This window comes from Ammodytes marinus, assembly GCF_949987685.1.
Source record: "Ammodytes marinus genome assembly, chromosome: 22".
In the NCBI taxonomy this organism is placed as follows: domain Eukaryota; kingdom Metazoa; phylum Chordata; class Actinopteri; order Uranoscopiformes; family Ammodytidae; genus Ammodytes; species Ammodytes marinus.
This window is the reverse complement of record NC_137226.1, coordinates 7,877,985-7,950,073: the sequence shown is the minus strand read 5'-3', so window position 1 is coordinate 7,950,073 and position 72,089 is coordinate 7,877,985. Positions and strand designations below refer to the sequence as shown.

Below are 72,089 nucleotides of genomic sequence, written 5' to 3'. Positions count from 1 at the left end.
AAATTCAAAGGAAAGCGATATCTGTGAAACCATTTTCTGAAACTTGAGACCTCATACTATAGTGCCATTTTGAGTGAGATCATCTCCTTCCATAACCACAGAGGAAATTAAAGCTGAAAATCTTCAATGTGGTGATGCAGGACGGCAGCATGTGTCACATGGTTGGGGGGCGTCGACGACACCCAAGGAAAAGGGGATGCCTTACTCTTTATGTGTAGAGAAGACCAGCGTGTTGTAGTCCGAGGTCCACACTGAGGCCTTTATTGGAGTTGATTCTTAGGACCCTATTCGCTTCAGAATGTGACAAGCAAGTTTCAGTCCTCGAGCCACTTCAGTGTCCTGGTTGCAAATGGAGACAAAATGTAATACTTGTGAAGAGGAGGATCGAGGGATACTTACACGCAGGAAAAAATCACCCTGAAAAAACCTGTTCATAACAAATTAGATATTTAAGTAAACGTTACCAAGTCCTATCGTTTTACGCAAATCAACCTGCATGCAAACTTTTAAACTAATTTTTTTTATGAAAGTCAATTTACACACTATTTCAACTCATTATTTCAACTAATTTGTAAACACACCAGCGTTGTTCCCCACCTTTCATTCGGTCTGCTTGCAGTCACGTGATGTTTCCCTTGGCCCACAAGCATTAACAAGCATGTACATCCAATATCCAAAATGCGCACATTAGATTACACCTGCAAAACAATTTTCAAAAAATCCTCCTTTGGTTTTATTTATTTTTTGTTTTGTTTTTAAATTGTTTTTTGGATCAGGTTTAACAGCAGCACATTTCAAGCATTTCTGAAAACTCTTGAAGTGAGTCAAGAAAAAGAGGATACAGACCATTAGGCCGCTGCTGTTTGACCTTTTTTAGGAAAGTTAATGGCAATAGGTAAGTTTCAGCTGTTTCTCAAAGGTTGTGGATCCTGACTTTGACGCAAACATTTTGCCTATCCAGACTTACAAACTTAATTTAATTACATCAGCATTTCGTTTTTTGTTGTTGTTTTTTTCCACAATAGATAGATCATTAGGACATTAAGAGGGTAGAGGAGCCATGTAAATCCTTAGTTTTTTCTACGCTCTTTTTTTGTATTAAACGTACACCTGTGGTGGTATTTTAACATTCCATGATTTACTAGTGTTGTGGTAGTGTGAAATCCGCACCCGGGAATTTCCACCCATACGGAAAACTAGCTGCTTTCGAAAATTTCTTGCATGTATCAGATGTGCTGATGACTCTTCCTTTTTTTTCTTTCTACAGATGCTGACCGGATCACAACAGGATGATGAAGTCAAATTTTTGTCCACTGTGGGTCTTTTTGCGGTCTGGGCTTGCTGTTCCTAAGGCAGTAGCCAGGAAGCCCTTACCCCAAAAAGTATCTGCACTGGACTCTGGCATCTGAACCAAGCATCGTGTTTCTTCCTCCCAGATGGAGCTGCGACTATCTCTCATCTCTGTGGGTTAAGCCATGAGTGGTATATGCACAGTATTTAAAGATTCTTAAAGATCATTCCCAACCTCGCTCGGACTATCGAAGACTTGGCAAAAGTAAGGTGTGGCTTTTCACTATTATGATTTTTTCATTTTTAATGAAGCATTTGAGAGGCATTATATATGACGTCGCAAAACGTGTTATTACAGTAAGAAATAGAAAGCAGCTTCACTCACCTTGATGTCAGATCGAAGAGCGTAAAGCTTCATTTCCTAAAGTCTATGCTAATATCACAGTTACCAGTAAGGATAACACTTTAAGATGCTTTTAAGTTACAATTTTAACACGGCAGGCCGTTTGGGTACTTTCTGTCGTTAGGCAGCAGAAAAAGATATGACAAAAAAAAAATATCTCAGAGGAATACTGGTTAAAACTAAATTATAAATTTCCAAGATGACATATTAGTCCACACCAATAACTATAACAACACAGGAGCAGACTAAGGAGCGCATTTAAATGCATTGTAAATTGTATTATCATTGTGTTATTTAATTCTACTGTGTTTTCCTAATGCCTTTTTCTTGGCCTACTCACAATAATTTGCGTCATATTTTTTTTATCATATGTAAAGTGTTAGGCTGAAAACTAAAAGGCTATTGTGCTCTTGCAGTGGTTTTGTATCATCTCTGATCTGTGATTTCTTTGTCGAAGTGTTTTATCAATTACATTTTTTTTTAATCAATCCCCCATACATTTCAAAACCCTAATATGTTATAATTTTCTATGGTCATTAATCAGCACTGACATTTTAGACAATAATATATTTATAATTTGTGTTATATTTATATATAGGCCTATAATTTTTTTTTTTATGTCTAAAATGTTGTAGCATTATCTGTTTTGTAACTTGCAGTTTTTCTTTTTTTCTTCATGACATAACCATCAATGGGCTGTAAAAAGAGGCCAGACCTTTGTAGAAATGCCTCTAGAAAAACAACATGAATAGGATGTACATGGACAAATAGAAAATGTGTAGCTCGGAGCCTTTGACGTACTATGTGTTACATAATCATGAATATTAATCCAAACCAAGAAGCCTTCACAATGGGGTTCTTGTACATAAAAAACTCACTCACACAGGACACTTACACTAACCATAGAACTTCATCGCGCAGGGAGTGTTTGAATGCATGTTTATGTAGCGTACATACAGTACACAAGTTTATACAAGAAGATGTTCTCTGCTGTGCGTAGTGGGCAAACACAATTTAGGACCAAGTGAAATTATGCAGATGTGCAGCGTCGCTCATCAGGATGGAAGTGATCCACTTTTTAAAATTTTATATAATTGCCTGTTCACCAGATTGTGCTGCTGTGTCTGTGCTTCTGTGGTCATCCATGTTCACTTTTGTTTTATTTAAATTCACCCCTGCTTCAGTTTTTCATTATTGTGAGGTGGACATTTCCTTTTTAAGTGTTATGATTTGTTTAATAAAGATTAAGATAAGATATTGTTGTGTTGTTGTCTGTCTACTAGAAACCTTCCTATGGGATTGATTTTATTTTGAAAGTAAATATTGTTAAATACTAAATGATGCAATTACAAACATTGAAATTATAATTCTTCCGTAACAAAAAAGAACACAATGTTTGTAAATTCCAATTCTCTTTTTCATAATGACTCATATAAAAAAAATAACAATGCACTGATTATTAATGTCTGAAAGTGAAACGGTCCAACGTCAGAGCCAGCTAATCTCGGACCAAACCCCTGATGGTTCCTGCCTCAGAGTCGTCTACAGTATGTATCACACAGACTTATAGTGACACTATTTCCAGTAGACTCGCCCTCTGCATCCATTAATTGACCTCTCAAATCCCCAAGTGACCTTCAGATTGGAGCTAGAGATTCCCAGTTAAATCACAGCCGTGGCCAACAATTTGTGTGTCACACATCGCCCTGGGAAATAGGGCAGTGCCTCATCCATGTCATCAGATAGGGACGTGGGTTGGTGGATGCAGATTTGCCCTATTATTGCTTGTAATGAAGTAAATCAAGTTTGTAACCACAAGCAAACTACAATGGAGAGGGATTTTTTTTCAGTATCTGTGGGTGCATGTTTTTGGTGCAAAATCACATGTTTGGCAATGAAAGGCAAATTTGGGATATTTTTCATGTGTTCATAGGGTCCTTAGCGACACATTATGAAGACTAAAAGTGAAGTGTTTGGGATTAAAATTTCAATTGGCCTTTGCTATTAAGCATATCAGCAATCAGACCAAATTATTTAAGAAATATTACAAATTAAGATGAAAACAATCAAATCAAACAGTTAAAGGTAAATTACAGAATACTGGAAAAAAATAGAATAAGGGAATTTTTAAAAGAGCACAAAAGGTGAAACAAACCACACAGAACCATTGGCAAACTCCAGTAAATACTTCCATGGGATCGTTTTTTTAAATGCCTTAAATGTACACATTTCAGACAGGATATTCTTTGAGGCTTGGCTTAAGAGGACATTAAAAAGAAAGAAATAGTGTCATACAGAGTTGAGACATAGGCTACTCAACACAGACGGGCCAACTTGACTGGCCCTCAATAAATCTCTGGGTGTTTGCAGCTCTCCAGAGGATGTTTGGAGAACTGCAACCAACTGGGCAGCTCTATCACAAAGACGAAAAATGAAAAGACGTATTTTTCCTCTAGCAGAACGGGTTTACAGCAGGTTTGTTAAGTTACCTTACATAATGAACTTCATACTGGTAGTCTCCTCCCCATGACGTGTTCAGACCAAAGTTACGGTAAAAAGAGTCACCGTCTCATTTGGTGTAAGAAAATATGCTGTCTGAGGACAAGTTTGTTTTTCTTGACACTGATTTCAAAGGTCTGCCCAGAGGTTTGGTTCTGCGTCTTGGTGTTTTTGCCATATCTTGTTTCAACTCAGTGACGTCATTCAATTGCATTGCCAAAAGCCTACTCATTAAAAGAGATTTGAAGTGACATGCCAGAACACAGCAGAAAATAAATCTTGTTCCCGTCAGTCTTGCTGCTGGCAGGACAGACAACCATGTTGTGTTTTCATTCCTGTCAAGAAAGGAATCAAGCCCATTTAGTAGTTCTGGTATAGAGATCCTTCATTATTTCCAGGAGCAACCACTTTGTGTTTGCGTGAAAATGATGGTCAAAACATCATCAGAAGTGGTGTAGTCAACAGTTATCCATGGTTGTACTTCTCTGACATAACTACAACTAAATGGAATTCAATAAAATTGCACATGATCCAGACTACCGTACGCAAATGTACAACATCTATAGAGGTACACTTTCCCAATAGCTTCGAAGTCTGGATTCAAATTCTATCTGTTAAATATTTGAAGTGTAAAAAGAGAAACATGTAGGCTATTAAGGGCTGAGGCTGAGCTAATGCTAATTTGGTAAAATAATTGACTTCTTATTACCTTTAAGCAAAGAAAGACTAAAGAAGACTAAAAGTCTACTCCATGCTCGTGGCTTTGCGAGGCTATAGAATAGCAGTATGAAGCATAATGCTCATTTCAGCCGACTAACATCCTTTTAACAACGTATTTTATTGTATTGATTGAGTTTTACGTTTGCAAGATTCCATGTAAAGCACACGCCTCGTTGGACCATCTGTTACTGAACTTTAGAGAAAAATGTCTGATCGTTAGTGAGTTTGAAGTTTTCATTACAATCAGACTCATTCTTACTCATTTGCAATTAGACCACAACTATTTCCGGTGCAGACAAGTCATCACCTTCAGTATGTTGCCTGTAAAAGGGGTGCCCCGTAAAAATAGGTTTTCACAAGAAAATGGGGTGGTTTTTGCCAAAAGAAAAAACAAGGTGGCTCTGTGCCAAGTCTGCTTACTGGAAATGGCCAAAGTCAGCTCTTCCAATAATTCCAACCCCCCCCCCCCCCCCCCCTAGTTACTATTTACGTTTCCCTGTATCATCTACTTCAGAAGGAAAGTATTTCTATCTGCGTCACATTGTTTCTCCACCGTTGTAGAAGAGCAATGTGTTTGGGTGCAGTGGGCAGTGACTAAATGGGCCACATTCAATGTTGGAATGTTATGGGCTATTATATGATTACCCCGCTCTCAACAAAACTATTTTCATGAATTTATGGGAATCTTGTGCAACTGGGTCGCCTACTACGAAATTGGGTCTCAATTAAGGCAGAGTTTAAAAGGGAGATGCTGCACACAACAGCACAAGGACAACTAGTTTACTGGAATAATTTATGGCTCAATGACTCAAACACAATTTGTCTGCAGAGAATTCATGTTTACGTAAGGCCCATTGCATCAATACAACTTTTATCAAATTTATTTTTGTCAAATGGTTAAAATTAATTTTTCAAGCAGTCTTTCATGGTTTGCGTCTGAATTGTTTTTCCTAAGGAGCATAAAAATAAGGCAGTAAATGTAGCCAGTGGTTATACCTTTTCAGTGAATCAACCTAGTAGGTCTTAACAACCTGATTTCTCCAGCACTGACTTAAGGAGAGCCGACTGCAATGCTAAATGAGAGAAGCCACACTTTCTGAACAAAAAGCAGTAATTTCCTGACGCTCCCTGTACCGCGTGATTCCACATACATGTGTTTATGTGTGTCAGGATTCTTTTCAGGCCTGCAAACCATGCACGTTTTTTTGTTTTGTTAGCGTGTAGTGACTATAAACGAAGACGGTAGATCTATCATTGTGTGGATAATGTATTACTCATCCAACATCCTTCATACATGTCAGGCTTAAAAGGTTTTATGTTGCAGGGACTCATTTCACCAGAGCCCTGTGCTCAACTCCATGTTTCTTGAATAAGAGGGGCTCAGCATGCCTTGGGACACAAGCAAGAAGAGTCATTTTAGCTTTCAGCTTGCTCAATATGGAAGCAGGACAGTATAGAGAGCGCAAAGAAAGAGACTATCAAACTAAATCCACACAATAGGCTCTTAATTATTATTACTATAGACCTACAGTATATGTAGTGCAGTAAGTCTTACATGTCTGCCATTGGTTACAATGAAGGTACTTGGAGAAAACACCCAATTAGGATGGACAAAGAGGAGCATTCCTGCAGTGTGCAGCAAAATGGAGAATGTTCTCTCTTCCACACATAAAGTAATTCAATTCGCACTCAAAAGCACTAGTGGTAGAAGACTAGTAAAAAAAACAGATGCCTTAATGAACTGTGTTTCCATTTGAGACCTCATTTTGCTGTTTTCTTCTCTTACAGTGATATACAACTCAGGTAGAAAAAACGTCGTATGCACCACACCAGGTTCTGAATAAATACAGTTTTTTCACGGGTTTACATTCCATTCTTCTAATGCGGATCTCAAAAATAAGATCAATGCTTTCATAGAAAATCCAAGGAGAATAGTTCGGCAACAAGATGAGTAGTCACTGCCTTTACTCAATCATACAAGATTCCAGTTTCTCCTGCAATATTACAACGCATTTCACCTATGTATAAAATCTACATATGAACTACACATTTTTTTGCAATTGTTTGCTTTATCTTCCCTGATTTCTTTATTCGTTCGGTTGTGCTGTGGACATGGGTATTAGTGGGTTTGTGCCGCACAATGCAACTTAAAGCTACACCTACACACATTCCAGTACTTATGACTAACTACTATAGGCTTCAATCAATGTACACGCATGTATCAAGTAAAATCCTCTTACAGGAACACAAAACTAAAAAAACGAGATGTATGAGTTCCGAAACGACTGAGTCAGACTGATGTGATCCATCTTGTTTTGATTTAAATGGCATTTTAGTGATAATTGGAACATGTTGATAAGTTTTAGGTCAAGCTCAGGTTCGAGTATGGGGGAGGAGAGAGGAGGGGAATGGACCCAGGCAAGACTCAAAAGCATTTAAATGGAGGAAACCTGCAAAAATGAGGCACGTGTCATCCACTGAGGACAGCCACAGTCGAAACGCACAGGTAAGACCATTACATAATATATTTTACAGTACAGGAGACAAAAATGGTGGAGGCAGAAATAATAATTACAATGCAAGTAACAATACTTAACATATTTGAAGGAGAAAATACCATTAACTGCATTTATATTATTTGTGAATTTTGTTATTCCTTTGTCATTAACGTAATTTAATTTGTTTTTATTTTTAGGATGCGCATCCTTTTGGACTTTGTCCTGGTCTCTCTTGCGGTGGCTCCCTGGTACACAAGTCTTCCTACAAAGGGAGACTCCATCAGAAGTAGCATCAACAGCATAACAAACATAGCTCAGATTACCCTGGTCCACATAAAAACACTAAGGACAAAGGTATGCAGAGTAAAGCTAGGTTTTTTTTTCTTTTCAGAGAAATTAAGTTTAATTCTCCTAGAACACTTTTATCATGGTAAAATTATAGCACAAAGTAAAAAACTAAATAAGAATAAAGAATAGTTTTTTATTCAAGATTGAGCAACATACTAATATTCAGGTCTTCTTTTCCTTAGTTGCCGGTGGCCCCACACTTAGTATTAATCACTCCTTCCATTGAGGGACTGACTAGCATCAGCCGTGACCTTGGACTTTTGGAAAATGAACTGCAGAGCCCTTTCACGGAGCTCTTCAGCCAGATCCAGGCTGATGTGTCCAGCATGGAGGGAAGGGTGCGCGGCCTTGCCATGACTGTGGACTGTGCCATCCAGCCCAGACCCAAAGGAGAGGCCACTGACCACTCGTTTCCAGACAGTCACCTTTATGTGACTCTGACCAAGGTGCAGCTCTACCTGGAATATATTCTTCTCAACATGGACAAACTCAAGGTCTGCTGAGAAATCCACACTTCTACCACACATATGCAAATTCTTGCCTTAATGCCTGGATAATATACAGAGGCTTATACTTGCACAAATAGCTGCAGTGTAGTCAATGTAATTTGCCTTTGCCCATACTATTTTAGATCATATTTCTGTGACTGTACTGCCAGATAGTGAGCATTTAAATTAATGGTGTCTCAATATGCAAGCAATAATGCCCTTCATCTGTTTGCTGAACATTGTGCATGTATTGCAAGTAGCAAATGAGGTGCTTCTTTTTCATTTTTGTACAAGAAAGGATTTCACAGAAGTTTGAAAAATATTTTTGATTTTATATTCTCTGTAGATTTATTTTAATAGCATAAATGATATACACTGAACAGATAAAGCGACGGATATTATGGTTTACAAATGAAAACATGTTTTATATATGTTGGCATGGTTTGTCTGTCCTGTACAAAGTTATACCAGGAAAAGTATGGAAAGATATTATGATGAATTTGCAATAGTAATGTTTGAATTGAAGTGGCACTGTTTATTCAACATTTTTTTTTGCATAAACATTTGTCACAATAAATGCTGCTATTTGGAGTCGGGCTTCGACAACTTTCCATTGTGATTTATATTAAAAGACAATCCAACTATCTATATAAACAGCTCTTAAGATTTTATTCAATATTTATTGTCTGTATATTGCATTTAAATGAGAATATTTAAAAAGTAACAATGGCGAGGAATAACCCACTGTAAAGAACTAAGAATAAAAACACGCTGATACTAACATCATCATGCAAATAAGCTCTGTGACACAACCACAGCTTTTAAGTATAACATACACCAAACGCATCATTAGTCATGTGTGACAAATACTGTACTAATCTGAGTATACTGAAAAAAAGGGAGTGCTCAAATTTATATTATTAAATTTAATTAATTATGCTAACATTCAGGGGGGTCATACTCATCACAAACATAAAAACTCAGGAGGAAATAATTAAAAGATTAATTTAGAAAGGAGGATCGGTCATGGCTTTTCATTAAGAACATAGGGAGGGGTTTTAAACACTATATTCTTTCAGAGAAGCTCAAAGCAAATTTGGATATTTTATCTTTTAAGATACACAACATAGGGGTTACTCAAAACCATAACTGTAAAATACAAGGGATATGAATATTCTAATCTGATTACAGTTTATTTGAGTAATGTGTAACTGTTAGCTCCCATGATTCTTAATCCTTCCCTCTAGTTTAAGTGAACAAAACCTGGGCAGAGAGGGGATAACGGGGGAATAAGACAGAACTAATTGTTTAATAGTTATATCAGAAACGTATCCATGCCACTAAAACACACTGTAGCGTACACAGACAACTGATTAAGCTAAACAACTGGCTTGATTGGCAACTTCATGTGAATGCCAAAAAAACCCTTTCGGAACATAACTGTTTTAACTCGGTCCAACTTCCTCTAGTCTGGTCCTACAATTTACCTGGAAACTTTTCCTTTGTCCCATGAACTTTCTTACTTTGGTCCAGTTTTTTTGTTTGGTTCAATTTAAGTCAATAATAATAATAATAATAATAATAATAATAATAATAATAATAATAATAATAATAATAATAATAATAATAATAATAATAATGTGTTATCAGAAAGTCATCATAACAGATCACGCCATGCTGATCTTCGTGGTGTTAATGTGAGGCATTTGAAGGCCTAAATTATGCTATTAAAAAAAATTAAAAATCATCAAATGCATGATAAATTCATGATGTCTTCTCTGCATAATTTCCCCTAGACTACATTTCATCTAGCCCTTATTTTCAGATGCATGAATTAAATAGGCTGCCTTTAGAGACATTCTGAGAAAAGGAACCTTTAAGTAGGTTACATGATGCTACAGGGAAGTGTGCGGGGTTATCATGTTGGTCTCCCATTTCCTTTTATGTTTACAGTCCGATAAGGCTCAACCATGATGGGCTCAACGCACGGTGTTTCGGCGTCCCCCAACCGACTCACCTGTTCACATGCTTCCACACCCTCGACACAGACTTCCAAATCCGTAGCAAGTTCTTATCACTAACTTTGCCTACAACATAGGCCTACCACTAAATTATCACATAGGCCTAAACTTCACAACCCTACTAAGCCGCTACCTTGCCATACCAATTTACAAAGCACACACACATTGGGGGAACATCGTAGTTTAGCGTTTCGGTCATCATTGACCATTGTTGCCTCGCTTATGGCTGCACGGTACGGCTTTAGTAGGCTACCTACCTACGTCACGCTGTCACGCGGGGGTTGTTGCAAACCTGCCTCTGAATTTGTCAATAGAGCGGTTTTCTTCGCCTTTTATAGGTTTTGCTGGGCAAACCAATTATAGTGAAAGCAGTAAATCCACTTATAGCCTACTCATCGTGGTCTTAGAATTAATTTGTCCATGCATGCCATGAGTTTGAGATATTCCTTTATTCGTCTCCCACTCCTGGGAAATGTAGGCCTATATGGCTTATAGTGCTGCTGATTGAAAGGCAGAATTAAGGAAGTACACTAATATAAAGTAAGTTAAGCCGAAATTAAAACAAGTACACGAGTAAAGGAACGCACAGAAAGACTGGTAGACCTATAGTTAAAGCTCCCATATTATACACTTTTCGGTTCTATTATACACCATATTATATGGTCTTAGTGGTCCCTAATACGTTTTTCTTTAATTGTTTGCTGAAAAAAACTTTCAGATAATTTATTGTACTATGCTGATGTTCAGCTAATCTCACAATGGCCTATTTTTAAAAAAAGAGTTGCAGGTCCCCTCGTAAATATACAATCTTTGAGCTCCCCCCGCCCCCTGTCCGGAAGCGAAGCCAGATACGCCTCGCCCTCTGTCTGTCAGGGCCGTGGACCAATAAGAAATAGGGGTGTGGGCTGCACAGTGGAAGCTTCTGGCTTTACGGTTTGTGAGGTCAGAAAAGGGGATAATTCTGACTGGAGTGTTTTTTGGGGGAGGGGTGGGGGTTTCAGAAAAGGGGAGAGTGAGAAAAGGAGAGATTGTTATTTTTTTTGATATTTTGGCAGTCTCTAGGCACACCGTGGACGCATGGATATGTTGGAACACATTTAAAAAGTGCATTTAGCATAATATGGGACCTTTAATATCGGTAAGTAAAAAAACTACTGCCGTTTAGTGTACAAAGATACTGTGCAGTAGTCCTATTTAGCCAGCAGATGTCGCCATCACTAACCTATCTTATTTTTTCACTTTTGCCTGCCTATCTTGCTTTTGTTGTAAAGCACTTTTGCTCTGGGAAAGGTGCTATACAAATTAACTTATTTTCTTTTCTTTCTCCCCCAGTCACTCGCCTTTGACAACAAAACCCCTACGGTTCACCTCCACTAAGTTGCCAAGCCTGTTCCTCTGCTGCCAACTTGGAATACCTTGGTCACGTTTCTCTTTATTCATTTTCCTAATCCCTCCCTGCCCTTAACTGCCCTACATCAGGCCTGTTCAAAATCGCTTGCTACCTGATCTGCTCACCCAAATGAAACAACAACTTTTACTGTAGTTTTGATACTCTGTAAAGCACTTTGGATTCCCCCCCAGTGTGTGAACTATGCAACACAAATAAAGCTGCCTTACCCTGCCACTTTGTAATCCTTGATATTTACCATTTGTATGCCTTGGTGCTTTTTTTCTACTTCTATAAATAGAGCTGTTGAACATTGACAATGCAATTCATATTTTAGCTCTCTGTGTTTTATTTTACTTCATGTGCAAATAACCATATCACTGGTATATCGAGTGCAACAACAGTTCATTAATGAACACCTCCTCTTGTGCAAAACATGCGTCACATGACACAACCTCCACAGTCACTTATTAAATAGGGCATGGCATCTCTCAAAATAGAACACTGGTTAAAAATCTTAAACATACAAAGCCAATCAACAGATAGTGCATAATGTATATAAATTACACTGTTAATAATGCAACAGTTTCACGATAAAACTATCAAGGTTTCATTCTTTTTTAAATCTTAAACTATATTTTTTTTAAGTTTTTAAAAATTCAGTCAAAAATAGATTTTTTTTTCTCCCCTGCGACAATTTACATTTTTCCTTTGATGGGGGCAATGCCCAGCGAGTTCAAGAATGTCTGCAGGGTGGAGAGGTAGTCCTCTGGGTGGCATTTCATGTGCCCCGCGTGAATGGACTCTTTCCACTTCCTGCTCTCCACGGCTATGCCTTTCTTCCTCCAGAGGTCCATACACCGCTCCACAGCGTCCGGGTTGCACATGGCGTCGTTTTCGCAGAAGAAGAAGAGGGCCGGCGCAGTGATGGGGCAGTTACTGAACACCTGAATGCCATTGTTGTAGTAGTCCGCCGTTTGGCTTTTGAAGAGCCAGAAGTAAAGCAGGGCAGCGTTCCTCACCAAGCCCTCCAAACGTGGCACCAGAGTCTTGCCAAGGCCTGGATTGCATCAAGAGACAACAAGGTTCACATTTTGTGATTAATAGGAGTGTGATTACGTATAACACAGACACAACACAGTACTCTACGGTGCTGGATATCAATCCTCAATACTTAATGAGTTCCAAAAGATACTCTCCCCGAACTCTCACAACCCCAACAAAAATGTTGATTAGCACCAGATCATTTAAACTGTTTATATATATTTTTTGTCTCATATGTGTGGTATCTAAACTGTGTGTAATGGAAGCCCTGCACTTTTAAACTGCAAAAACAAATGTACATATGGCTACAAATACAATAAAGTAACTTGAACCTTTTTTAATAAAAGGAATTTAACCAATACTCAAAAATAAAAATATATAGGCCAATATATCCTATTGCCAAGCCCAAGACATGTTTGAATCGAGCTGCCCAAAACAATTCCTGGACTCCTGAGAAAGTGGAGCAGTGAGACAACTGGCTAATGAATTTTTAAAATATCTTGACACACATATCAAACACAGACGTAACCTAATCACCGCCTCCAACCCCCCCCCCCCCCCTCTCTCTCTCACCTGTCGCCATGTGCTCCAGCGTGCCAACCACCAGGCTGTCATAGATGTGTCCTATCACCCTCTGGGCCAGGGCTGCGTGTTGCTGCTGTCCCTGCCCCTGTGCGATGTGGGTGAGCAACTGGGTGAAAGTGTAGCCGCCGATGGATGAGGCGTGGACCAGCACCGGCCTCCCCGAGAACTCTGGCTCCCCCTCCAGCACCTCCAAGACCTCCAAGCCGTAGTCCAGCCCCCATCTGGGCCACAGGAAGTGGGCTACGCTGCTTTGGACAACCAGGACGTCCATGCCACGGTCCAGGTAGAGGTCCCTGTACTTGGCTATTGCCCCCGACTGGGCGCCGAGCCAGGAGAAGAAAAGGAGAAGGGGTCGGGACGAGGCCCAATCTGATTGGTTTGGGCAGGAGCCAGGTGTGTTGGACAACAGTAGAGTTGCGGATGCCTGAGATTCTTTGGCAGGAGACAATGTCTTGAATGGAGCGTGATAATAAGTTATGCCATGTTTGATCTTCCTGGATATGAAACTCCCTCCGTCGACTGGTTCAGACACGGTTGTCTCAGTCCTGAAGAGACTGGAAAGAATGACAAAACCACAGTGAGGGTTCAAAAGTCAGTCATTGTCTCACTCTGGCAGACAACTGACATTTGTTTATTTCATCATCCAAAAATGTGAAGTGTTATTTGACCAAAGATTTCTCTACATACCCTCCTGAGAGCCAAAATAAAAGTTTGGGTATCACACTTATTTCACACACCCTTCGGACGATAACACAAAGTAATATGTGTGAATATGCAAAGAGAAAATGTTGTATTGTGTGTAATTGTCCGGAAGAATAATAATAAATAAATAAAAATATCTTATCTGAGAGAAATATCATGAACTCCCATGCTAATATATTAAATGCATGTTATTTATTATGCTGATTTATAAAAACAAAGATGTGTATGCAACAAGGTAGGCTATACACAGTGTAGTATTTCAAAACAAATATCAGGCAAAATGACAGGCTACTGTGGTATTTCAAGTAGTGTTTAAACCATAGATAGTATATGTAAACCCCTTCATAGTTACAATATTGTATTGTGCTAAGCATTATAATAGGAATATCATGCAGGGCTTAGACATGGAGCTCTGACACAATGGGTCCAACAGAGCGAATACAAATTGACCCAGTTTCATGGTGGTCATTTCATTTGCAACCAAAGTGATTTTTTTAGTGTGTAGGTCAATAGAGTTCTGTCTATCTCCACACTAGCCTAAAATGAAGGATATTAGCCTACAGGTTATTACATTATTCAGTGACTGACTGGGAAAAGAGCCCCCACACATTCCGATCACATCATCTCTAGGCCTGATCAGAGGGGGGAGGTGAATAAGCTTCCAGGAATGGTGACACAGTAGGTCCATGGTAATTCTACGCGTCACTTTAACACAGTGTGTGCAGCCACAGATAGCAGCGAAATCAGCAAGTGTTTTGCTTATAACAAATGCTAAAAAAAGTATGCTGCCTTACCGGGTTATGGCGCAGCATCTAGGCTACCTACATCCTCATTTTTTCCTTTTTATCTCAGCGCTCAAGCAAGTTCTGCATGACAGGTCACCCACACACAAACACAAGCAACATGACAGCAACATTTTATTTTTATATTATTTTGTTACCCTGTGGTGAGCGGCAGGTTTCCCATGCTGTGTGTGAGAGGGCTATGTGCCCGTGTCCTCCTGGCTGCCTTGAAGACTCCGGACGATAGCTTCAGTCAATTGAATCTGCCTCTACGTCGGCTCAAACAGCAGCAGCAGCAGCCGGTGTTTCAACTTCTTCTTCTACATTTTCTCCTTGATGTTTTTTTTGGGGGGAGGGCTAACTGACAAACAACCAAATGGCACATTGGCGACATCTACTGGTATGGAGTGAGTAGTGCTCGGGACATTACCAATAGGCTACTATTAATAAAAGCAAACATTTAGGGGGGAAAGTAGCCTATTCACTTGTTTTAGTAGTCTAGCAACACGACAGTTACAAGTTAAAGTCGTGGAGTAAAAGTAACCTACAAAGTAGGCCTAACCTTTCAGCAACAAAATAAAGGGTAGGCCTACTTCAAGTAGGCCTACCAAAAGTATAGGCTATGTATTATAGGCCAACATAATGGTCCATTTTAGAATCATGAATAGGCATGTATAGAGGCCAAATTAGCCTATGGATTAAAAATATAACTGCTTTATTGTGTTTATATTTTATTTTGCAAATTAATCTGCTAATTCGCTTTCTCTCAGTGGTCTTATCATTTCCTAATCATACTATCAACATTTGAAGCATTTCTCTGGAAACTGACCATTGCCCTTTTTTATAAAAAAAAATATCACACCAAATCAACAATGCAATCTTTTAGTGATCCTCCTTTTTATTACTGATAATAGGAGTTAATTAAACTTACTTCATGAAAATCTTCAAAGTGCAATGAAAGGGTCACACTTCACTGTGGCTGTAACAGAGCTTATCTCCTTGGATCAGTTATTAATAGTTCATAGCCAAATGAAGCCATTGGCGTCACGATAACGCATTAGGCTTATGTCCCACTGACCCGCCACCTCATCTAAATGGGGAAACATCAGAAGGTCGTACAGTCACTCCTGGTCGGTCAGTAAATTCTGACCTACTAATCAAACAACTGCAAGTCATTTCAGTGCCACAAGATGGAGCCAGAGTCTTACAATGCCAGGTAGGGAGAGTGGCACATTTGTCGATTCAATGCATTTCTGAGGATTCAGTAGAGACACAACCATTCAAAATTACCTTGTTGCAAGTTAAAACTCCTGCAGTATTAATTGCAGTACTTAAAAAAAAAATTAGGATAGAAAAAAGACAAAGTTACCATTCGATCAACAACATCTGATGTTCACAGTTGCTTCAAATATTTCAACCAGGAAATCCCATCTGATCGGCTGGAAACTGATGTGTCACGTTGTCTACATTTAGACAGCTCAGCGGAAAGAAGTAAAATACATTTCTCCAAACCTGCACACTGGCGCAGAAATAGGCTACAAGTTACATGTATCAACCTGTCTCAAACGCGTTTCCCTATATTGGATGGCTGCACCGTTCCATCAAATGAAAAAAATGAATTCAAAGTTATCTGTAGCCTACATTTATACACAATTTGCCCTGGCCTACATTTGGTTATATTACAGACTTTGCGAATAAAGCTTTGCTGCAGAGGAAAAGCAATGGGTTAAGATTAATCATGACCTTAGATCTGATGTCTATGCCTATGTGGTTTGCATTGGGCCTACAACCACTTTAAAACCACAAACATGTATTTTTCCTGACATCACCGTCAGTTCATGTCAGTGTAGCTGGCTGTAAATGTGAGCCATGGTTGTCATGACAGTGTTGTGGAGGTGACTGTAAAATGGCTGTCGCAGTCGTGGTCGGTTCTTTCCATTCTTGCACACACAGGCTGTCGAGGCAGTTTAAGGTCATAACACACGCACGCACACACACACACGCACGCACGCACGCACGCACGCACGCACGCACGCACGCACACACACACACACACACACACACACACACACACACACACACACACACACACACACACACACTATATTATATTTTCCAGTACTTCTGTTTTACATTTGACCTTCAGTATGCACACAGTAAGCATCTTTTATTTTTCATGGGTGTATTTACATACCCATTAATATCCCTGTTATGACAGGATTTATGGTATCCAGGTTATGTGGTGCACATGTGAACATACTGTTCTTGTTTAAGAAATATTTTAGAACCCTGTATAAGGCTTTAACCTGATTCTGAGAAAACAGCTAATCGTACTCTGACAGTAACCGTGATACTGTGGCATAATCAACGTATCCAGGTTTCTGTTATCCCTGGGAGTGCTTCCTCAACTCTGAATAGCAGTTAGTTATTTAGTCAATCAAACCAAACAAAGGCAATAATGATGAAAACTTGAAACTACAGGGAAATTAAAATCAGGAAACGAGAATAAAGGGAATACATGTTATATCCCTTGTCAAACACAGCAGAGTGATAAATACGGATTCATCCTCAACTGAAACTCAACCAGAGCCGAAATGATTGCTTTTCGGGGCTTGAAGGAATCATAGATATGCCTGAACTGATGCAGATGATTAAACATCTGGATACTCTTATAATTATGGATCTGAATAAACAGGAATCTCCTTCGGTGGTAGACCAATATTTTTAATTGCGGACTTAAGTTGCAACTTTCCCTTAACACATTGGTCATTTGATCAAGTGTTTTAATAGATGGTGAATTGTGTTTTGTGTGCACACTTGTGTTTGTGTTTTAGCGTGTGCTGTTTTGGCTGTGATAGCCATGTAGTAGGATAGAGAACAAGTAAGTATGTATGTACTGTATATCGATTTTATCTCAAATCACAATTCGGTTTAAAGTGGATGACATCATAAAAATCGATGGACAGGACAACCAGTGTGTGTGTGTCACTTTCAGGCTCAGTCAGGCAGAAAAATGTTAAAAGATCCCAACAAAAACATATAACCCTGGCCCCTAGGCCATGTGCTCCATGTGCCTGTGTTACCCTCAACACTACAGCTGCCCCTCTCTACCCTATGTCCTCATCTTACATCAACCCTTTATGAAACATCCCCTCGTCGTCCATGGTGATTTTCTACACATCCCCCTCAGAAAACTCTCCTTCTCAGAAAAGGAAAGCATCCATGCCTTTCTTGGGACCCCCCTGTAAAGCTGCAAGGCCCCTCTCACCCGTTTTCCCCTCTCGACATATCAGGCCACCCCGCCTAGTACTGCCACACAACCCCCCGCCCCCCTCCCCCTCCATCCTTTTCTTTTTGCATTGTTTCACCGTGGCCCCTATTGTCCGAGCGAGAAGAGAAAGAAGAAAAAGAGGGGTGGAGTGGGGAGAGGGGAGAATGTTCTCTGGCCAGGACGGCTCCACCCACATCAGGGTGTGGAAATTCCGTTACAGCTTCCTGCTTGTTTCTCTCTGCCTTTCCCTTTTTACTCCCCTCACTCATCATCATCATTCTATCATATTTTTTCTCTTGGCATCATGAGCCTTTCTAACACTTAGACAAAAATGGCAATTTTACTGATCTAAAATGACATCAACAACACAAAGTAAAGGGGTCTGAATACTTTCTTAAGCTAATGTGTTTCCAACGTAATGCAGATTTACATTTGCTTTTGGAACATTGACATTTTAATGCCCTAAAAAAACATGTCATCATAGGAGCAGAGATGAGGCATAAATACACATTCAATTGACTTGCAAACACTGTAAAAATGTACTAGTTTGTTCACTGACAATGTAAAGTTAAACATAAAGTTAAAATTCATGAAACCAAAAAATACACAAACACAGTGTGAAATGCCTTAACTTCAGCTTGTAGTGTCAACAATGCCACGTAAAGCTAAACAGTCAATAGCAACTCACAGAATCATGAATAATGCACAGATCTTAGCTTTTTGTGTTCCCACTCACTGGTATTTGACATCTGAAGTACTGGAAATGGGTTTGATGAGAGTGGTGACCCAAAACATTAAAGTTGGCGGCTGTAGAACCAAAACAATAAACCGAAATATGCTTAACGGCTCTGCAGAGCTGAGAGGAAATTCCCTCCCACAAAAACACAAAGACACAACACTAATCTACTCATATACTATATCATCTCTGTGTCGTCTCCTCCATCAATCTCCCCGTTCCATCTATCTCCTTCCATCTTTCCCTCTTCTCCGTGTGAGGTCTGGGATTTGCATTTAAAACGTGCTAAGAGGCTGTAGCTGCCTATGTGTGCGACACCTTTCGTCTGCAGGGGGGAGCCTTAAAAAAAATCCATCAATCTTCCTTGTTGGTATGGAAACCACGTTAAATCTCCAGTGGGTACATGCGGCTGATGTATTAAACATACAACCATTGATTACAGATGGCGAGCCCATGTCTCACTGGACCTGCCAACAAAGATCCCATTTGTAACCTCTACCTGTCATTGTGTGATTTAAACAACCTGTCATATTGCTAATTTAGGTGTTGCACCATTAGTATGGAAGGTGTTGGCAGGTATCAGAAAAAAGGTATATTAGGTCATGCTAGGTACTGTAGCCTATATGACACTGCAGGTAACCATGGTGGTAACAGTACCTCCGCTTTACAACACTTTATTTTTCTGGTTCAGTGTCATGGCTCTGGTCAATGAAAAAGCTCTGATGAACCCATTTTACACTGCCGGCCAAGCACTGAATGGCACACAGCTGCAAGCTAGTGAATGTAGTGGAGCATTCAGCAGCTTATGTGACAAATAGTTCCCTCAGGAGTTGGCACTAAAACAGAGTGAATGGTGTACTTACATTTGCCAAGTGGCCTCAGCATGACAACAAATTATTGTTAATTTACATCTAGGGTGTCTGTCGGATGTATAAGTAGGCAGTTGTTTGCTAACACGTTAGCCGCGTCAACTTTATAAGGTGGTGAAATGTCAATGTTGTGTAAACAGCTTGTTGCACCGTCTCCAAGTGGCCTGAAAATCAATTGATGTTGAGTTTAAGATATGCTGATACTGTTCTCAAGGCAAATTCCGGATTGCATACAAAGTCAAATAAATGTAACGTAGCTAACTGATGCTTGACAGGAAGGTGTATGACGCCGCTGCATTAATGTACCAAAACAGTCAACAGGCCCATTATTTATTCCAGAGGCTTCTCTCCGTACCTCTCGTGTAATTGCAGATTATTTGTCCACCAAGGTCATCTCTGATTGTCATCTAACAGCTCCTAATCAGCTAAAATCCAATCTGCAGGGAAGGCTGTGTCAGTAAACATATTCATAAAAAACAACTAGACACACACACACACACACACTTTACTCTTGCACTCTTACACAAACAGGGACATTGCGCTCGTTTGGAGATGCCAAGTGCGTATTGGATTTCTCCCCCAGTCAGATTGACTTTATGGATATTTTCAAAGGGCATATTTACAACATTACTGCTGCCGTTCCATACTATACCAAGACCTAGACCTATAGATTAATGACCCACCTCAGTTTGTTTTGTTCTTCAGTGAATTACATCCTATAGAATCTACAGTGTGAGGCATAACAAACACAATGCTCTGCAGATAGACAAGCACGAAAAAACATGCACGGAAGTAACAAAAAAACTAAATCAAAACAAAACAACTGCTGTTAGATGACTTATTGTATATATAGTTTAGGTGTTTGGGACATTTTGGGGTCTTGACCTTGGCATCTCTATAAAAAGGGCCCTGGGCAGGGTCCATACAGATGGCAGACCCAATAAACTATTGATAGAGTCCATTGTTTGAGTGACGACAATGAAACTTTCTTTGACCTCCACAATCTGCCATTGTCTGGCACTTTGCGTGCACTGGAGTCAGGGGACTGTACAAGTAGAGGACATCAATTTGAAGTCCACCCCCCCCCCCCCCCCTCCACCACACACACACACACACACGCACACACACGCACACACACACACACACACACACACACACACACACACACGCACACACACACACGCACACACGCACACACACACACACACACACACACACACACACACACACACACACACACACACACACACACACACACACACACACACACACACACACACACACACACACACACACACACACACACACACACACACACTCACTAAAAGTTTAGTACTCTCTGGGGGACGCCAATCCGCTACACAGTGTCCTCAAGACGCCAGCCGGATCTGAGAAGGCACGAAAAAGTCCCTATAGCACACTGAAGTCCAATGCCATTAGCCACAATGAAAACACAGGAATATGTGTTAAAGGGCAAGATACGGTGTACAGAGCTTATCTTCAATTAGATGTGGAGTGTTTCCAGTATTACTGTGAGATACTGGAGCTGCTTTGATGAGCCGGAGAGAAGCCAAATAACTCAAAAAAAGTAGAGAGTGGAGATGAATGATTTGTTGTCATATGAATGGGAATTAATGAGAGTTCTCTTAATCAAATTATCCAAAGATTGTTTTCTCTACTAATTGGTACGAGGTTAGAAAGCAGTGAAAGATTCCCAGAGGCTCACGCGACGACTTCAAATGTCTTGCTTTGTCCGACCAACAGTTAAAAAAATAAAGATGTTCAATCAATAATAAATCATTCATCAAAATATCTTTATTCTTTTCAAGAGAAAGTTGCATTTGAGAAGATATCTGTAGAATTGGATATGTACAGATCAGGATAACTAATGTGTGTTATATTTTAATAATTCCAGTCATTGTCTACCAATTTGTATGATGTTTAATATCAAATGCCTTATGAGTCGACATAAAATCCTAATCAGAACACACATAGCCGTCTGTTGCTGGAGCTGTCCTTGGGAACAGTTTACCGATCAGCCTATACCTACCCTGATCCAAATTCATAACTTCACAAGAATCAAATATTTCAATCCGTCCTAAGATCAACTCACTGCTGTGGAGCGAAGCCTGCAGGCTGTAAATAAGCTATTGTGACGTCTAGAGTTATTACAAAAAAATGATTTGATTTCTTGTGTGGCATGAAAGCAGGATTTGAACAAAAGTATCAAGTGCTGCCTCTAGATGCTGCTTTTACCAAAAGATTGCTAGATTCTTTATGATACTCTTTAGTTGAAACACTAGAAGGAAAGGTCCCCTCCCCCCAACCCCTTTTTTCAACTTAATATGAGGGATACATTCTTTGTTAATCCCTTCGTATTGGGGGTATTAGCACACTGCTGTCGTGAAGGTCAGAATGAATGGATGTCCTCTCAACACTTGTGAACCATGCTCTACATGGTTCACAAGTGTTGAGAGGATATCCATCTGTAAACAATGTGTCCTATCTAAATTTAAATTATTCTATATAAAAACATAACAATACGTGGAATTCATAGTAGAAAAAGCACCTGTGTACCAAAGGACACAAGTCTTTGATCCCACCAGGGTAAAAGTAAAGGTGGTAAGAATAGCAAGGAGAGTCAAGGTCAAAGATGTTATCAGGCTATCTTGCCTGCGAGCTGGGGAGGGGGCTTCATCACAGGCAGGGTCGCTCAGCCAACGTCCAGGAAATTACGTATCCTTGGGCTGGGATTTGGCTGATTGTTTCTATATTTGGGAAATTCCTGGGGAGCATATAGAGGGGGCGGAGATGTGGTTAACGTTGTGCCAAAGTTGGTGTAACAACAGTAGTCCATTCACTAAACACCGTAAGATGTCAAGAGAGATAAGTCAGCGAAGACCCACTGACAAAATACAGTTTGAAATTGTGTCGAAGGTGAGTCCCTTCAACCTCATGTAAACTTTGCAGGATGTGACGTGAATAGTTTTGTGCTTGCGCAAGGTAGGATGGAAACTAATAACACAGATGCTGGACAACGTGATTTCATAACAACCTGCGGGTCTTATTCTTTTAGTTCTGGGAGCCCAGTATCCTTCCTGGAATGACATTCATATTAGACAACTCTGTACTTTGTGATGTCCATTGCCAACATTTAGTGCCCTCAATGTAGCTTGGTAGAAAGTAGGGATTTGGAGTACTGGCGTATTGCTACCGTCTTGAGTTTGAGTTCACAAACTGCTCCAAAAGAGCAAATACCTTTTTGCAGTTATACTAACTATAACCTTGAGCGTCTCCTTAACTTAACAACACCATAATCAAAAGTATATTTTGGTAAAACCAGCATTGTTTACCCTAATCTTGACCCAATCTGGCGATGGGGTTGAGTTTTGGTGGAGGAGGTTGGAGTTGTTCGTTTAACAACATGTCAACCTTTGACACAGGAGGCTGCAAAATGCTTCCTGTTTTCTACCTACCGTACATTGTTTTCTTTTTAACCCTGACCATTATCTTTAAAGACCCTTAACCAAACAACTATTTTAATCCTGAATTTGGGGACTAAATTTAACCAAACCCTAAGTATAGCAGTGTACGGTTTTGCGGTTATGTTGTGCTGCTGATAGTAGTATTGGATCAGCACTGGTATTATTTCCTTTTTCTTTTAGAGTTCAATTACAAATGACATTTTGGTGAGTCCAATGTCGTCCTAAACAATAGAATGGATCGCCAAAACTACGAAAAATATAGGTTATGTTTGGTCTGAAGAAAGTGCTAAGAAACAGCTGCATTTGAATATTAACACTTGTGTATTTGTACACATGCTGGTGAATAAAGGTTTTTTACATAAAGGTTGTCGTCTGATTTCGAACTCTGTTTCCCAGTGTCCACAGCACTGGGTGATCTCCGCTAATGAACAATTTGCTCAGTGAGGTGTGACCACACGCATTGTGATGAAAGCCACACAGTGGACTGCTGATGCAGTGGGCGAGCCGGATAGAGACAAGTAGAGTGAGAGAGAGAGAGAGAGAGAGAGAGAGAAGGGGAGAGTGAGAGAGAGAGAGAGTGGGAGGGAGGGAGGGAGACTGGAACTCATTGCCACACAGACAAACCTACACTGGCTCAGAAAGACGGTCCCTCCCGCCGCTCACACAGCTGGCTGTGGATTTCCATCTTATTTCATACATCTGTAGGTAAGGAGCTGATGTGTTTTCATTTCCCTTTACATCTCCCTCTCTCTCTCTCTCTGCATGTGTATGTTAATCAGATGCTTTGCATCTAGGACTAGGGGTGTGTGGCTCTGACTCCAATATGCATGCTGTTAAATCAGAGACACACACTCTTGCTGCAGCTATAGGTAAACACACACTGACACATGCAAACATATTGTAATCCCTTGAAGACATGTAAGAGGGCTTGTGGTGTGCGTATGTTGGTAGGTGTATTTATAACAATGTGAGTGTCTGTGTGTGTGTGTGTGTGTGTGTGTGTGTGTGTGTGCGTGTGTCTTCTGGATACACCTGATGTATGAAGCGTTAACATCTGTAATCATCATGAAAATATGGCTTTAACTATGCAATTATATAGGGCTTAATGCATTTAGTTCTAGCATAAGGATGTCAATAATATATGCATACATTCCTGTGTGTGTGTGTGTGTGTGTGTGTAAGGTGCTTGCAGGCATGGATTGTTTGTGTGCGTGTGTGTGGCTCTCCATTTGCATGTGAGTGCAGCACACTCCTGCAAGCGGAACAGCAGTCCAAACGGAGTCCAAAAGGTTCTCAAATCCAAGGGATTAGCGAGACGTCTTTGGCTTTAGCTGTCACCATGGCAAAGGCAGCCGATGGAACGCCTGTGTTTGAGAGCGTCCCTTATAGTCGGCGGGTTCACTGCATTCATCAGCTCTAGAGCTAACACAGGCATTAGCCCGGCATAATTAATGTCATTTTGAAGCATGGTGGAATATTTTTCAATTGTGGTGAAAAGCTTTTATAGAGGTAGAGAATAAGAGGCATGGAAGAGGTTTGGAGGATCATACTTATCTGAGAAAAAAAGGGACAAATGACATTAAAAAGGAATCATGTTTGGAAAAAATGGAAGTCCAGAAGATGCTATCAACATTACTGCAGATGTTCTGAGAGGGAATTCTTCATATGTAAATTGGATTAGCAAGATGCCATTACAATGAATCAGGGAAAGCCTGAAGATTAGAAGAGCAAGTCTGTAATCTTGTTGGTAAACAGCATGACCCACTCATGGTGGTGGTTGACATTTGTAACCTGTTGGAATCCTGCCCGGGATGCCGCTGCTCTCGCATTTGAGGGCAGTTCTCGTTGCTGTCAATAATGTCCAGGGACTATTGACTGTAGCTAGTTGCAGCATTGCTATCCCAACTCAAAACTCACAGAATCTACTTCAAAATCATGTTGCACACCTAATTAAATATCCTTAAAACATATTGCTTGATGCAGCATAATTGTTTGCAGGCATAAAGCTGTCAGTCACATTGGCCCTCATTTATCAAACTAGCGTGGAAACTGGTGCAGATTCTGGCGCAAATACCTCCCTACGCCAGGTATCGCGTGGGATTTATCAAACAGTCGTATCTCGCCAATCTCGGCGTACGCCAGGCCATTATTGATAAATGCGGCGGCTGAAAACAATCGTATCACGCCCCTATATTTTCTCAGTTTAGAGGCCTCGCCCAGAGGTTTTACGACATGGATATGCGCATTATGGCACAGAAGAGGAACTTCTCTGAAGTAGAAATTGACAGAATAACAGCGAAAGTAGAAAAAAATAAGAGTTTCATTTCGGAGCATTACAAGCGGCATCAAAGAACGACAGAAGGCAGCAGTTAGGAAGGAAATAACTGCTGCGGTCAACAGCGTTGATGTTGACAACAAACGATCTCCATCGCTCAAATGCTATAAAACAGCATATACAGTTATATGTCGCCATTTCTTTACATAGATGAAGAAAAAGTGGTCTGACTCAAAAATCGCCACTAAAAAAAGCGTGTTGCTGTTCTGAAATGCAACCAACGTGCAGGCATAATATAAGTGGTAGAGGAGAAAAAGACGCACCAACTGTCCGATAATGGTCCCCATAAAAGAAATACACGTCTGCAGAGATTTGAATGATTAAAATGTATTGGCCCTTTTAGATAGCACTACTCAAAAGGGGTTCAAAAACTAAAAATAACACATTTTGCGTTTTACTGTATGACAGCATGCGCTTGGCACGAGTGGTCAGCCCGGCCGTCAGCTGCACAAGCCGACCCGGCAACGATCAGCTGTGAGAGCGCCCACTGTCCTGCTGAGCTGCTCCACTAGCAGATCGGAAAAACGTGCCGGTTAACGGCGTGGGATTTGAGCATGGACATATAGGATTTGAGCGTATCCTACGCTCACGTCCATATTGATAAATGCCGAGATTTGCGTAGAAGTGTACGTACACCCATTTTTCTGGTCTACGCACGGTTGATAAATGAGGGCCACTGTATCTGTGCAGTATTGACATCCCAAAAGCCATAAATTGACTCCTTAGTTGGGAGGCAGGCAGCCTATGATGTTAAAGAGCTGCAATCGAAAACACAGGACCCAACAGCACGTGGGAGGATGCACACGTAAACATACACTCAAAACGCGAGTGCAATTACATATAACCATGGCAATAATACTAGAGGGGAAACTACAACTCATAAATATGCACACCCACACGGCAATGTGCAGAAAGAAAAAAAAAGTCAACCACAGGGGTAGCCATTTGCACTGAGGTAAACTACTCCATTATCCTGGGCTGTCATCGATCCTTGGTGAAGTTTTTTTTTTTTTTGTAATGACTTTGGTCATTTGGTCACAGTCAGTTCATCTCCATTTATTACTCCCCCCACCACCACCACTCAGTGAAGAGCTTCTCCATTTCACTCACCCAGTAGTGACACCGCCCCCTAATTGCTATCACTTAATTTCTCTTACACCTAACCCTTTTTATAGCTTTCTTTTCTCTTTCCTTCTCCCTTTAACTTTCTCTCTCTCTTTTTCTCTCTCTCTCTCTGTCTCTCTCTTCATCTGTCTCCCTCTCGTAAGCTTTACCACAGTGGACTTATAATGATCACAGCGATCATGAGCGAGGGGCTTGTAATGCCGTAATACTCCTGTCAGATTAATTTAGAATCGAGGCATGTCCACAGAGAAATATATCACGGCAGTACATCAACATTGCTCAAGGTTTATGAGAGAAGTGAGTGAGTGAATGCTTCTAATGGACACAGACACACAGACACACAGACACACGCACGCGCAAGCGCACAAACACACACACACAAACATACACTGACTAAGTTGAAAGAGTGGAGTCTGTTTACACAGTTAATAAAAGAAGCTCTCAAACTAAAGTGAGCATTTGGGAGACTGCAACAGACTTTACTCTCCTGGACTAAGAATGCCATGACTGAATGACAATATTGTGTCTTTGTCTCTCTCTCTCTCTTACTCTCTGCCCTTCCTTTCTGCCTATTTTTCTCAGTCTCTGCTCGATTGAACACACTACAGTGGCAGGCCCCATCTTTGTCAAGAGCAGTGAGACAAAACCCCAGCAAAATAATAGATGGGTCTTGTAAAAAATCCCAACAGACACTTTTTATAGTTCCCTTTCACTTGCTCTGTTGCCCATCAGACCAGACCATGCTTTCACTAAGAGGTGTGTATAGGATGCATTGACTAGATTAAGTTTTAAGGGCCCAATATAGAATTACAAAACTGAAGTTTTTAATTCATTAGTGGCTAATACAATTATAGATTTTGTAAAACATTTCATTTTCAAAACATTGACTAATGCAGTTCTTGACAGAGGCATTGTTACAGCAAAACACTTCTTCTTCATCACTACAAGTGTTTTGTTTACATGTTAAAGGGGCTATTATCAATTCAATTATGTTATAGGTCACATGACTGTGTCTGTGTGAAAAGTACATATCTGCTGGATGTGTGTATATACTGTTTGCTGAAAAGTTCACCATATCAACGTGATGATATTATGGCCTTTCACCAAGAAAAAATAAGTGAAGTGCGTTGTGCGCTTTACATGAGTTTCCTTTTACTACATAAAGTGATACCGTGCGGAAGTGATACGTAGGTGAAATGTGAGAATGTAATAAATTATACATATTTTCCATCGACTAAATAGTTAATTTACCCCCAAGCCTCAAAACTAATTAAAATAATTCTGTACTCTGTTTATAAAATAAACTTCTCAACAAGACAACTCCTCCCCTTGTCTTTAAGGATAGTAAATCAAATGGCACATTTCTTAAAGAAACCAACATAAGCTTGTGTGTGTGTGTGTGTGTGTGTGTGTGTGTGTGTGTGTGCGCGTGTGTGTGTGTGCATGTGTGTGTGTGTGTGTGTGTGTGTGTGTGTGTGTGTTTGTGTTTGTGTTTGTGTATCTACTACAAAGCAGTAGTAGTGGGCGAATAAGTACACAACTGCTCCAACATGCGGAGTCCGATCTAAATACATCTACAATCACATCTCTGAACGGGTGACATGTGAACGTGTGTGGGTTGGTTGGTGCAAGCGTGAGCACACAGGCGTCTAAAAACAACCTCACTTCATTGGAAACTGATTTTCATGCTGTTCAGTCAAATGCTTAAAGAATAAGGGAGTGTGTGTGGGAAGCTCTGTGTTTTACCCCCACCGGTATAGTCTGTCTTCATATCTCTGCATGTGACTGTGTATCCAGGTTGCATCCATCCCTTAGAGAAAGGGGGGGGGGGGAGATGCCAGGTCCAGTCCTGATCGGTGAGAATGTAGCCTGAGACTCTCATGGTAGTGGTCGATTAATCTTGTGTGAGTGTATTTAAAGAAAAAAAAAAGTGGGTTGGTGGGGACGGACTTCAGAGAGTGCAGCGAACTGGCATGGATTAGGGGGAAAAAAGTGAGTTGTAAATAAACTTGTCAGGGAGAAGAACAGAGGCAGACAATGAGGAACAAGTGTGAAATAAAACGCATATGGAGACGGAGATCACGGAGAAGCTGGAGAGAACTACACTGTGATGGTGACTTTTACGTGATAATGTATGTTTTTGTTTTTTTTACTCCCACACGTTCTGGAAAAATCTAATCTGAGATTGAAAGAGAACAAGGCCAAAAACTGGGGTTGGGGGTAGTGTGGAGTTAAGTACAGCTAAAACATACAGGTTGTTGTTCTCCCGGGGGGGAAATTCCTTTGGTGCTCCAGTCTTTTCACTGAGGCAACAGGCTAGTGACTTTGAACCACTCGGCTCTACACAAAAGGAAAGAGGTCCCACTATCCGTGTGTTGGCAACCCGGGCGGACCCTAATTCTTCACTAACCTCCCCCATGCCTTCTCACACACACATTATTACTTGACCACTCCTCACTGAATAGAATACATGTGGACGGAAGTTCCTTGAGTTTGAGTTCTCTAATTGGTCATTCCGTGTAGCAGCCCAACCACTGCGACACAGCATGTGAGCAACAGCATGACATAAATACTTGACCACCACATCTGACAGGACACCACTAATTGTGGGGTGTCCATAATATTCAAGTCCTTGTTGTGATTGTGGCTGGGTGACATTTTTTCAGCCTGCTAACTTCAGCAGTGGCTTGTAATGGGTGGCATAGCTTCTATACTTAATTTACTATATGGCCTGGAAAAACAGCTGAAAAGGAAGGTTACACTCGGCTGAGAAACTGAGGGCCCAGCCTTCCAAAAATGTCTGATGAAAATAAAAAGTGAACAGATGCAAATTCCATCCAGTTTTTCGTCATGTCAAATTTAGTTGTCCGAGAGTGGATGAAAAGTGTGTCACCAAGTGTCCTGTGCTTTCTTGTCTTTTAGGCCATTCTGCCGAGGAGCCAGCCAGCCAGCCAGACCCGCCTCAGGGCACAGGAGAATGGAGAACAACATGTGACCGATCCGTGTGCCACTGTCGACAGCATGCTTCGCCTCTTTCGGACCTTGTCTTTCTGCGTCTGGTGTTTTTTGCTACTTCACGGGCAGGCTGTGGCTGATGAAGAGGCCCTTTGGGGACCGACGCCATCAAGAGAAAGCCCACCTCCAGAAAAAGAAAGCTGGTGGAATCTGCCAAAGCTCCCTTCCATTCCTTCCATTCCCAAAATACCATCGTTCAATATCCCCTATTTTGGGAGCTCGGACAGTAAAGATGAGGCTGTTGTGTTGATGACCACGACCGCCGACGGGCTGACGGAACCGATTGATCACTTGCAAGACCAGCAGTCAGGTTCTGGGGAAGGGAGCATTTCTGAACCACCCACTCCTTCGACTAAGGAACTCCTAACAAGTGTGACACAGATAAGAGCAGAATCACTTCCCACGGGGACACCAGATTCTCCACACAGCAGCATAGCGCAGAGCCACAATGAAACGTTTGTTCCAGACTCCTTCTCTCCCACGAGCAGCTCTATCAGAAACACTCCGTTCACTAACAGTCCCACCAGCACAAAAGCTCCTGAACAAAATGCAACACATACCCACCCACCACGAGCAGAAGTTCCCAACATGGGTACCACTCCACAACACCTCGCAGGGGATCACACTGATAAAGAGGGAGCCGAGGATCTTACAGAGAAGATCTCGTCGACGATAGCACCGGAAACTACAGTTCCCACTGCCTTGACTAGGGCAGTGGCCCAAACCACAACAACAAACCCAGGACTGGTGGAGACCACACTGACCAGCAGACACCCTCTGGGGACTGTTGCTCCCTCTACAGCCTCAGAAACCACGTTTGTCATAAAACCACAAGATACAATTGTTAGCGTTACCCTCCACGCTGGAGAGGCCACAATGAAAGAAACTTTTCCCACTCAGAGTGAGGCTGACCCGGACCTGTCTGAGGCCTGGTCAGGGCCTGTGGTGGAACAGCGAGGGGTAATCACCACTGCCAGCATGATTGATCCCAGGCTAGTGGCGGGATCCATAACAAGCACAGCTCAGAGTCAAAGGGTTAACGTCCCGATAGCAGGAGGTAAGCAAAGTTAAACAAATCAATCGTGGCTGGATCGAATCAATACATGTGATCAATCATGTGCAGGCAGGTCTTAAGTGTTCAATAGACGGTTTTCAAGCAAAGGGCTGCAGACAGTTCGGCTTGATCGATGACATTTATGTCATTGTGAGTAGTCAAAGGTCCAACATTAGCATAAATCCAGATCTTGTTGAAACTGTCAATACGCATTATAGGTACACGTCTGGAATTTACAATTACATGATTGCAACGATGTGTTGTGTGTTGGAATGTCTGTTCAGCTGTCTTAGGAAAGTAAATTAAAGGCATAGTTAGGATTTTTGAAATAATGTGGCATAACTGAGTAGTGGTTTGAATGGATGGACATTGGTTCAGGCTACTGATCCTGTGGACAAATACACTTCATCAAAAGGAAGACAACTTGCTCCACAATACAGTAATCAAAACCATCTACGAAAGAATGAAACATCTTTATTGTTTTTCCAATGCTTTCTTCCCACAAACTCCAAACTATTCAATAAAATAGTTCCATGACACAGAGACAATGAAATGGAGAATAATGAATCAAAAGCTGTTGTGAAATCTTTTGTGGATGGTTAAAATGCTTATTTTCTTTGTTGTTGTTGTTTATTGGCCCCAATGCTCCATACATACCCTCTGTCAGTTTTGCATTTCTCAATTGATAGCCGCCAGTAATCCGTAACACCCACTATCAAACAATATTAACTAATCCTTTTAATAGAGTTCTTAAGCGGCAATTTCCCTCCAACATTGCATAAGCCATTACCCCAGTGAATGGAACGAAAGAATATTTGATTCAATGCTGCTCTGTGGTTTTCTTGTTTCTCCATAGAGCATGAAAAAGGGAAGACGATGAAGTAAAAACAAGCTCCATAGCTAGACGATTTCATATAGGACTTTGACATGACATTGAGGCAATACCTCTTTCTTCAAAGCCCATCCCCCCAACACTGGTGGCAGTCTGGTGTCTGTATGCCTAATGAGGCTTCAGAGGAGCATCCTCCTCCAGGTACAGACCCATTCATCATGTAGGGTCAGAGGTTTGGCCAGACAATGATGAGTCCATTATTTATCAGCCATGGGAGGGTTTCGGTGTTCATCTGATACAACCATGATTGTTTTGTGGATGTATACACACACAGTAGTCTCTGCACTCAGCCATGCGTATAGGACATAATGATTTTCTGCTTGTGCTTATAGATCAGCTTCTATATCTTAACGCTTCCATCCCACCAATGTCCATTAATTTAAATAAATTTGAGTCCATATCATATTTTCATCAACCATTAGAAAAAAACAATGAAAAATCAACTCATCAAAATATTTACATGACCCGTTTTACAAAACAATATGTTTTTGCTGTCAAGAAATCACAGTAAAGTAAATGCAATCATTTGAAAACATTTTCTAAACACAATTTTAATCAAATATCTCTCAGCCTTCTATCATCAATTCATTCATTTTTTCTCAGCACTTTAAGGACTTCTTTTTCATATGTGATACAATCAGAGGCCTGTGAACAGCTACCTAATGGGCCTTGAGATGAGACTGTTTAGTCAGCTGCAAGTTCCAAGCTCTAAATTAGACTTTGAAGCTGAGCTCAGGGACACTTACAGATAGCAGCAGTGTGCATTCTGCAAAGTGTCAAAAAGTACATTAACAGCCCCTCAATGGGAACTAAAGGTTGTGAGTGAATGTGTTTTTTTTTACTGTTGCAGGTCTTGTATCTCCCACACTGCTATGCACCTGCTTGTATTGAAACTGCTGATGTTATGTTTAGTCTACAGGGCACACTGTTGTGTCTGCACTAGTTTTCGATTGTGCATCTCATAGCGACATACAGAAAAGATAGGGGGGGATTGGCCCACGCGGGGAGGGCTGCTGTGGCCCTGTATCAGTATTCCAGGCGCACACTCAGCGAAACCACCACCTCTCCTGTGGGACCATCCGCTCGCCAGTCGCTGTTCATGGAGGCTGAACAGGCTACTGGCCATTTAGTTTCCTCCCTCTGCGCTCCCTCCCTCCCTCCCTCCCTCCCTTTTACAATCTGTTCGCCCTCTGTACAAACACAAACCTCTGTCACTTCTTTCCATGGACAGACATGTCAGCTATGGCTGCTATGAAGGGTACAAATGACTTCATGGGGATGAGAGAAGCTTCTTGTTAAAAATATGATGCTTATATGCACCCTAGTTGTCGGCTTGGGAATAGTACTGCACTGGATTCTTGCAGTGTCAAAACGATCACACCTTGCTTTATGAAAATTAAAAACATATATGACACCATTGCATTACCATACATTAGGGCTATGCATGTCTATGAATAAATCCCTTTCGCACCAGAGGTGTTGGACATCTTCACCAAGCAAAAAGGGGTGGATTTTCATTGATCGCAAGAGCGGTGATCGCTGTGTGTTGTTGCCCTTGAGGAGGCTGTCAGGTATTAAAAAAAAAAAAAACAGCAACGCACTGCATCTGTGTCAAATCCTCTACTCGGGGACACTCCAACGTCCGCTAGCAAGGGTAATTATGAGAGGACAGAGCGGAAAAAGGGATGAATGTGGAAAAAAATCTGTGTTTGAGGTTGATGAGATATGGGTACATTGGAAATGTTTTTTTCTAAAGCATCTCAGACGGCCACTGCTGTACATTTCCTTCCAAAACCCATTTCCTTAATCCTGCTCTTTCTTTCCCCTCCTCCCTCCTTTCCATTACTGTATGCTGTACTAATAGGCAGCGGCTAGACTGGACCTTTAACACACTCCATAAATACCTGCAAGGATGTATTATGTGCTATACTAAACAGCGAAAGCACTTCTATTGGCGGATTAATTGATTATGGAAATACTGTTACACCTAGAGCATGTGGCATGAATATCTGATGTCCCTAGTATCGAACTAACATGGGAAAAAGGGGGCTTTTATCCAAATAGAGAACACTATGATGACTTTAATATTATGCTAATCTCAGAAATGACTTATTTATCCATGGAAACTGGATGGATTAGGCCTGTTTGTTTTTAGGCTTTGACCCACAGCTCATGCTGATTTCCCACCCGACTAATGCAAATATGCAATCATAGAACAAACTGGATTATTTCTCACTAAAAAATCAGGCTGATTTTTGTAAGTAAGACTCAAGAGTGTTACGGAGTTATAAAAATGCCCCCAATCCCTTTAGCCGAATTAGCAACGACATGATGTAATTTTGTGCAAGTACGAAAAAAGGAAAAATTCAAGATGAGGTATCTCAGTCGTAATATCCCATTTCTATGCATCTGATTTATGAGCATCCCGACTCTTTGCTGCAACGTTATCTGACTTGTTCCCTTTTCTTCCTTATCATTCAGCTCAGTGCGTTTGTTACGGAGCCCACACACGTATTCTCTCGCAAAACTCTCTCGGGGCTGACGTAGATAAAGCCGGTTGTAATGGAATGCGGCCCCATCTTTTGTTTATTATTTCTGGAAGCAGAAGATAATGAGGTGCATCTGGAACACTAAAAAAAGAATAACTACCACACCAACATGGAGGTTCCTGCCCAATGAGTGTGCTTCTTTGAATTCAACTTAGGCTACATCTCTGGACGTCTCTGCCTGAAGTGTTCTTCTTCAACTGAAAAATAACCGATAGATCATCATACTTTAGTGGCACGAAGGCCAAAAGGAATTATGTGTGGAGATACTTAGATACTAATTATGTCAAAAAATAAATAAATAAAGAAGTAAAATGATATTTCAGCACATTTGTAGTGTTGAGCTATTCAATAAGTAAAATGGAGGTCCACTAAAGCCTCCCTCTCTCTTATCCTTTTTGCTTTTATTTTGCTTCCGTCAGCAGAGTCTCTGCAAAAAGCTGCTCATCAGTAATTTTGCTTGTGATGCGTTAAAGTGATGAGCTTCACTGTGTGTTCTGTGGAAGTGTGTGTGATTGAGTCACCGCATGTTCATGTGTTCTCTCCTGGTGGCTAATTTGTAGCAGACCTTGTTAGATGTTGTAATTTAATCGACAATCGCACATCAGAGCTTCTTTACTGGTCCAGCTGATCCAAGATGCTGCAGGGATCTGGCTGAGACAAACAGTGTCTCCTTAACACGTTCCACAAACAGAATGACCGTAAAAACACAAAAGAAAGAAAAGGAATGACATCACAGTGACATCACAACTGTGCAAAATGTAGGGTTAGACAGCGAGACCATATAACACTCTTTCTGCCTTTTCTCATAGGATGAACCGATTTCTAAAATGTTTGCACATTTATACTACTTGAGTTTTTAAATCTGCCCCTCTCCTAAACGCACTAAGCATATTCTTGAGGTCTAACAAACGTGTCGAATGAATGGACTTCCTCATAAGACGTGTGCAGCACTGATCATTTAAAACATTTGAGGTAATGCATTGTTTACATTCATGCCGAATTGAAGTGCTGCCCTTTTTGCGGCATTGCATAATGTGGACTGTGTATTTTGATGCCTGCATGTTTATGCATGCATACAAAAAACACCTTTTGCTCCTAGTGGTCATTAACCTCCACAGGAAGCCTTTAAAATGACAGCCAATGTAAAACAACACAGGTTTTAAGTGTAACACGTACAGTATGTGTACTGTTTTTGCGTACTGGCTGTGATTTCCATGTCGCCGTGGAGTTTACTTGAGACTTAAGACTCCTACTCCGACGAGCATTAGTATTGGGGTGTCATATTTGCATGTGTGTACTACATATGCAACATTTTTCCTGCTTCCCATTCAGCGGAGGCAGATCTCCAGCTCTGTCGACTTCAACAGCGCAATAAAGCCATGAGCCAGATTTTGCTCTGGAGACTTTTTTAAAACTTGCTAATTGACTTGGGCGCTACACGAGCATGACCTAGATAATAACGAGAGTAGCTTGCTTTGCCTCTTAGACATTATGAGTTTTTTTTTATTTCTTGCCAACAATCTACCTGATATCTCTGGCTTAATTAACTAAGCCAGCTTGTCAGTGTTTTTGTTTCCCAACAGAGTCACTCACTGAATATTGGTCTGAATCTCAAAAGGTCTATTATTCATTTCATAACTGCTGTACTGCATTGTAAAAACACAGGGCCGACTCTGACAACATATTTTGTGAGTGTACACAAGGGAAACAACAGTGATGTGGCTCTGTCATGTCCTCATTACTTTCTCATATTCTCTGGTTCTTGTTTTCTTTCTTTGTTTTCTCTCCCTGCGCTATGTTTACCAAATGCTTGTCCTCGCTTTGCCTCCGCTTTGTCGCAGTCAGACAGACGATTGAACAAGGGCTCTGGATTCTTATGATGTAGCAGGATGTACACACCCATGCGCACACACAGACACACACACACACACCCATAAACATTCACGCACACATCAGGATGTCAATGCAATTAGACTATGGAGGGCCAGTCCAGACTACAGTGCTATGGATGACTGGCTACAACTAAGTGGATCATAGGCCGATCCCTGTGACAGAACTGGGTTAAGAATTATAGCCCCTTCCATTTTTTTCCACAGTGTACGTCTCAGACATGCTGTGAGCTGAGAACAGAGAGGGTTAAACTCTCCCTTGGCAGGCTCCTGATTCGCTAATCTGTTTTTCTATAGACTACATACTTGGAGCTACAGTGTTGTTTTTGCTCTTTAAATTGTATACCTGCGTTGCCATGTGATCGCTCAAGAGGTTAAACTGCATTTGTCTTCTCAGAGCTGCCAGGCAAAGAGGATGAGGAGGATGGGGAGGCAGAGGAAGGTGTGGTTCCTACAACAGACGGGCACGGTGGTGACTCCAGGTTGGGCGCCATTTCCACGCCATCCCCTCAACCGCTGACAGCATCCCTGCCACAGAGCACAGGTGAGCAAGCAAAATCCTTTTAAAATGCAAGCAAACACTGTTAAGTAAGGTCAAAATCTCCCATCTGTTTCATTGTTTATGCACCGCCATACATACCCTTAGGACTGCATGCTGTTTGTTTCATAAGCCGCCTGGTAGCTGTTTAAATATCAGTAAATCTTTTCTGGACTGGGGAAAAACAATTACCCAGCATCCTTTGCCTGACGCACACTAATTGCTTCCAACGGGAGGAGAAAAACTGCTCGTTCATGCTGTGATTTTTGGAAACTCCTGACAGCAGCAGGGGCAGGGAACAATGCCAACACGCTTAAGAAGTACTCCCCTGTCCTATCGATAATAACCATCTTTCCGACAGTAGCTGCCTTTAATAAAACACTTTGGAATTTATTAATTTATTCAGGGTGTCAAAGCCTATGAAATTATCTGGTTAAAGACTAATCTTACAAAAAAAGGCAAAGGCAACATGCCGTATTTTAGTATTTTTTTTTCAAAAGTCTCTTAAATAACAGTAGACAATGCAGTTTTTGGGGACTATCATACGTATCAAACCTCCATCATGAACTGGTAAAATATGTCTAATAAAAGATTCACTTTCAGCCCAGTTCACATGAGCAGATGTAACCCATTTACCTCACCCAGAATAGCCGATGATATTGTCAGGTGATTTTCAAAAATAGACCTGTCAAATGTGCCATTCGCTGACAGGGATGGGACAGTGCCGAGCTCTCTGGTGTGTCACCAGTGGGTGAGCGAAACGATTCTGTTGCTAGTCTGTCTGTCATTGGAAAGTGTCTTCGCTATAGCAGAAATCTGTTGCTCACACATAGTATGTATCATCTACACATAAACAGGGTTTACAGTTACAAACTCTCCCATTTGCTTAAATGGAGCCGCAGTGGTTGCTTTTGGATTAAGTGCAACTGTTTAAGAAGCAAATATCAGCCACACACACACACACACACACACTGAACAGGGTCCTCCTCAGTATGCAGGATGTAACCTCTCTATGAGCTCCTTCTAAATTGCTTTTTCTAAGGTGATTCAAATTGAAAATGAAGGCAATCAAATGAAAACTACTACATGTAGCCCTCAATTGCAAGGTGCAAGAATCAACACAGAGCCAATTAGACATGTGTGAGGGGGGTTGTTACCCGTGTAACATCAGACCTTCACCTTTAGCACCTCACAGGTTAACTTGACACTTTTCCAAATTTACAAGTAAAACCAGAAGAAATGAAGACATAAATACAGCCCCCTATGGCCTGTGCACTAATAGTGTTTCCACTGAGACCTAAATTAAACTATTCCTCAAGAGAAATGGCCAGCTAGGCAAGTTATGTGATAGTCCTATGTGTTTTCTGATTTTCGGAAGATTGGGGTTCATTTATCTTTTAGACTGTGTTATCGCTTTGTATGAATAATTGATTGCATCGTTTCAAGACAACTCTATGATGTTTCATTATTTTGATTCATAAGGAACTTTACATGAATATTCACAGTAATACACCATGCATTAGTCTAGCTGCAGGCATTATAAAAAAGGGCTAAAAGCTGAAATGACCTCTAGGTTGTTGGCCACTAGCCCCAATGCTTTAAAGGTGCGGTGTGTAAAATCGGAATATTTAGTGGCATCAAATGTTGAGAGTCTGAGATTGCAACGCTCCCTTGGTAACCACTCAAATTATTAGAGAATCTACAGTGGCCTTGATTATGCTTCTCCCAAACTGAAAAAAAAACCTTTATCAATTCTTACTGCACCTTTAAGGCTGTTTCTGTCTACTGTATGTGTTTCACAGTCCCTAGCATGAGAGACCCATTCCCAAAGGAATGTATCAGATGACCGGGGAGCATGCAGTGGAACGTAATTCACTGATCCATCCTTGTACTGTAGCCACCACCGCATACCAAACCCTGTCCAGGCTGCACGGGCCCAGCAGCTCAGAATGTGACATTCATCGACATGTGCGCGGCAACAAAACACAGCACTAATTGAATAGCCGTCACGTTTTCCACTCGGCCTGACTTACTGGCATCCCAACCATCACCGTCACCATCACCATTGCCCTGGAAAGTAAACAAACGGACAGACCAATCATTGGCGTAACGATATGCTGAACCCCACCTACTTTATCAGTGTGGCCTCCACAATCAAAACGCCTGCAGCTGTGTGTTTGTTTTACACTTTCCTGCCACATTTCCCACACAGTCTGCCGTCTGTTTTGATAGTACGCCAGGACATTGTCAGTGCAGTAGTACAGTGCAGGCTTAGCGCTCTGCCATATTTAAAGCTGCTAACGTCACAGCTTTCATAAAGGATAAATATAGCTCCTCTGTATTTTTTTTTACATGAGTTAGCCTACTACAAGATGGCTTTCATGCATTTTGTACTGAATCAAAATGTTGTTTAAACCAAAAAGTAGTCACATTAATATGTCAGTGTGGTGCTACAGGTAACAATTGCTGTCATTGATCAGACCTTTAATTATCAGCAATGCTAGCAGCTCGCTACTTGGGATGGGAATGGCGGGCAGTTGGTCGGTTCACCACATAGGTCTAGAACAACAAGCATCTCAAAAAATACTGGATGGATTATTAGCCTACATTTGTTACAGGCACTCATGCTCATACAGACAATGAATCCTAAAGTATTTGGTGATCCCCTGATTTGTCTGCTAGCGCCACCATCATGTCAAAATGAAGTCTTAACAATTGGATAGTTTTTGTCCAGGCATTCATGGTTGTTGCAGGATGGTATGTTATCCCTTAACTTAGCTTAACTTTTCAAATGCCCTCACCAGGTCGACATTTGTATGTGTCAAGTGCATAGGCTTATGACCAAATATCTACAAAGCTGAAGCCATGCTGTTAAGCTACAGCTGTACTTTATACGCAATCCTTATAGTATATAAATACATAATTTTTTAACATTAGAATGGTAGCATTGTCACTGTGAGCATATTGCCATGGCATTAGCCTTTAGCTTAAAGTAGGCTACAGTTTAGTCGTCTATTGCAAGTATAAGTTGATGTGTTTAACTAGCTTGTTCCATATTTGGTATTTCTACTTCATAAATGGCATTTGTCTACTTCCCTTAATCAAAAATAGTTTCATGAACTATTTCAAATTTAAATAATGTAAAAGGAGTTCCAAACACCCGAGGCTATATGCTGGCTTAATGGTCGATTTTCTGGCAGAGCAGCAGCAGCAGCGTGTGAGGCATTTCTCAATGAACTGACTGATGTTATTGCATAGGCTACGTCTTATTCTCTCCACTGCCAGATTTGCTCTTAACAACATAGTCTAGTAGTGCAATGCTGAAGGCTCATAACAAAGATGATGCATAAGGGAGCAATCTAAACAGCATTTCACTCTTCGCTATTAAAGATTAATTGGGATTTAATTAAAAAAGTGAATGAGTGCAAAAACAAGCCTCTGAAAAACACATCGATCTTTGTTGTTCTTAATAGTACTCTGTTGCCCCCATGAGGAATTTTGAGTAATTACAACAACACTGTTGGCGCATCTAATCGGTGATCGCGAATGGATTCTATACCGTCTGCTGTAGGCTACATCCAGGTTTTTTCCTAGCCGTAGAATGAACAATAGAACCATTTCTTGGGCACCTTTTGCGCCAGTGTCAAGAAGTGACACCAGTTTGTAAACGCTGCCATACTAAGAAATACAGAGTTTTGTCGAGCTGATAGGCTTAATCAACTTTGTATCAACTCATTTGGCAATGGCTTAAAAGTAACCGACATTCATTCATATGAAAAAGGTACGCACTATAGCTTTAAGGACGGGATTCAGCTCTACAATACACGTCAGGATTTTTTAAATAAAACTGCTGCGACAAGATGCAGTAAAAGATGCACCTGCAGCTGGCAGTAGGGTCATATTTCCTCCCGCTTGACGTATTCATCACGACCTGTCACAGTGATTCAGCTCTAAGGTCAGGAGATGAATGAGGTAAAATGATAAAGACCTTGTCCACCACAGGCAGACAGCAGGGCAGTGCTAAAGCTTATGCAAAAGCACTTGTCGGTCAGATGGGTTAGCACTGTGCTGGTCTGGGAACCAGCTTGCATGTGCTATTCATGGATGTATCTAGTTATTTGTGTTTTTAGTATTTTTAATGTTATTTAATTCCAGGTTGCCGTTGTAAGAACAGGCTGGAGACAACAGATGCAAATTAGCACACACAGCTAACTCTGGCTTAAATACAGCATCCTTGGCTTTGTCCCTATCATAAATAAATAAATCTAATTTAAATATTCTGCTACTCTTGAGTCAGGAATAGAGTAGGGCTTTGTTTACAAGGGGGTACTTGAGTACAGCAAGTTTCAACAGTACAAACACATGCAAACGCACTGATAGACACACAGGCATTTCACTCTCTGGGTGCAGACCTAAACATGTGATACTTAATGGGAGCAGCAGCTGCCGTGCACCGGATCTATAGGCCTACAGTTTTTTGGGGGGTAAAAGCAGAGAGCAGCAGAAGCAGAAAACATAAAGCATGGGAAGAGACTTGTAAAAAATCAGGGTAGTCAAACAGAACCGAAAAATAACTGTCCCAGTTTAAAAATAACAAACCCACCTATGGGAGTTTCCCCTTTTTGAAGGCGGGAGTTCAATGGAAATCATAAACAAGAGTGAATATAGGGGGAGCAGTACAGGGTGGGATGGGAAGCACAAGAGCACGACCCATAAAAGTACATTAAAAGACAGATGTAAAATGAATATGCTAAAAACCACATGAATGCCTCTTTAAGTTGTACTTGGGGAACAAATTGGACATCTTCAACCTATATGAGAAGATTTAGGGGGGGTTTGCGGTGCTGATGTCTGCATGTTTAAGTTATTTAGCTGGCACATAATATTACCGCCCGATGTAATGTATTCCCCAGGCATTGCTGCTGGACATTTTTAAAGTCCTTTTTCTCCATTGTTTCAGACAAGAGATATAGCAATTCTTTTTGGCTGCTTTTGGCTTTTTTACACACAAAAAATACATCTCCAATGTCATACAGAAAATACAGCAAAATGAATTGAAGAGTGTACACTTCACTGAACCTGCCTGCAGTGAGATTTACTGCGCTGTCTGTTTATCCTGTTCATTGGTGCTCGTCGCCGTGGTATATTATAGCACCTGGCTCTTTATGGAGGGGTGATTGTCTCCGCTAAGCTTCAAGCAAAACTACTGTGTGTGTGTGTGTGTGTGTGTGTGTGTGTGTGTGTGTGTGTGTGTGTGTGTGTGTGTGTGTGAGAGAGAGAGAAAGAGAGAGAGAGAAATAGAGAGAGAGAGAGTTTGTGTGTGCGTTTGTGTGTGTGCAAATGGCAAAGGTGCAATTAGAAGCTGCAATGTATTTAAACTGATATCATTACACTAAAGGTCTCAATATGTTTTTGTCTGTGGTGGAAGATGGAATGTAGGCTACAAGAGCTGATAGTAGCCTAATGTTTTATGGAAACATTCCTATGTCCATCATGTGAACTCAACTCAGTGATTAGGAAGCAGATGAAAAGTTTGTGTTTTTCCCGTCTTTGAGTGCCGTGTAGAAATGACATCCCATTCAAGTCATCCTATAGTAATTGGGCCACATAAACATGTACAGCGCAATTTAGCTTTACAGGCGTCTCTGTAATGTTCATGCCAAAAACACATATATGGTTACTCTTTAATTATCAAAGCCAAATACCATTTCCTTTGCAGTGCTAAAACATATCTTACGCTTGTCGCATTGAAACTCCGGATGGCTTACGTAACGCAAGAAAAATTTGCTTTGTGGTTCTGAGTGGGCTGATCTCAGTTTGACGTTTTCTTCTTAAAAGCTTTGAAACAGGATTAGCACATGGAAGAAAGCTGTTTTTTAACAACCTGGACCTAAACCAATTTGTTTTCTGGCTCAGATAGTTAAACATTCTGTGTGTATTCTCATGAGTCAGATGAGTATGCTTTGAGGTTAGCTAAAAGTCAATGTTTACAGCTAATGCCATTTCCAGTGTTTGGGATTATACCTTGTTCTCTGCATTTACAAATATTTGAGCGTTAAAGTTGGAGTCGGCAACTCTCACTTTTTGTCAAAATCAGTGAATATCACCTCATGATCCACTTCTTGAAGGTTCTGTTGGTGAACTGAAAAGTTCCAGTTTTAAAACACAGCCTAGGCCTGTAAATGAGCATGTTGCAGTGGGCCCCCTTTGTTTACATACCCCTTGTTTACAAACACGTTCACAGAGCCTAGGCTGCGTATAAACACTGGATTTTTAAGCGCACACACAGTACCGGCAGGAAGAGATATTCACTGATTTTGACAACAAGCGTTCTCTGGAATCGCTGACTCAACCTTTTATGCATGATGCTATAAGCTATTCAAAGCAAATCTGATGATCTGAATTTCTGCTCTCTTTCCAGACATTCCCTCTGAAACCCCCCGTATTCCTGTGTACACTGAAGACTGGACGTCCAGCCTGGAGGACAGCGACATCACCCTACTTCCAGACTGCAATCAAGAGCGCTCCGTCTTCTGCAACCTCTCCAACAACTGGGACTCAACAACCTCCACGCATGTCACAGTCAAGCCCACACAGAACACCACTGCCATGAACCAATCAATCAATCCCATCCTGACCCCAGCTCAACCCATGTTGGTGCCTCTGTACACTGACTGGAACAGTGCCATGGCAGCTTGGGGCCTTGCCTGGGAGGCGCATGTTTACGGCGCTGGTTTTGCCTTTGCCATGCTAACGCTAGCCTCTGCACTAAATCTGCTCTGCCTGCCGCTACGATGCCCATCGGGATGTGGCTACTTTGCCCTGGTCAGCCTGTTTCTCCTAGCTGCCGGTTGTACCAGATCTTTCTCACTCCTGTACGATGCCTACGGCCACCAGGACCGCCTACCCTCCATTGAGGCCTCGATGATGCTCTACGAAGCACCGTTCCCCTGCTTGACCGCAGCTTTCGGACTGGTTTTCCTTCTCCTGTCCATGCGCTCGAGAATGCAGCTGTCCTACTCAGCCTTCCAGAGACCCTGTGTCCTGGCTTGCCTGGTTGTCCTGCACTTTGTTGCCGCATTCGGGCCGGTGACGTTACTGAGGTTTTACCAGCAAAACCCTCCACTTTGCCTCTTTCTTTCACTTGTCTCCCGTGGAGCTTTCGTAGTATTGGCCACATTCCTGTCCGCTGCCTATTTTGTGTTCTACATCTACGTGCGCGCAGATTCGAAACACATCTACCATCTGAATAACACATCTCCAACACCTATTGAGCGCTACAACCGCTGCCCCTTTGCAGAGAGCCGAGATTGGAACCGTGCGGCTTTAACTGTTTGCCTTTCTGCACTGTTTTCTTTAGCATGTGCGGGACTGCAGTTATATGCAATGCTCAATGCTATGGGTGTGGCAGGCGGGGAGGAGGTCTTCCGCCCATGGCCATGGTGGGCTTTTCAGTTCAGCTGCAGACTGTGTGAGCTCGGGGTTTGCCTCACCTTAGCCTTGGTGGTCGCACAACCGGTCTACTGTTCCGACCACCTCCCAGACGCGGGGAGTTGTTGGACTGAACTGTTGGCATGCAAGTCACCTCTCCTTCCCGGGAGCTACCAGTGGACCCTGAGCCAGCAAGAGAAGCTCGCCATCGTCGATACCGTTGGGCTCGGAGAGACAGAGAGCCTTCCTCTTTACACACTGATGGACGAGAGGCTTGGTTCCAGCTTGAACGGCCTGGACCTCCTCTACCACAGCAACCGGGCCTTGGCGTACCGGGACCTGGACTTGGATTTGGACCTACGGGGTTCGAAAAAACCAGACGATGGAGGAAGAGGAGGAGGACAGCCGTCAGGTGCATCCTCGTTTACCAGCGACTCCACCACAGACCTGAGGCCACCTTCGCCCATCAACCTGCGTCGCAGCATCGACGAGGCGCTTTTCAGTGAATCCCTCTTTCCAATGAGCCTCTTCAGCCCGCCCATTCTGTGCAGCGATCTATCAATGAACAAACATCGTGCACTGCCCAGCAACGGCTTCTGCGATCCTCTCTCGGCGGATCCTGGCCTGTATCGGACCTCTTCCTGCGTGGAGATGGCCTCTCAGTCCCAGCCCCCAAGTTGCACCCAATCTCAAAGAGACAGCGTCGTGGGTTCTCCACCATCTCCCTCCCTATCTTCATCCTCCAGCTGTTCATCTCCCGAGCGTTGGAGGGGCAGCTCTTCGTCCTGTTCCCTCTACAGAACCTCTCTAGGCGGTTCTTCGCTTGTCCTCTGCCCGAGCCCAGAGAAGCACGCTCGTCAGAATCTCCAGCAAGGGATTATGGGACATGTGCCGTCCTCTGGCCATCACCACGGCAACCACACTGACCCACAGAGGCACTATCAGACACTGGGTGCAGCATCACAGGAGAGCCTGGACATGTCGTCTGAGGCAGACCGATCCGTGCAAGAGGAGTTCATGAGTGCTTGCAGACAAATGGATGCTTTGAGCATCTGCAGCGAGACTATTGATTTGTAAAGGACAGTCTGGTCAAACAAAGGGGTTGGACTGAGAACTTAAGGATGGGTGACTGCGCTGAGCGAGAAAGTTGACTGTGATGGGTTTTTTTTTCCTACAGCTTATCTGGTAGTGCATGGTAGCTTTGGCGTACACCATAATAAAACCTATAGCTGCCAAAATAATGCTTTGGAGGTTTGATGTGGTAATAAGTGAATGTCTCGGAGGGGTGTAAGTGCCAAGAATGTCAAAAGCCAAAAGGTATTTTGTAACTTTTACATGTTTGATAAAGGGTTAAAGTGAAGTTCGATATGGTCGAAAAGGATAGTAACATTTTGCTAAGAGGAGATAGCAGGAATTTATTTGTACAAATGTTTTTATTGCATTCGAACATTCCAATAGATAGTACTGTGACTGAATTAAGCACTTATTAAATACTACTGAAGTCATACTCTTTCAAATTAAGCAGAATATTATTGTCATCTCATGTTGAATAAATGGGATTAGAATGAATTTTGTCAAAATATATATATACACTCCATATCAATATGCCACATCTTAATTGCAGTTATGTTGCAGCAGTGCCCTCTACTGGTAAACCGCACAACATGTTACCCTTTCCTTCTACATTTATCACCAAAGGATTGTGCTTCTTCTACATACATTGACAGCATCTTCTATGACCTGCTTACTAATTTATTTATGTTCAAACATAACTATGCTCAACACAATGTTTAATAAAGTTTGTTACATAACATTGTTTTTCTTGTACTTCAAAATGTGACTTGAATTGTTCAATAAGACAGTAATCCACACAGTTGAATTCATTTATTCTTCTTTACCATATTGAACAGCATAAAGCAACTTTTCCTTTGTTGGGTATTTTACTGTAAACATGTTCAGAAATTAAATTCCTCAAAAACCCCTTACAGATTTGATGAATACTGAGTCTTTTCCATCCATCTAAAAAGCCCTTGGCAATCGTTTCAGTGGTTGGTTGCAGAAGTTACCACTGTGTTCTGGCAACTGTTGATGCTTTACAGTATATTGAAGCTAAAATCATAAAAAAATCCAACACACTAAAACTTTGAACCAATATCTCACTTAACACCATGTGTGCTTTTTAGATGGACTAACAGGACTCGGTACTTTGCAAATAAGACATTTTAAAAACCTGAATCCTTTCTTTAGATAGGAATCTGAAAACAAGCAGCACTCATTTCCAACTGAAAATAGGTATATATTTCTCCATATATTTTTCCATGTACATTTCCTTGCAATTAAGTCTAATTGCAAAGCTTTTGTAAGTCAAGTGAACCATGTGCAGGGCAAAGTACATTAGCATGTTCGAGAAAGCAATTCAACTCGTACAATCTGGGACATTTTTATTAAAAAAGAAAAAAAAATACATCTGGCGAAAGGACCTCCAGTAAGAAAATGTTAGAAAAAAGCCTATCCCTACATAAGCAGTATGACAACCAACACCAATTTAAAGTGAGAAATAGGAGGCGAGAGGGTGTGTGGCATTATGCATTTTCACGGTACAGCATGTGCAGCCTTTATTCAACCCCGTTTCAAGGCATACCTCTGGTAAAAAGAAACAAATAAGTCAGGAATAAAATAAGCCTATCGGAGAGAACTGTGAGAACGCAGGAATGAACAAGTGACAAGGTAATAAGCGACTTCTGGCGACAATTTTGGTTATAAAGTTAGAAAAAAAAAAGTTTTAGAGGAAGTGTAAATACACTTGGCAGTATGTATACAGTTACAATAAAGCAGAATATAAATACAGCCATGTTTGGCTTAGTGAAAAAAAAAAACATGCATATCAAAAACACCTCATGCTCAATTCTAAGCCTCCAGGACTATACATGTTTAATATAAAGATTGTTTCATCGAAAATTATTCAAATTATTGGCTGAGAAATTGTCAGCAAGTTTTGATTGATTTAATGCATTAAGATTTTTTTCCTCATACCTGCTTTTGGTCACTTCCGTTCCGAGATGAGATATTTGGCCAAGATTTTTTTGAGGGAAAAATTAAATTCCACAGTGGTATATGACTGTGGGTCTGGGTTCCGTTTACCGTTTGTTGGGGACACTGGAGGATACAACGTTGACAGGATAATCGTCATGGCAAATGGACCTCAGGATCCACAATACAGGAAGTAAACAATATGCGCTGAAATATAAGGTGCTACTGATCAAGTAGTAGCAAATACATGTGATAACGGAAAAATGCGACAAAAAGAAGTGAAAAAAGATTGCCATGACACCGACACACTGCACACAGAGAGCCACGTGTTCAGTCTTGTTTTTCTGCACGTACGTAGTAGTTTAAGAACTGGGATGTGAAAGGCTTCTGATGGGGAGGGTGCTGGTAAGCTTGGATCCCAAAGAAGCCAACAAAAAGATGCTGATGGGATCTGCAGCAAGAATGTTTCAGACTCACTAGTACTAAAAGGACAAATAAACACAGTGCACCTTCACTTAGTTCGCCCCAACGCACATTTTAAACTATAAATCACACACACACACACACACACACACACACAGTTCATTCTCACTACTACCAGCACGCACACAGAATATGGGATTGGCTGCATACTCAAGATACAGTTGTATGTCTTTTCTGGAAAAAACCCTGACGCGCCGCTTCTTGAGTGCAAAATCCCAGGTGTCGAGAGTCAGGTTTCAGTTTTGGAGATCCCCACTTCGCTATGATGCCTTCTTTCCTCCCCAATGCAGCGTGCTTGGATCAGAGGGGTTGTAACAGTGGATACGATGCAGAGGGAGGGCAGAGTAGTGTGTGGTGCGTATTGTAGCAGAAGTGGCGATTGGTAACATTTGGTCACTGTTAAGATTGGGTTTGTCACGTGCACCGCCGAACTGCACTCCGTCCCCCCCCCCACCGCTCAGTAGAGCCGCTTCTCGTAACTATGGACGCACAGAACAAAAATCGGAATGGAATCAGCACTTGCTCCGATACAAATTAAATATGCAATATAAAGTATAGAACATATGCGTACAAAGTCAACTGCAGTACAACTTCCTTTTAAAAGAAGGGAGAATGTGTTTTCTTTTGCAAATGGAAAGACAAAATACAAACACTGCAATAATACAACAATGACAGCAAGAATAGTTAACCTAACCCTAAAGAATACAAGGTCAATTGTGATATTTATGGTACAGGAGAGGGAACAGAGAAAAGAATGTGTTGTTCCTGAACAAAGTATACTCTACCAAGTGGTATGTCAAGTATCCAAATGTATTACATTAAAGCAAAGATAGTTTTGTGTGTGTTTTGGCACTTACGAGTGAAGACCGTGAACTCCTCCCTCCACCTGTGCAGACATGGTGCGCTTTTCAAATTTCAGCTCTCCAGAGTACATCATGGAACTAGGAAAGATATAAAATCGCACAAGAGTTACATTATAGTTGGATTATAACTAGAAATCCCCTCACACTTAAGACACAAACACACACACACACCACAAGCTACTCACCGGAGAACAGAAAGACTCTTTGCGCCGATGTCCTGGCAGCCGTGCTGGATACCAGCTATCAGGTAAGGAACAAACTTGTGAATGGAGCCCTTGTCCTGGACAGAGCCTGACACCCCTTGGGCTACCTTCACTTTGTCGCCCTCACTGTGGAAAGAAATTAAAATCGGGTATTTCACAAATGGAATGACAGCATTGTGGTAGCTTCTCATGGTATATAATTCTCATTTAAACAATTTTCAGCCTCCCACATACCTAAAATAGCGTTTCTGGCTGCTGGTGCTCTTCTCCATAGCGTCCAGGGAGCCCATCCCACGGTACTTTTTCAGCCGCACGCCATCTGAGAAGAAGTACTCTCCTGGAGCCTCAGTGGTTGCCGCTAGCAACGAGCCCATCATAACTGGAATGGAGGACAGGGAAGAGTTATCCATGTTAGTGTATTAGCCAACCTAACATCTTTGTCGTTGCCGTCAATGAAAACTGGATTTAATTTTTAAAAAGTATTCATCAGCTGAATGAAGCAAGCTGATTAGACAAGGCCTTTTTTACAATCTTACAACACTCTGTATGTTATAGGTATTGAAATCTCACCAGTCGATGCTCCAAGAGAAAGAGCCTTCACCACATGGCCCACGGTCTGAATGCCGCCGTCAGCGATGACTGGCACACCGAAACGCCTGGCGTACTCTGCCACTTTGTACACAGAAGTCCCTTGGGGTCGCCCACACGCCATGACTAAATGGTAGAGAACATATCTAAACATGACTCATGGAAATAAATTATGTAAAAATATAAAATAAAACAAAATAACAAAAAAGGTGCATTGGATCAGCCCTCGGGACAAACAAAAATAGCATATAAAATAAAAAGCAGCATTTATTTTAACTGTAAACTACTAGAGATACTGTGAGATATTATTAGCTTATCTTCTTGTCGGCGAATGTGACCCAGTCTGAGCCTGGGAGGATAGTCCCCATGGCAACCCAGAACAGGGCCTTGGTAGATCACCATGACAACTAGGAGTGGTCTCAGGGTATGTGTTACCGTTAGCAACTGATAGCCTTTTTTTCAGCCTTTAGCTAACATTAAAAAAAAACAGGTTCAGCTGTTGTGCTACAGTTCAAGATGTATGCTTCAATATCCCTGTTTATTCTATTCCTCATCTTTTAATTTTTCAGCTAAGTCACAATGGTATGTGTCGTATCAAAGTGTTTATTATACGTTGACCATTTATATACATATTGTGATACCGTTTGGGAGAAGGAATTGAACAACAAGGGTGAGTACCTTCCTGTGTGATGCAGATGGAGCCGCATCCCATGCCCACTCTCAGAGCATCGACACCAGCATCGATCAGATTCTTGGCCTGTGCTGCTGTAACCACTGTGGGTCAGGGAAAAGAAGAAAAATGCTCAGTGTGCAAATTATTTGTGGATGACATCAGAAAGCAACCCAGTAAAAGGGATTGATATGCGTTTACAAACCACTGATGTGTGTAATTTAGCTTTAAATAGAAGATCAGTTGGCATTAATATTATCCATTTTAAAATGATTAACTGAAATCTTGAAGCTAAGCAGTAATCACTTGGTGTTCTGAACATGTTAGTCGCATTTTATTTACCATCTACAGTTTTATGGAGACATCAGAAAACTACACTCAGGTGTTTGCCTTTTTCAACCAACTCACCGTTTCCTCCTGCCACTTGCAACTCTGGATGCTTCTGTTTAATATAATTGATCATGTTGATTTGATACACAGAGTTGCCTTGTGAAGAGTCCTGGAGATGCAAAGACGGACAAGGTTTCAGTACAATGGCACTGGACCTGAAGATTCAGCAATCCTAACAGATAATAGAGGCTAAGGAATGCATATAGCATGCATGTTATAATTATTATTACTTATTTCACATGCGATTAAAATAAAAGAAAATGTATACATGTTAATTGAATCTAATGAAATCTCAGTCCCCATATTTGTTCCATGGTTGTATTATTTTACACTCTCCCACAGTATCCGTTTTAATGCATTGTCCTAGTGTTATACTTACAACAAACAATCTCCCACAATTTATAAGTGTCACTAAACACAAACTGTATCTGAAATGACACCAGCAATCAGACATAAGACGTACATTAACCATGATTCAGTCATATGAGAAACACCCACCAGTACGACTACGTCCACTCCAGCCTGCACCAACAGGTCCAGTCTGTACTTGTCATCGTCCCGGGTGCCGATGGCGGCGCCACACAGCAGCTGTTTGCGCGAGTCTTTGGAGGCCAGCGGGTAGTCCCTGTTCTTCTTCAGATCCGTCCGGGCAATAATGGCCACCAGCTCGTCGTTATTGTTCACAATGGGAAGCTTGCCTGGTTCCAGAGGAAGTACAGAGTAAGGTTATAAAATATCACAAGAGAGCAAACCAGAAAAAAAAATGTATGTATAAACTTTTTCTTCACCTTTTTTACTGCGCTGCAGAATATCATTGGCTTCTTTCAGTGTAACACCAGCTGGAGCCACGACCAACTCCTCCCTCTTTGTCATGGCCTTGAGATAATAATCATTTCAATGTTAAAACAATCAAATAAGCGCTGCAAGCATGGCTTTTCTCTTCAATTGAGACACACATTTTTTTTAAGAAAACTAAAATACACACCTCCTCCAGAGGTCTGCCTTTGTCTTTGTCAGAGAGGAAGTCGATATCCCTGGAGGTGACGATGCCCACCAGTTTGCTGCCCATCTTACCCGTCTCTGTCACAGGAATCCCAGAGAAGCCGTGTCTCGTCTTGGCCTCAAACACATCCCCGACTGTGTGGCGCGGACTCATCACAACTGGGTCTGTGATAAAACCCTGTTCAAACCTCTGCAAGGAAAACAAACATGGTCATCATTAGGTCTACTGGTTACTCTTTATAAGTGCAAAAACAGTGCAAAGCAAACACCTACAACATGCAGACAAAACACACACAAAAAAATGACTATAACATATACATGGACAATTGAACTGTTTTTAACATGCATGTTTGTTTGCAATGGCAGACACCAAAAGACAATGAACGCAATGATAAGTATTCTACTATTAACATCAGACATTTGTGAGCATTTTGCATTACTACAAAATGCTGTCATAATACAACATGAAACACAAAAAGTTGAGTTCTTATAAATGATAATCATCATTTACCTTAACCTTGCGGACCTCATTGGCTTGGAATTCTGGCGTGCAGTTGTGGTGAATTATGCCAATGCCTCCCATTAGCTAATAAATTCAAACGGAAAATACGTGGAGGTTAGAAATAAGTAATGTATTAAAATCTGTGCTGCCCTCTATATACACATTATGTATAAATGATGTTGTTTTGGCAAAGCCAGTCTTACCGCCATTGCAATAGCCATGGCCGACTCTGTAACAGTGTCCATGGGGGAGGAGATGAGAGGGGTCTTCAATGTGATCTTCCTGGTCAGTGCTGATGTCAGGTCCTTAAAGAGAGAAAGAAAAGAAGAGGAGAGAGCGCATTATAAATTTATTTAGAAAGGAGTTGGCTTGTTATTTTGCACATGAACCACCAGGGAGCAGCCTACACTTGGCAGATGCAAAATGATGAAACAGTTGTGTCATCAATCTGTTGCATTGATACTAAAGGACACAAGGCAGTGAAGCCAATTCAAGCAGACAAAATAAAATGCATCTTACAAGTTTCTTTAAGTTAAAATGTACACCATGTCCTCTTTAGTGTTCATCTTTGATACTGTATGTAATGACTTCAAACAAAAACCCAGCCCCTCGTCTCAGGGACAGAAAGCCACCTCTGTCATGAGAACTGTCACTTTACTCCTGTATCTCCAGCAGACAAATTCAAATCTTACAGACTCCCACAACAGTTGTGTTATCTTTAGCTGTGTGTGTTAGAATAATGGCATTCCTTTCTCATGGGAAACCTGTACGATGTCCAACCTCCTACTCCTTATCTTGCCAAAGACAAACTGTGAAGGCTTTTCTCAGGGGTTCACCGTGAAGGGACGTACAAATGGACTAACACCACTTCTCCATTTAGAGAGCACTAACTGCACTAACCTGCTAAATTCAACTGAGAGTTCAGAAAGAATGTCAATAACATCATGCGCCCCGAAGAATTTCCCACTGCAGCTCCACGCACAAGTTGTTCCTTTTACATGTTCCTAATACCATACAAGCTAACTAATGTAAATTGCAATGTTCAACTACCTGTCTGTTTTCAAAATGTATTCCAGTACAATTCCAAATTCATCAGTACAAGATATGATGTGTTTTCTTACATGTAATAAAGGATTTTTTGTAATAAAATGTGATCCACTGAGTCACTGTGTAAACATGAACTGCACCATTTGGAGTGGTGACTGAGGACAAATGTAGAAGCTTTTGTGTTATTTGAGCTTGAACGGGCTCACTATCCGGTGAGGAAAAAAAACTAGGGCAAGAGTTAGACTGTGTGGAGAGATGACTAAACCATGACAACATGGCGGGGCAGACAAGCATCGAGAGCTCCCTTTAACTGCGAAGGCAATGAGGGAGAGATTACAGATATCAATTATATTAAAACCTTCTGCGATTTCTATCGAAAGCCCTGAGATTAACTCTGCCTTCATCTGCCCGAGAGAGGAGCAGCCGACTGACACACAATGTAAACACAAGGGTGAGGGAGCAAGCCAGTGAGTGGGTGACCGCGTAGGGCAAAAATAGCATGGCAGCGGGGAGAGAAGAAATTATGCTGGTGGGTTGAAATGGGGAAAAAAACAAAAATGTTTTTCACAAGAGCCGTGACTAGCAAATGTCTGGTCTAAGAGAAGGGAGGTTTGTTCAAATAAAAGAAAGAAAGAAATAGGACTCCACTGTCTGTAATAATCTGACGACACTGCCACGTTTATCATCTTGACTGGGAGTGTAAGAAACTGAAAGGAACGGTTGGACTTGTCAAATGTTCAAAGTACCCGGGACAGGCCTCTTCACAGATGTGACAGTTAAGTGCAACAATCTTTAACAGATCTCACTGGCCCCTTTTGTACACAAATATGCCCTTCGCACAAAAACACGCACTCACCACTTCGTCTGAGGTGAAGTCGATGAAGCCCGGTAAGATCAGGAAGTCGCTGGAAGACATAAATAAAATGCAAAGTCAGGGGATTATGTGATTTAGCATTTCTGTGAGGTTTAAAGCACAACAACACAGACACACTTATGTTTAAACCAACATGAATAACAAATGGAATAATACATTCAGAAAAACAGCTCCAAGCAAAGCACAGGACTTGAGTGGCTCACTGTAAAAATGGGGTGAATTGAAAAACAAGCAAATGTGAAAATTACTGAACAATATCAAGGACAATTGGGTAAACACACACGACACAAGGTTGAATAAAAACCTTTAGAACATCAAAGAATGTCCATTGAATTTTGAATGCAATATCTGATAGACTTTATTAGTTTGCGGACCAGGATTTGAGATCTGTTATCTCATGTCCCTCTGTATAGCAATTTCAACTACATCCTGCGACCTATTGTTGGATATGCTTTAAAAAGGTGGAGTCAGCAATTCTGGAGAATGCTTGTTGCAAAATCACTTAAAAAAAAAAATCTCCTTACAATCTGCTACCTGTCCATACTGTGTGACAAAAAAACAAACAAAGAAAAAAAGTGTTAATACACAACCTAGGCTCACTAAATGGGCATGTTGCTAGCTACGGTGTACCCTCTTTGTTTACATACCAGCTTACAGAGCCTAGGCTGCATTTGAACACAATTTTTTTTCTCGAGCGCACACATAACGAACAGGTAGTGGATCGTGAAGAGATATTCACTCATTTTGACAAACAACCGTTCTCCATTATCGCTGACTGCACCTTTAAGGTCTCTTCATCGTTCCCAGTGTATTTCCAGGGGCCATAGGGGCGGTGTACAGAGGCTGAGGGCCTCTCCGAATAGTCCAATCTCCTAACATATAAGCCTCCTTTCCTATACCTTAACCCCTAAACGTCATCGGGGTCAAGGAGAGATGAAAGGTGCTTCCTATCGAACATAGGAAAAGACAGCACTGTTTCAAATGAATTCGACCCCACTTTTCCAAACCGACGTCATTGCGCGACGGCAAGTTTTGCTGACGTGAGTCACTAGCGTGAAACTACACTAGCCTATTCTCCGAAAATTTACTACAACAAGCGCTCGTTTGATCCATGCGTTCTTTTCATATTGATTTTAATCAGGTTGTCGCCAACAGAGTGAGAATCACTCCCATATATCCCAATTCATATGGGAGTGATTCTCCCATATGAAAAAGAGGCTACACTTATGTTGATGTTGAAATGAACTGCCCCCAGTAACTTCATTAAATGTGAAGTTGGTATTTTATTATGGTGTAAATGATGTGCTACGAAAATAACTATTATGATGTTGGTCTTTTATGAGTTCTTTATTATCTTTATGGGGGAGGGGGAGGGGAGGGTATTTTGTTTTAGCCGAGTTAAATCTTCCTCTCTTCTCTCCTCTCTTCTCTTCTGTTTTACCTCTCGTTCGTATTCGTGTAGAGTCGGTAAACTCTGGCGGTGGCCTCTTGCTTTAAATATTGCCACCGTAAAGGATTATGGGATACCACTATCTCCTTTCCTTTCGCATAGGTTGGTCCGGAGTAACCTATGCTAAAGGAGGGTTAAAGGATGAATCGAGGCTCCTTTCCTATGCCTTTCCTAAGCATTTTGAGAATTCGAATCACCTATCCGCCGAGTACTTCCGGGTCATCTCGATAGGAAAGGAAATTTCCTATGCAAAAAAGACTATTCGGAGAGGCCCTGAGTCTAGCTCGGTGCGTCCTGTGCTTGGTTAAAAGCCACAATTGATTTCTCTCAGCTCTTGGCCTGTATAAACACAATGAAAGTCAGAAGGAGATGAGTGGGGGAAAAAGAGCTAGACACAGGAATGGAGTGTTTGCTTTCCAACCAGTCTGTGTATTTTGTGGTTTTGTGAGGATGGGCGTGAAGACAGACGGGAAGGAGGAGGAATAAGGGACGCTTTGTGAGCCACGTGGATGTTGGGAGAAAACCAGACAGGAAGGTACAGGGTGAGAGACTGTAAAACATGGATGTGCAGCATCACAGGTGGACATAGGTAGAGTTTAAAAAGGTGGAATCAGCGATTCTGGAGAAGCTTGTAGTCACTATGTCAAAATCAGTGAATATCACCTCACAATCTGCAAACTGTCCGTACTGTGTGTGCGCTGAATAAAAAAAAAAACAGTTCAGGATCTGTTAACTAGTTACAATTGTCCCCCTTTGTTTACATACCAGTTAACAGAGCCTAGGCTGGGTATTACATTTTTTCAGTGTACATACAGTACATGCAGGTAGCGGATCGTGAGGAGGTATTCAACTTTTTGAGACCATTTTAATTTTACAAGAGATCTCCGGAATCACTGACTCCACCTTTAAATGAGGAAAATAGTTGAGAGTGAAGGTAGAGGGCTGACCTGCTGCCTCAGTGTGGGTGTGGGGGGAAAGGAAAAGTCTGAAATAGTCACACTAATTGGACACTGTAAGGGAGTAGTCCTGTTTGTTTCCCCTCACTTTAGAGCCCAAACACCCACACAAACATCAATGTGGGCACACAGCTGCTAGCATTTACCAGCAGCCACAAACCTCAGCTACAGTACACAGGCCTGGATCCTACTGACTAAGAGTCAGCACTACATCAGAGCTCATCGTTCTGTGGATTTGAATTGCTAAAAAAAACAAAAAAAACACTGGCTTGGTGATGCCTTATTATGGTTTTCCATTTGAATGATGTAGACAAATGCATGATGCTAAGTGGGAGTGTTTCAAGTTACAACCAAAGGCAACAACTAGTCTTACTCCGCTTGTACAGATGTCCCTGTCTGGGCTTATGAAATAAAAATCGGTGGAGATTCTACGTCATGGACCACAAAATACATCACACTATTTGAGGGTGTGGCACCCAGTGGTTTGTATGCCCAAAGATGCTTACAGAATCCTTTTGTTACACTGCAGTTAGCAGCAGGAATGCGTTTGCTACAGTAGCTCCGTCATAATATTAACAACAATCAGGAATGTGTGCTCTTATTATTGCCTTAGGTCTAAAATGATCAGCAGTGATTCATATTTAAAAATGCATGCATTAATATTAAAAGTAACCATTTTAAGTAACCAGCCTTTAACAAGGAAAAAACAGATTTTATGGACATTTTTTAAAAAAAGGCTGAGAGGCTGCTGAGATAATGGCACTTTTTAACTTAATGACGGGGATCTTCTGTAGGTGTAATTTTACAGTTCCTCCATGTACAGTATGAGGGGTAGTTCACTCCTTCCCCTCATAGTGTGTAGTTAACAGCCAAGAAAAAATATAATTCAACCACGCCTGTCTATGTTCAGATAAAAACACTTGTGCATCTTCACTTTATAAGACATTTCAGGAGCGTTGTAGATCAAACGTATTTTGTGTTACGGTCATGTGCACAGTTTCTGACCAGGACATGATGTTTGCCTCCGTTTGAAGGTCACGATACTGCAAGAAGCACTTTCACTCACAAACCAATAATTAAACAATATCCTGCTTGAATTTTGGGATGTAGTGCCTGTCGCTGTGTGTCTATGTGCTAATCAGATTTGGACATTCAGATTTATATCAAAAGACATGCGAGAAAAGTGGACAGAAATGTAAAATCTGCTTTTGAGAAATCTTGGCGTATATAGGAGTTGAAACCCTAGCCCCTGCTATCTGTATATGTCACACGTTGAATTATAAAAGGGGTTCAGACGGAGGACAAATGGTTTGAAAAAAGGAGTGATGCAGACTGCTTCATCCTCAAACAAAACTGACCTCATTAACCCCCAGTCCCTCCTGCAGTCCACATGATGTCAATTCAGGCCATCATGTGCGCAAACCTTCCTTTGGTCGTGATGCACCTCGTTACAGTGTGGAGACGTTATTCAATCACACGTGGACACACTTAAAAAAAACGTTACGCTTCCTATTCAATTAGTTTCTGTAAATAGGAGCAGCTTGATTAGAGTGAGGAGTCAAGGATGTTTCCCTGCTGATAAACACTTCCGACTGAGCTTGAATTATCAAATCCAAATGGACGGTAGTTTTGCAGTGTCGACAACGATGCAGTATAGACTCTGGTCTGCCATACACCACATATATAGAATAGTACATTACCTAATGGTCTTTAAGGGAACGCTGAGAGGGCATCTTAAGCATTGATTGTAGCGGTTGGTATAGGAACAGTGGCGATTCAAGAGGAAAAGCAGTGTGAATGATTTAGGAAGTGTTTTTTAGAAAGAGAAAATGGCATGCTTCAATTGAGTTGCACAATGCTTTAGTGTCTAGTTATCTGTGATTAAAAACAAACAAAAAGGTGATTATATGGATTAGTGAAGAAAATTTCATAAAATGCATGATCAGTTGAAATAAAAAGCATTTCTTGTTTGTCACTAGAATGCTTAGAGCCAAGTGAGGCTAAGTTAAGAAGTGAGAAATTAGTGCTTTATAAGTAATATTTAAAATCTAAGCAAAGTACTTGTAAGAAAGTGCATGAGCTGTTCTGTCACGCATGCTGCATTCACAGGACAGGTCGTGCACTTTGATGGTTAGAGAAAGTTAATAATGCAGTTATTATGTCAACAGGAAGCAAATTAGATCCCCATGACCAAGACCAAGTTGATCATTCCAACAAGCCCTCCATGTATCTTCTGCCTTCATGCACTGGCATGACACCAGATGGAGATTTTGGCATGGTTTGCTTCTTAAGGTAAGTTTCTTTAGACGGACAGGACATTTTCTTCCCCCTTATGGGTTCACTATTTGGAGAGACATACGATTTCTTAACAGCACAGTTTAAAAACAGTTTAAAAACGACTGTTTTACTCACTTGTAAGTCAACCCATCTCCTTTAGAGCATAGCTCTTCAGCCGTATGACCGTCGGAGACAACGCACTGTTGGTCAGATCTGCTGGTTCAAAATGTGTTGGCCATTACAAAGCACTGCTACGTACACTTCACCCACCTTTGCGCGCAGGTGAGGTTTTAAAATCAGGAGACCTTACTTTGAATTAAATTACTTTAGATTTTCGATTAAAAAAAACAAAAAACTAATTTGTCATACATGGGGGAAACTTACTTGTATGTAAGCCCATCTCCGATCGAGAAAAGCTGCTGTGCCGAGAGTCCATCTTCAGGGACGTAGCCTGTTCCACCACTGATTAGGTAATCCGCCATGCTGGAAAATAATAATGAGAGGCAATTTCAAAAACTGCCAACCAGCCAACATTTAAATACAGATGTTTAATCAAATAACAGAACTACGATGCCCTGTAAGTCAAGACCACAAGACATCCCCACCTTTTCAGGCACTAACAGAGCTTGAGTGACCTTCACACAGGAAGACATAACCATAGCAACATCAACATCCCCCTAGCCAACGGCAGGTGCAAGCAAGCAGCAACTGTTTCCTCTGCTTGCCAAAAAAAATAAAAAAAGTAGGCCTATTAATAACCCGGTAATGAACTTGTAAAAACGTGTACAGCAATAAGTGTATGAAGCAATCCTATACTTTATGATGAGAAAGGTTGCTGAAAGATATATATGTCCCTTCATCTAAAAATAATAGGATGTCTAAATATAAATTTAGCACATACCGCAAATGACAACAGTGCGTGCGCAGTAAAATATGGCCGCATCACACAATAACAATTATGTGAACCACTAATGCTACCCGTTTAGGAAAGATTTTTAGAAAATATTTTCAACATGTGATGTAAAGGTTTAATAGAAACATTGTGCAAAGCACGCTTTCCTTAAAATGTCTTACCTCAATTGGAGCGACACTGTCCATTTACTGTCCTGGTGACCTACATTATATTATCAGTAGGTAGCAAATATTAGATGCTTGCTCTACACATTCGTAGTTAATTAAACAGGCTACTCAAGAGGCGCCTTTGTTGTTATAAGGTACAGCGACAACGTAGCATCGTGCCGTTTATTTATAGTTGCCGCCACCCATCACGGTCTAGCAAACACAAGTGTATTTTGGAGGAGTGGTATGGCAATAGCTGGTACACCAAGACTAAAAGCTGACATTTTATAACAATGAGCAGTATTTTCAGCGTACAATGTGAGCCGAATTGAAGAGCGGCTGCTTTAATGTAATATGTGTTACAAGCTTTTTTTCAACTATACATAACCACAATGTAAGAGTTACGAAAAGATTATTTTGTCACATTTCGTGAATAGGGTTTGGTGTTGCGTTCAGGGCGTCGTGCCAAACATGACGTGTGTGCAGGTCGATAGTAGTCCTAACATGTGTAGGACACTGTGGACAGGTGCTGTAAATTCAGTGCATGCAAATTAACGCAGCAAGTTGGACTAAATAAGCACATTAGTGTCACCACACGACATGAATATAATGTTTACGTTGTCACTCCCAAATAGTTTAACTATTTGCCTGGGGGCGATTAAAACCTGCAAGGATAGCAGCAAGCCGATATCAAACAGCTTCACCTGACGACAAGCATCCGTATGTCAATGATACATTCACTCAAAAGTTAAGGGATACTGTATGTTAATTAATGAGTCATTGTTTGACACAAAATTAATGTTTGCACAAGCACAGACGTGTACACACATGCTTCATCATTTTAACTAAATAGTCACCAACTGTCATTGTCAGATATTTAAAAACAACAAATCAATCTTGGTATTACTTCATTAAAATAAAATTCGTTCCATGTGGTGTAGGTGTAGTAAAAATAACACTAATGTACATGCAAGTGAACTTTAGGCAGTGCAGACATGAGCTGCGACCAGGCTGCAGACATGTGGGAGCAACGTTAGCATTTAGCATTATTAGCTCATTTTAGCTTCAAGCGTCGGGAAAACGCTCCCTAGAGTGTAAAGCAAGCTTTCCCAAACCCTTTGACAGTCAACACTGTATTTTAAATACCGCAGCTTCTCGGCTTAGCGTAAAAAACAACAACTCTCAGCCCATTTTCATAAACCGAGTTAACGTCAGCTAGCAAACCTTAGGAAGCTGATGCCCACGTTGACCAGAGGGAAGCAACTTTCCAGCTGTGGCTATAGAGGAAGGGCTATGAAAATAAAATAAAATAAATAAATAAATAAAAAGATAGGATACAGTTATCCTTTCTACCTCGAAGAAAAAGACGATGTTGGAAAAGAAGTGGTCGTTCGTTGCTCCAATATGTAAAAGTGCTGGTGATCTGTAAAGTGAATGAGAGGTGTCTGCCTGTCGGAGGAGACAGTGCGCGTGTTGCTGTTATGTAGGAGCAGCGTCACATCCCCTGTCCTAGAGGCGGGTTTACGTTTAACCCACAGTCTATGGTTTAACCCTCTCAGCTTTAACCATGGACCTATAGGCTTTAACCCACTCAATATTAACACTGTGATAAAAATTGTAAAACAAAAAAATAAATGGGAAGGAGGTATGATGACATTATTCATACATGCAGTTACCCCACCAATTCCTACTTACAACTTCTGAAATGTCAACGAGACAAAGGTGAAATAGGGCCTTCACATATTTTGGCATTGTTCCCACACCAGATCATTTTGGAAAATACTTATTTTTCTTTAGGAGCAACAGCCTCAAAGGCATAATCCACCTGATCTGAGGACCAAACATTCCTGCTGGTGTTTTTACAGTTGTCATAACTTATAACCAACTGTAATCGTAGCCTATGTTTTTAACAACATAAGATAGTGAAATAAAAGTAGGCTACCTCTTCCTAAACAAAAGCGTACTGCTCTTGTGTAAAATTAATTTTGGGACAAATTTGTGGAAATCATCCCATTCCCATGCATGGCTAAAATAGTGGACTTTACCTCTCAAATATCTGTTCAATAACAAAGTGAGAGAACTATCTTACAAATTGAATTATAGATTTGTAGAACCAAACCCTGCTTAGGGCCCCAAAGAGTCAGGGACGGCCCTGTGTTAGGTGTGCAAGGAGTGCTTCACGTGGATAGTTTAGGTAAAAAATGCCCACATTATCAGAGCTGTCAGCTTGTAGGTTTTTTTAAAATGTGTGGACATAAAATTTGCCATTTTGCAATACGAAACCATGTGGCCAAGCAACTTCTTTCGATCTATTCATTAATGGATACACTGTGGAAATTCATTTCCTTCCTAAAATCAATCCTTTAATGCCTTAATTTTACTTAATTTAGGCAGCACTGTCTGAATCTTGGTCACATGTATATCCCCTAAACTGGATTAGATGTGCTGCTCGCCAACACGTCTACATTTAAATCACATGATCTGTTGCGTGAATTGTCTGTGGAAGCTGCAAGTATCAGGCTGGCTATGCCCGACATATATTCATAATATACAAAAGTGGATATAACAATAAGTTTGTTAGCTGATTTCAGGATGAGCCACTTACAAGAAAAACAAAGCAAGTTCAACCAGTATAGGAGAAAGCGGTTCTATTTCAGGCTATAGGCTACTATAGAATGGCTGCTGTATAATAATGCATAGTCACTGAGGCCAGTGACACAGGTTGAAATGAAAACACATCTTTTAAAAAATTATTTTATTAAGAATACACTACAGAATGGCCCAGTGCACTCCTCCATTATGGTCACAAAATACTTTCTGGCAAAAGAGAAGCAACATAAAACAGCAAATACAGCGCACACATAAACTAATTTAAATTGCTGGACAGAAGGTCAGCATGCTGCTCTCGGCACGAGTTGCCCTCAGAAAATCACTGTTGCTCACTTTATTGCAACTAAGAATATGTCCCTGAGTGACTTTTCTTTGCTTCTTCTGCAACTTCATGTAGCAGAAGATCAGAATGAAAGGTTCTTCACCACTAAAAGTATGTTGTATGTTTGTATGTTTTGCCAGAAAAAAACAGGGTCACACATCTGTTAACAATTTTTTTGACTTTGACACCAAAGGCTATTTTTACTTGATTGACAGGCGATAAACATCTACAGGGGATTGTCTACAGCTGCACTGATTATTTAATCCAGTTTTTGTGTAACATTATCCAAAGCTTTTGGTTATATTGTATCATGAATTGTATTTTGATAATTCCTCACAGAGATGCTTTACTGACATTCAGATATTGAATACAATAGAGAAGTGTGCGATCTTCTCTGTAACCCAACATGGTTTCGAAGTCTCCTCTTGTTCTATATTAAACTGAGGTAGACATGTCTGCCAAGGTGACTCAGGGGGATCTGTTGCCCAATCTCTCTGTGTGTGTGTGTATCAAATGAAATGTGGGTCATTGCAGATATGGGTCAGGGCTTCCTTTATGGACAGTAGTTATTCTGAGCAGTTGATTCATCCTCTCTGCCAATCCCTGCAGCATGCTGCTCACTGCTGCCTTGATGCTGTGTCGCAGAATTGTTGGCTACTCAATGGGCAGAAGTTTAAAAATAGCACCTGACAACTTCAGAAAGCCCCTCTTGTTGTTGTTTTAGCATCTGTTCATAAGCCAAAAGTATTGTTTACAGGGACGAGTCAAAAACGAAGTGTGTCATTCAAAGCAAGGGATTGAAACTCAAGGGCATTTGCAAACTGATTCTATATGCAAGTGTGTCCGGACTTGTAAACTGAGCCGACGGCATGAAGATAATTTACATGGGCTTCCTTATGAAGGCACTGCCAGTGAAAGTAAAGCATGAAAAGCTAGAGGACTGCCATGCCATTGTTATTTTATTTCTCATAATATCTAAGCATCAGGATTTTAAATTAATATTATTATTAAATCTTGCTTTTGCACTTTATCATGTTTAAATTTTTTTAATAATGATAATAATAAAATAATGTATTGGTAACGCACCTTTCATACAAGGCAAGTTTATTTATATAGCACAATTCAGACACAAGGCAGTTCAAAGTGCTTTACAGGTGCATTATACATACAAATATGGAAATGGAAAGGAATTCAGCTCAAACTGCTTTACAATATAGAAATTAACTGCATGCATTACTAGAGTGCTGGTCGACCAAGATTGATCCTCAAACTGCAAACTCTGGAAAAACCTTTTCGGTAAAACTCACACTGGCAGGAAATTAATTCTGCAAAAGGCCAATTTCCAGTGTAAAGAAGGAAGGCAACAAAAACAAATAGATGTATTTCAATCTGAATGTTGCAGGCCTGAGGATTACCAACCAACAAAAAAAGGTGTCTCATTCTCCTCAATACTTTCCCTGATAAAACTCACCTCTCTGGGCCTAGACCGGCCTGGATGCGTGTGGCGCTGTATCTCTGTGCTGCAGTCTCATGCCCGTGGCCATGCGAGGTCTGCCGGACATAATGTAGATCGTCTTCCTGGGACGATACGATGGTGCACGACGGCTGAGTGTCTCCCACTATGCTCCTGTAATCCACCTGCTGGCTCTCCCTCGCACCATCCGCACCAAAGTGCTCATAACCATATCCCTCCATTGTCAGTCCAAGGTCAGTGTGTTATTCCAGTGGGCCCTTCTAGCCTTTTGCTGTGCTGCTTTATCCAACAGTTGATTGCTTTTTCAAAAATACCGAACTTGCAGAAATTTATTCAAAAAGTATCCAAAAGTTGAAGGTAATGTGATTCGTGGTCAAAACACAGAAGCCCTGAATTTATGTCAACTTCTTAAACCCAAAGTTTGGGAAACAGTGAGGGAGTTAAAATTTTTGCAAAAACAGATGCAAAAAAAAAACTTGAAACTTGTTTCTTAAATATTCTTATCTGCCTTCCAGTATACTGCTGCCTTCCACACTTGATAGGGAGCTGCAATATGTGTTCCCACGGAGAGAAAAACAACAAACAAGAAAGCAGTGCCGCAGCTTCTCCGTCTGCCCCCCTGCACAGGATGCACCTGCCTACAGAAAGGCACCAGCAGCAGCAGCTACCTCTAGGCGTGTCAGCGGAGGGCGTCACCTAGGAGATTCTCCCACAGCGAGGGGTGTCGCCGTGGAAATGATGCCAGCAGCAGCAGTAGGGAGTTGTTGTGAAGAGGCTGTTTGGTGGTTGCGTTGATGTCTTCCAAGAGATTTTCTGTCACGGAGGCAGATGGGTATAATGGTAATGGGCCTATATACGAGCACCGTAAAGCCCTGTATACTGTATTTATGAGTGGGATAAAGCAGTCATCGCCCTGAGCTTTTTTTTCTACCTAGTTGAATAGAGTGAGTGGTTGTAACTGTCCTGTTGAGTGCTCCACCAAGCTCTCTCTCTCTCTCTCTCTATGTATGGGTTAATCCTGCTCTCCATTAGTGTCACTACGTCGCATTCACAAAGAGGATTTCAGAATTGGAATTAACAGGAGCTCTGCAAAGAGAGCAGTGCATATTTTTATAGCACAAAACAGCAAAATTATCACTGTGGGTTTTGGACTTTTATTCGTCCTAGTATACCAAAGCCGACACACATTCCACAAACATAGCAAGAATGGAAATAATTGGCACATATGAGGTTTTTCTTTTACGACCTCCGGAACCTGAATGCTATAAGTTCAGTTCCTCACACAGGTGTGATTTGTATTGCTTTGAGTTTTTTTTAAAAATAAGCTCTGGCGTAACCACTCACCTCCTGAAAAAGCCAGAGGCTGAGGTTAGACAATCTAACCTAACGTACTTGTACCTTGACACTGCTGGGTGAAGCTGGCACCAGAGCGTCAAAGTGTTACATAACCTCTTTCAGTGGTTTCAAAAGCAATTCTTTTTTTATAGAAAGAATCTATCCCCTATGATCTGCAAGCACGTCTTTTCCATACAGCATCACCCCTTTCACATGCCAAATCGGTTCTTTTTGACAACAGATAATGAGTAAGCTGTACATATATTATATACATATATACTGTATATATACATATCATTGGAATACATGTGTCAACTGAGTTTTATATTCAACTTTTGCACAGTTCAGCCAGAGCAAAAAGGATTTCCCCTCAGCAGGTACACACATGTGAGCTGTCAGTTTTTCTCAAAGGGATCACCTCCAGGTGACTGACTGTTTGTGACAGTTGGTGAGACGTTAAGATGGAAATCCTCTTAGCCAGCCCTCAGAGGCTCTAGTAAGTTCCCCACCACTTGTAAACTCATTGTTAACACATGGTCAACGGAAACCCCTTACCCACACACTGGAGATAACAGATCAGACAACTGGGTTTTTTTTAGTTGCAAGGACAGATTCTGAATACATCCATTTGTAATTAGGATGGATTGGTGAGATGGAGAATCGGCCATTGCTGCTGTAGTACCTTAAACACCGTGGTATCCATGGTATAACATGGTTAATGTCTCGTGCAAACGTAGTGAGAGACGTATTGCACGGTAGCATCCACTCACTCAATTACATTTATCCTAATGAACATCATGTGCACAGTGTGGATACTCATTGACTGGCCAAGACAAATCAGTGTCATAGGATTTAACATAAGGATATCCATTACCAACAAAAGAGTACTCCTGGTTTGTGTTTGTGTGTGTGTGTGTGTGTGTGTGTGTGTGTGTGTGTGTGTCACAACACGCTACTTTGATATAACGCAGCTACTGTATACACCACACGCCAGAGCTGCAGCTAGATGACTGAATGCTTTTTTTTAAAGGGCAGGTTTAATGTCCTCTGACACATACACAAACTAGGACAGTTAATCACAAGGTTAAAGCAAATAAACATTTTTGTTTATTTATGCATATTATTTTACTGTCTTCAAATAATTGTCAAGGCATTTTTTTATGTATAATCTAAAAATACATACAAGTCTAAGGACTTTACAATGTACAACAATATACCACCAGCACCCTTAATATAGAGATATCCATGAAAAGAGATCTTAACTAACACCACAGATTTTACACATCGACATCAATTTCTAAGTGACTGAGAGTTCTACGCAGCCTGTATACGCAGCTGTATAATGTATACTGTTGCTGTGGTGCTTTTTAAAGTCAGACAAAGTAAAAGGGCAGCCAGTGGTAGAAACAAAAAAAGGCCCAGGTCAAAAATTCGGCAGTTAGGCCACTGTCACCTACCATTGAGGGTACTTACACAATGTACAGGGACCTCACTGCAAAACACAATTACCAAAGCAGGAGTTACCCTTGGTTAGCTTTTTTATGGTGGTGTAATTAATCAAATAATAAAAAAAAAACATTCACACACAGTGAACATGGGACTTTTGGGGCCCCTGAGGATTTATGGGCCTGGAGCAGTTGCCCACTCTTCCTTGTTGGGCAACTGGCTTTAGTTAACAAACAGGGGATGTGGAGTTTGAAAGACCTGGGTGTTTAACAGGCAAAAAAGGGTTTAAAGAAAATACCTGAACAAAACAATGGCTACAAATGTGTCAGGGCATCTGAAAAAAAGCAGCAAGACACACGTTTCAGATTAAATATGTGTTTGTTATTATCCCAAATATGAGAAAGTACAAAGCACACTTGGGCAAATTAACTAAGTGAAAAGTTAAAAATAACCCTCTGCTAGATTTATAAAATGTGCTGTACCCGTGCTTTGTATAGTTCAGGGTCCAAGAAGTGTCGATGTTTAACACTGCTGATTGCATAAGACAATCTTGTACTTGGTGGAGAGACCATCGAAAGAAAAAAACTAGGGCTGTCAAGCGATTAAAAAAATTAATCTAATTAATTACAGGCTCTGTGATTAATCAATCTAAATTAATCGCATATTTCTATGACACTTTTATACCAGTTTATAAACAGCTGTATAGCCTGCTACAGTTTGTTTCTCTCTCTCTCTCTCTCTCTCTCTCTCTCTCTCTCTCTCTCTCGGTCTCTCATAACTTCTGTCTCCACAACAGACAGCGCTGCACTGCCACAGATGCCTATGCCGATTCATTCACCATCGTCGTAGCCTACTCATAGGCAAAAATATTGACACACACACACACACACACACACACACACACACACACACACACACACACACACACACACACACACACACAGGCCTGCCCACACAATTGGCTGGGCCCCTGAAAACCTCCAGTCAATGCCCCCCCTCCCCCTTACCCATGCTTTACTCCTGTCAATGTGTGTGAGTGCGCTCATCCCGCAACAAACACATACATGTATTTGTAAAGAGAATAACTATCTTATCAACAAGGGACTTGCAGGGACAGTTGGGGGAGCAAGGGCTCATTATTATTTTAGAATAGTAGCACATTTCTGACTTAGCCCAGCATACATACCAATTTATTTTGATTATCTTACAATCACACCATTTTTTTACAGATCAACAGATCTCTACAAAATAATCAGTTCACACAGAGACATTGATCTTCTTTAGTATTCACTAAAGCAAACACTTTTTTGTTTTTCTGCACATGACAATAAATCATTGGAAATCTTTTGGTGGTATTGTTGAAATAAATAACACTTAAAAACTGTAAAGTTGGCCTATGTTTGGTTGCAACATTTAGGCTTAGTTCATTCTGCTCGCATCACTGCAACATTACTGAAAACACTACTGAAATCATTGGTCGATTGGCCAGGTTTGTGAACAACTGGTCAGACCTGGCTGGCCATGTCAACCTGAAGACTTATGTCAAAGCCTTTAGAAGTTATTGTCCCCAAAGGGAAATTCTTTATCACAAAAATTTACTTTATGGGGAGAGATACTTTAAACCTGTTTGTAGAAAATTACAGAGTAACTAGCCTGTCCTCTTTATAAGAATGTAGAAGAACTACAAAAGGTACCCAACCTGTTTTTTCATGGGGTCCAAATACTTTTCACAACCACACCCAGACACAAGTAGCAGGTACATGTGGAACGACTCAGGAAATATAATCCAGACAAAACTGTTTAATATCAAAACCCAATCTTGTCACCATTTGGCACACAAAGGGTTTATAGGATGGATTATGTTTGAAACAGTTACACTCTGCTGTGCTCAATCTGAAACATTTTGAACATTTCTGCTTTTCTACTGCTTATAAATGGCCGTAAGCGGAGCCGCGGCTCTGTGTAAACACCCAACTTTGAATAGATATTGACATAAATATCTAAAAATCGAAAAATAAAGGTTATCTAGGTAGGTTCTTGGCTTCCAAAGACCATGGGCCCCCAAAGCCGCTGGGCCCTAGAAAGCTTTCCCACTTTCTACCCCTTATGGGCGGCCCTGCACACACATACACACACACACGGGGCGGGTGTCCGTTTACGCGGGAGGCGAGACAGCTAGCAAACAAAATTGAGACACGGAGGAAAATTGAGAGATACTTTTGAACCTACATTGTTGCACCCACTAAATCAATAATGCACAGACACTGCGGAGAATAAAGTAAGATGTCTTCCTACCTTCATGCTTATTTGCCTGAAGCATCCCATAAACCGTCCATAGAGCCCTCGGCCCTGCCGTTCCCCTGCTTTTCTCTTTACTTTTCTCCCTTCCACCCGTGCGGGCTGTGTATGCAAGCTACAGGTGCAGCTGCGCACCACTTTTGCACCGGGTCAAAGGGCATTATAGAAGTGCGATTAATCTGCGTTAATTTTTTTAATCGCGTTAATTTTTCTGTGATTAATTAATCGAAATTAACGCGTTAATTTGACAGCCCTAAAAAAAACTAAAAAGAAAGAAAAGTAATATTAAGGTGACTTTAAAAAACAAGTGTAACTGATGTCATTGAAGATGCTTTTTGATTGATTGATTGATTGAATGTATTTCAGACATATCAAAACAATACAAAAACTAAATGAAAAGCATGAAAATACAATAAACAAAAATCATGTTTAAATTACTTCACAAAAAGAAAAAGAAAACAAATTACATATATTCATATGATATGCCTGAAAAGGAGTAGGAAGAATTATCAACTTAACTTGACTTTTGTTTTAGTTGAGTGTCTCGTAAAGCTGTGACATTGAGCAGACCCAAACACACACACACCAAAGTATTTGTAATTTTGTAATAAAGTAATTTTGTACACAGTACAATAGGACCTTTTCACCGATTAAATTTTGACATGCTACAGTAGGAGAGGTGAATTTAAAATGAATCTAGCTGAATTACAGTAATCTGCAATAGTTTCAAAGTCCTGGTATTGTGCATGTACTGCCATGTCATGTCTTTCTTTCTGCGACTCTTAACTAGGCTAGAACAGAGCCACTGTAGTATGTAGTCAGTCATAGTAGTAGTAATGTTTTAGACAAGGCATACATGTTAGGTAAACACCTATAAACCAAGTCTGGGTTGGAAAAGGCCCTCTATGATACAGTGTAATACTAATAAATACCATACAAACAGTCTTCTGAAAGCTTTACTAATGTGATCAGTGCGGCGGTAGTGATTAGGGGCGGCTGTGGCTCAGTTGGTAGATCGGGTCGGCTGATGATCAAAGGGTTGGAGGTTTGATCCCCGCCCTGCCACCTGTGTCATGGTTGTTGTGTCCTTGGGCAAGACACATCACCCACCTTGGCTCGTGTGAATGTCGATAGTTAGCCTGCTATCGGTGTATGAATGTGTGTGTGAGTAGTAACGTGGGAAAGGAACACAGGTCTCCCTTGTTAAAGAGTCTTCGGTCTCAATGAGATTTACCTGTATAAATAAGGGTTAAAAAAAAAAAAAATCAGTGTTGACTTTTTTGGACCTCTTTATAAAACATAGTTTCAGGACTATTCTCTATGCATGAAGCCACCAGCCTCTTGTTGTGAGCTCCTAACTGTCAGACACTGACACCTAGTGGTGGCAAAGGTTTACTGCTCAGTTACCATTACCATCTGTTCTTCACAAATGTACTGCCAAGTAATCATCAACTCTATTCTTGCAGAGAGGAAATCTGGAACTGAACTCCTAAATGCAGAAAAATGGCCACCCACTGTGACATATTTTATCAGTAGCTTATTATTACTCAATTTAATAATTCACTCAATATAATTACTAAATGCAGTGCTCAACTGTTTTTGTTGACTGAGGTGGAGCTCTGTTTGAACTGTTAGAATTAGTTACCTGATTAGTCAATTGATTGTTTGGTTTCATGAAAAATTGTTTAAAAATTGTCCAACATAATAACCCAGAGGCTGACGTGACACCTTCACAATGCTAGGTGTTGCCAAACAACGGTTTTAAGATCTCAACTTTGTTCAAGAGAAATACAGTTATCAAAAGAATAAACTGCAAATTCTCACATAGAAGAAGCTTGAAGATGACAGTTATAAAAAAAAAAGTTTCATGCTAATTTTCTTTTCAATTCAAACTGTTTGTCGACACATTGTTCAAAAAGAACTTAGGAGTCTGATGGCTTGCGGGGGATTGTTTGTGCTTGTATGCCTTTTTTTCTTGCTCTGCCAACCCTTCAGTGTTTACACAGTTCTAAAGTACTTCAATATATCCTATGAATAAATCTAATGAATGACACCATTGTTTCTCTTTGTGTGTCAGCTGTTTTAAATCCAGGAAGTGAAATGAAAAACAAAGGGATTTCATGTGTGTGTGTGTGAGAGAGAGAGAGAGAGAGAGAGAGAGAGAGAGAGAGAGAGAGAGAGAGAGAGAGAGAGAGAGAGAGAGAGAGAGAGAGAGAAATCATAGCTCTTGGCTGCCTGTTGGCTGCGGCTATGGAAAAAAAAAATCTGGCAGTTGTTGATAGGTATCGACTTCAGGTCCCAAATGGTGAAATCTGCTTTCACAGCTCTGTGCTATTTTTAACCTCAAGTTATAAATCATAAAGGCTTGATTCTCTGAAAAGGAAACATTAGTGAGAAAAAATCTGTGGAAATATTTTAGTCAAGTCACTTCCAACTTTGCAGGCCTGTGTTAGTTGCGTAAGTTGCAGCACACTCAACTTTTTATCAAATATTTTTGATTCATATCTTACAGGGAGATTGAGGTGAGTGTGAGAAAAATATATTTCCAATTTTAATGATGTTATAGCCCCCATCATTAATTTGCATTTACTCATATATAATCAATTGAACAATCGATATATTCTTAACTTGTGATTTAAAATGCTCTCTCATTCCAGGCCCTGAGCAGGGGCAGTTTGAGGAGAAGGGAGTTAAGTAGCATAAATCTTGGTAGTAGAACTTTCCCATAAGATAAGCCGAGAGGGCAAGGTGATGTAGGCCTATCTGTTTTATAACAAAGGCCCTCTCATAGTTTCTCACTCAGTTCACCAAGCTTTAGATACAATTTAAGGCTGGAAGCTAACCCTACTTCGGTAAAGTTCAGCAGCGGACCTCAAGAACGAAGAGGATGATCCCGGAACATACATGGCAACAATAAATTGCCACCCTGTTTAGAGATGATATAATGCCTTGCTGTAGAAGAGGCACTTGACTTTCTTTTTTGACTTACACCTTGGCTGTCTCTGCATACGCTGTCCTGTGCATTGATTCATTAAACAACACGTGAGAAATTTAAAACCTTTTTCAGACATCCTTTATTTTTCACCTTCCATACATCCGAACAACGAACACGTGTATAATATTATAGTTTTAATATGAGATGGTATAGATCATGCCAAGTGTCAAGTGTGAATCATAGGGTCATAGGCCTATTGATTAATACTACACTCTCATATCAACTGTCAGACCGTCATCGGAGCTGTTATCCTTCAAGT

At 41.0% G+C, this 72,089-nt stretch overlaps 4 protein-coding genes across 7 annotated transcripts; 2 read left to right on the top strand and 2 right to left on the bottom strand.

Annotated features, from left to right (window-relative positions):
• The first annotated feature begins 7,333 nt into the window (after positions 1-7,333).
• Positions 7,334-11,687, top strand: lepb (leptin b). The gene is made up of 4 exons (XM_080051346.1): positions 7,334-7,418; positions 7,608-7,764; positions 7,941-8,252; positions 11,600-11,687. Exons 2-4 carry the CDS (start codon positions 7,609-7,611, stop codon positions 11,642-11,644), a joined length of 513 nt encoding a protein of 170 aa, XP_079907472.1. The 5' UTR covers positions 7,334-7,418; position 7,608; the 3' UTR covers positions 11,645-11,687.
• Positions 11,688-12,078: 391 nt separating this feature from the next.
• LOC307268166 (transmembrane protein 53-like) lies at positions 12,079-15,044 on the bottom strand. Its single transcript, XM_080050702.1, has 3 exons — positions 14,926-15,044; positions 13,272-13,837; positions 12,079-12,714 (listed from the first exon to the last, which is right to left on the bottom strand). The coding sequence occupies exons 1-3, from the start codon at positions 14,949-14,951 to the stop codon at positions 12,353-12,355; spliced, it is 954 nt and encodes a 317-aa protein (XP_079906828.1). The 5' UTR covers positions 14,952-15,044; the 3' UTR covers positions 12,079-12,352.
• An 8,707-nt stretch (positions 15,045-23,751) lies between these two features.
• prrt4b (proline rich transmembrane protein 4b) lies at positions 23,752-45,731 on the top strand. The gene is made up of 4 exons (XM_080050783.1): positions 23,752-23,833; positions 29,511-30,660; positions 36,385-36,531; positions 42,947-45,731. Exons 2-4 carry the CDS (start codon positions 29,610-29,612, stop codon positions 45,031-45,033), a joined length of 3,285 nt encoding a protein of 1,094 aa, XP_079906909.1. The 5' UTR covers positions 23,752-23,833; positions 29,511-29,609; the 3' UTR covers positions 45,034-45,731.
• A 127-nt stretch (positions 45,732-45,858) lies between these two features.
• Positions 45,859-60,815, bottom strand: impdh1b (IMP (inosine 5'-monophosphate) dehydrogenase 1b). Of its 4 annotated transcripts, none has more exons than XM_080051142.1 (16): positions 60,704-60,815; positions 58,676-58,774; positions 58,427-58,504; positions 53,591-53,639; positions 51,891-51,992; positions 51,697-51,771; positions 51,169-51,375; positions 50,972-51,059; positions 50,682-50,881; positions 50,202-50,292; positions 49,802-49,897; positions 49,106-49,249; positions 48,770-48,914; positions 48,518-48,661; positions 48,327-48,410; positions 45,859-47,948 (listed from the first exon to the last, which is right to left on the bottom strand). In XM_080051142.1, exons 2-16 carry the CDS (start codon positions 58,771-58,773, stop codon positions 47,927-47,929), a joined length of 1,623 nt encoding a protein of 540 aa, XP_079907268.1. In that variant the 5' UTR covers position 58,774; positions 60,704-60,815; the 3' UTR covers positions 45,859-47,926. The 4 variants fall into 4 exon arrangements, with proteins under 4 accessions (XP_079907268.1, XP_079907266.1, XP_079907267.1 ...); XM_080051140.1 differs by having other exon boundaries at positions 58,427-58,507; positions 60,575-60,800; XM_080051141.1 differs by having other exon boundaries at positions 60,575-60,800.
• Between the last annotated feature and the right edge of the window lie 11,274 nt (positions 60,816-72,089).

Bases quoted from the DNA above. Each gene is read 5' to 3' on its own strand.
- lepb (XM_080051346.1), top strand. From the start codon at position 7,609: ATGCGCATCCTTTTGGACTTTGTCCTGGTCTCTCTTGCGGTGGCTCCC. The intron at 7,765-7,940 runs GTATGCAGAGTA...TCTTTTCCTTAG, and splicing joins TAAAAACACTAAGGACAAAG to TTGCCGGTGGCCCCACACTT. The intron at 8,253-11,599 runs GTCTGCTGAGAA...TTTCTCCCCCAG, and splicing joins TCAACATGGACAAACTCAAG to TCACTCGCCTTTGACAACAA.
- LOC307268166 (XM_080050702.1), bottom strand. From the start codon at position 14,951: ATGGGAAACCTGCCGCTCACCACAGG. The intron at 13,838-14,925 runs GTAACAAAATAA...CATTCTTTCCAG, and splicing joins AACCTGCCGCTCACCACAGG to TCTCTTCAGGACTGAGACAA. The intron at 12,715-13,271 runs GTGAGAGAGAGA...GATGCAATCCAG, and splicing joins GCTGGAGCACATGGCGACAG to GCCTTGGCAAGACTCTGGTG.
- prrt4b (XM_080050783.1), top strand. From the start codon at position 29,610: ATGCTTCGCCTCTTTCGGACCTTGTCTTTCTGCGTCTGGTGTTTTTTG. The intron at 30,661-36,384 runs GTAAGCAAAGTT...TTGTCTTCTCAG, and splicing joins TAACGTCCCGATAGCAGGAG to AGCTGCCAGGCAAAGAGGAT. The intron at 36,532-42,946 runs GTGAGCAAGCAA...CTCTCTTTCCAG, and splicing joins ATCCCTGCCACAGAGCACAG to ACATTCCCTCTGAAACCCCC.
- impdh1b (XM_080051140.1), bottom strand. From the start codon at position 58,773: ATGGCGGATTACCTAATCAGTGGTGGAACAGGCTACGTCCCTGAAGAT. The intron at 51,060-51,168 runs GTGTGTATTTTA...TATTATCTCAAG, and splicing joins AAGGCAGACCTCTGGAGGAG to GCCATGACAAAGAGGGAGGA. The intron at 48,411-48,517 runs GTGAGTAGCTTG...TATCTTTCCTAG, and splicing joins AAGAGTCTTTCTGTTCTCCG to TTCCATGATGTACTCTGGAG.